At 46.5% G+C, this 71,492-nt stretch overlaps 1 protein-coding gene across 1 annotated transcript; it reads left to right on the top strand.

The window, feature by feature from the left end:
* Positions 1-21,150: 21,150 nt before the first annotated feature.
* Wnt8b (Wnt family member 8B) lies at positions 21,151-70,502 on the top strand. The gene is made up of 6 exons (XM_052713847.1): positions 21,151-21,182; positions 67,043-67,076; positions 67,744-67,882; positions 68,789-68,914; positions 69,649-69,791; positions 69,952-70,502. The coding sequence occupies exons 1-6, from the start codon at positions 21,151-21,153 to the stop codon at positions 70,495-70,497; spliced, it is 1,020 nt and encodes a 339-aa protein (XP_052569807.1). The 3' UTR covers positions 70,498-70,502.
* The last annotated feature ends 990 nt before the right edge of the window (positions 70,503-71,492 follow it).

Here is a 71,492-nt window from a genome sequence, read left to right as displayed (position 1 = left end):
GGCCTCACCACCTTCTCACCAACAGGCAAGCCATTAACAGTCTTTACAGTAAAAGAAACAGGGTTGGAGAGATAGCTCAGCTGTTAAAGGCTCACAACCAACAATAGAGTAAAAGGAACAGACAGCCCAGGAGCTGTTCCATGATCACGTATTTAATTTTGTGTGTGATGGGTGTATGTATGTTCACATGGGTATGTGTGTACAAGCACATATGTGAGCATGGATGTGGATGCCAGAGGACATTGGACCTTAGATGTCATCCTCCTGCATACATCCACCTTTTTCCTGCCTCTCTCTTTCTGAGACAGTCTCTGACTAGGACCTGGGGCTCACTGATTAAGCTAGGCTAGCTGGACTGCGACCCCTAGGGATCCACCTATCTCTGCCTCCTCAGGACTGGAATTACACGTGGGCTCCACCACACCCAGCTTTCTTTGCTTTTCTTAAATTTTTTTTATTTTGTTTACTTGTTCATTTATTTTTATTTGTGCATCACTTGCACCTAAGGAAGCCAGAAGAAGGTAGTAGATCCCCTAGCAATGCAGTTATAGATGGTTCTGAGCTACCTAGCCTGGGTGCTTAGACCTGAACTCATGTCCCTGGAAGAGCAGCCAGTGCTCTTAAATACTGAGCCGTATCTCCAGCCCCCTTCCCCCCACCCCTATTGCTTTTTTTTACAAGACAATGAGAGCCATATTTATTTTTAATTATTAATTGTTTAAATTTAAAAGAACCACACAAATACTAGGGGAAAATCAATATCTAATTGGCTGATATTGTGATTCTAAGATAATAAAAGTATTTTCTCACTAATCTCAACCTAGTTTTTTTTCCTATTTTTTTAAACTTTAATTAAAACATAATTACATCATTTCCCCCTTCCCTTCCTCTCCTCAACCCCTCCTGTGTTCCCTCCCTTCCTCCTCTCAAATTCATGGCTTCTTTTTCCTGATTATTGTTACATATATATGCATAACCACATAAATACAATCTGCTGAGTCTGTTAGCGTTGCTTATAGGTATATGACTGCTGTGGGATGGTCTCTATGTCAAATGTGTTGCTGATTGGTCAATAAATAAATCACTGATTGGTCATTGGCTAGGCAGGAAGTGTAGGCGGGACAAGGAGGAGAATAAAGCTGGGAAGTGGAAGGCTGAGTCAGAGACACTGCCAGCCACCACGATGACAAACAGCATGTGAAGGTGCCGGTAAGCCACGAGCCACGAGGCAAGGTATAGATTAATGGAAATGGATTAATTTAAGCTGTAAGAACAGTTAGCAAGAAGCCTGCCACGGCCATACAGTTTGTAAGCAATATAAGTCTCTGTGTTTACTTGGTCGGGTCTGAGTGGCTGTGGGACTGGCCGGTGACAGAGATTTGTCCTGACTGTGGGCAAGGCAGGAAAACTCTAGCTACATATGACTTCAAGGCTGACCACGTGGTATTAGATAACCTATTAGGGGGCTCATTTCTAGAAAAGACCATTTCTCTGTCTCTCAGCAGTCCTTAACTGCCTATATAGTTCTTTGTGAGCAGGGGCCCTGTGAGAATTCGCCCTTCCACGTTAGTGCATCTAATGGCGTCGTTTGTGTCTTGTTTAGGCATTCATGTTGTTAAGGTGTTACTGTGGATGTGGTTTCCCAGTCTTTTCTAGGAGACACAATCTCACAGCAGATTTCCCATTCCCCTAGTTCTTACATCTCTCCACCCCTTCTTCCACTACGTTCCCCAAGCCTTGGGTGCAGGAGTTGTGTTGTTGATATCCAGTCTGGCTGAGTACTTCACGAGCAGTTGGTCTCTGTACTTTGATCAGTCGTGATTTTCTGTGATGACATCTGCCTGCCGCAAAGAGAAGCTTCTTTGAGATGTATGAGTGTTGCTGGCTCTGCAGCTGGGATCCCGCTGTCTCTGACCCCGGGGGCAGGGGGTGAATAGACACAGAACCAACCGCACAGGCTCTGGTAGACTGCAAGCAATCTCGTTTATTTTTTTTTTATTTTATTTATTTTTTTTTTTTGGTTTTTCAAGACAGGGTTTCTCTGTGTAGCTTTGCGCCTTTCCTGGGACTCACTTGGTAGCCCAGGCTGGCCTCGAACTCACAGAGATCCGCCTGGCTCTGCCTCCCGAGTGCTGGGATTAAAGGCGTGCGCCACCACCGCCCGGCGCAATCTCGTTTATTAAACAAAGGACTGAGGTGTTTATGTGCTTCCAGCTGCCATGGTGTTTCCCGGTTGGCTCTGGGTCTTACGTCGGCGGTTGTCATCTTGGGGGTCCGGCTTCAGGCTCCTCTGGGTCAGGATACTACTGCGAATGTCAGAGCTCTTTGTTTGCTTAAGGCATGGCCCAGTGCTTTTGGCCTTACCTGCCTGAGACGAGGACTACGTTTATCTGTGGGTATAATTAGAATTGTGCTGGCCTAGTAAAATAGTGGCTGTAGGTTCTCCTCTGAGATCCATGACTTCACTAGCCCAGGGTAGTTGGCTAGGCTTCCGGTTCCAGTTCCGGTTCCAGGCATGATTTCCCTCCAACTGAGCAAGCCGTAAGTCCAATCAGACAGCCGTTGGTTACTGACAAGATACCAGCTCCACTACTGCACCTTAGAGACATCTGGCCATACTTCGTTTAGACTTCACAGCTCTGCCAGACTCCTGGTCATTTCCCTCTTTGGCAGCTTGCTTTGTGCCTGTGGTACTATGGAAGTTAGTCCTCAGGGAGGAGGCTTTCTGGTCAGATCTGGCATAAATCTTCCAGCTCCTCTGCCCAAAGTATATGTACAGAGTCTCCAGCAACAGGGACTCTGGGAGGCAGCTGAGTCCAACAGTCGATGCATCGCTCTGGAGGTCTCTTGGCTTTCCTGACCAACAACTTGAAAAGAAGTTTCTCATTCCTGGTGCTGAGTTTTTGTTAGATGGTCTATGACTCTTGGGGGAGCACTGTCACCCAAGTGACACAACTTCACATACTTATATATGCTATGTGTGATTTTAGGTAAATATAAAATGTTTCCTGAAGGCTTTTTCAAACATCTTCAATATTATTTATCCCTCCTTCCTCTCTCTCCTTTGTTCCCTCCTTCTTCCTTCCAAATTAAAGCCTCTTCCTCATTTTTTCACTTCCTCCTTCATATCACTGTGTCCTGCTGTTCCATTCTCTAAACAATGGCCCACCAAACATCCACCATGGTCCTTTTACACTTTCCTGGCTTCTGCAGTTACTCCAGGTTATGTACTTACATCTGAAGATTTGGAGCTAGGAACCACAGATGAGAGCACACAGCATTGTCTTTCTGGGTCTGGTTGCTTCATTCAATAGAATATTTTCTGGTTCCACCCGTTTACCACCAATTTAATGATTTCACCTTTCTTCCTAGCTGAATAAATAGTATTCCATAGTGTGTGGGGGCCACGTTTTCATTATCCATCGTCAGTTGAAGGGTGTTTAGGTTGCTTCCATTTTCTAGCTATTGTGACTAGAGCAGCAGTGGACATGGCTGAGTATCTGTGGAGGAGGATGTCAAGTCCTTTGGGCATATGAGTGGTATAGCTGGGTTATCTGGTAGATCTATTTTTAGCTTTTTGAGAACTTTCCACACCGATTTCCAGAGTGGCGAGATCACTTTGCAATTCCACTAACAGTGAATGAGGATTCACCTTTCCCCACAACCTCTCCAGCATTTCTTAGAGGTTTTGTGGATCTCGGCCATTTTTTCTGAGCATCCAACTTTCTACACAGGTTCTGGGGTTAGAACTCGGGTCCTCACGCTTTGAAGCTAAGCACTTTACTGACTGTTTCACCACCGCATACTCTTTGTTATCTAATGAAAGTATTTTAGTCACTCCTTGGCTATCAGGAGGGTAGAATGTAGGAATAAGGACACATTATAACCTAGATAGAAAAAAATTTCAAGGCAGCATGTGCTGGCCCTGATGTTTAGAAATGATTGAAGGAATAAGGAAGAGAGGAGAAGCCTCCTTGCAAAGAATGCCACTGAGGGGCTGGACAGGTCAGTGGGCTTGGGCCGTTCCCACAGAGGACTGGAGTTCTGTTCCCAGCATCCACATCAGGTGGCTCACAACTACCAGTAACTCCAGCTCCAGGGGATACAACACCGTCCTGCCTCCATGGGTACCCCTACTCAGACCAACACACACACACACACACACACACACACACACACACACACACACACACACATACACCCCAAAACTAAAAATAAAATAAATATTTTTAAAAAGGAAATGATGCCAACAGGAAATGTAACAAGAATGTTGGAATAAAGAGCCAGCATTTCATAACCATAATATGGATTAATCCTTACATAAAAGATAATATGGATTCTCCTACAGCCATGGGTTTGAATTTATGCCATTCTCCCACAATGATGCAAGTATGTATAGTTACTCATTCTATTCTCTGTTGATGGACACTAAGTTTACTTCCAAGTTTTTGCTATGAATATTTTACTTTTTGGGTTTTTTGTTGTTGTTGTTTGTTTGTTTGCTTGTTTGAGGCTGGGTTTCTCTGTGTAGCCTTGACTGTCCTGGAACTCATTCTGTAGCCCAGGCTGGCCTTAAACTCAGAGATCCACCTGCCTCTGCCTCCCAAGTGCTAGGCTTAAAGACATGTGCCACCACACCTGGCTTATGAATATTCTGTATCTCTCTTGTGTGCACACATAGGTGTTTCACTAGAACTGGGAACTGGTGCATGGGACCTGAGTGTCTTCTTAGAAACTGGCACACTGTTCTCCAAGGCTGCTGTGCCAGCTCTCAGCCTCACCGGCGCTGGAGGCGTTTCTTTGCCCTACTTCCCCATCAACACTTGATCCCGCCACACCTCCCGACTGCCCTTCTTCTGCAGTTTAAATCCCAATGCTCCTCTTCATGAATCTCGTATCCCTGGCAGATTGTAATACCCTCTGCTCCCTGAAGGCATGCTTTGCTGGATTTCTCTTCTCCCTCAAGAATTTACTGAGTGGAATCCCTGTCAGGAACACTACCAAATGTCAGGAAACAAACATGGCCGGGCAGGGGTTCTGCCCTGAGGAATTTATAGTTCACCGGGAGGCGGTCTTGCTGCCGGTTGTACAACATAACTGTTAGGATGGACCTGTACAGGAAATCAGAAGGGGTGGGGGGTCCGCCTCAATCAGGAGAGCGGGGAAGACCTCACAGAGGAGGGGTTTAGACCCTGCTCCCACCTCACCATTTCCTTTTTTACAGATTTATTTATTATTTTGTTTGAGGTATACCTGTGTGTGCCTGGGTGTATGTCTGTGTACCATGTGTGTGCAAGTGCCCTCAGAATCTAGAAGCGGGCATTGGAGTTACAGACAGGTGTGAGTTGCTTATTGTGGGTGCTGGGAACTGCACCCAAGTTCCCTCAAGAGCAGCCACTGTTCTTAACTGCTGAGCCCTCTCCAACACCATCCCTACAGTTTTCTGTGACTGCTGGGTTCTCCTGTTCATACTCAGCTCAAGGGCCAGCTGCCCACATAATGCCCATCACACCAAGAAAGCTCCACATGCCTTTTCCAGCCTGGATCACACTGTCTCACACTAGACAGTCACGTGGTGCATCTTAGTGTCTCTGCTAAACGCTGAGCTCATTGGTGGAAGATGTCCCCCTTTCTGTCTTCATTTCTCCCAAACGGCCTAGAATACTGCTAGCATAGAATAAACATTTGTGGAAGGAAAGATTGAAACACAGCAGGTCTGTCTGGAGAGATGGCTCAGCAGTTAAGAGCATGTACAGCTTTGGCAGAGGACTCAGGTTCAGTTCTCAGCACCCATGTCGAGCGGCTCACAACTCCAGAGGGCTGAGACACCTCTCTAAGGACACTACTGAAAGGACCAGAGTTGGCACAAGAAATCCCAAGACCAAGTTCTCAGCACAAAGGAGATTTATTTGCCCCAGAGGGACAGAGGGCAGGGAATAAGAGACAAAGACAGAAGACAGAGGATGAGGGAGAAGGGAAAAGAAACCAGGAGGAGGGGGCAGGGTAGTTGTCCTACAGGGGCAAAGGACCGCCTCGGGATAGAGAGGAGACGGACGCGGCTCACAGGGAAACGGCGGCGGTTTGCAGAGGTAAACCCCGGTTTACAAAGGTAAATCCTGTGTTAGGATGAGGTGTTTAATTTTGATTGGGTATGTTAATTAGGGCAGCCAAAGGGGGCTTTTGATTGCTGGACTTCAATACTTTGGTGGTTGGACCTTGACGGTTGGCTTTAGGAGGGGAAAGTGGCCAAATAAGGGACTAGACCTGGTGGCTAGCTTCACGAATGTAACCTCATGGTTTTTAGCGAGGCAGAGGGAATGGGCGAAGGCAAGATCGGCCAGAGCCGTGTTTGCCACGCTCAGGCCTACTAAGAGCCCTTCACAAGTCCCCTCCCCTCCAATCCAGTTACACATAATTTAAAACACATCCTTTTAAAAAGGCAGAGGGGCTGCGTTTATGCCTCTCAGTCTCCCACACACTTGACTCTTCAAAAGTGTCCAGTCGTTGTCCTGCTCTTTGCTGGTGCCAGCATGACGAAAACACAAAGCAAAACAGCTCTTTCCAAAGTCTCCTCCCTAGCTCCGTGGTCCAGTAAGCATTTCATGCAGTATTTAAAATCTGATCAATCCGTGGATATTGCTCTGGTGTTCTGCTTTTTGCTTCAATCATGCCAAGTTCCACTTCCAACACTCGAGCAGTGTTTGTTAGTCCATGGCCACTGTGGCCATCAGCCCGTGCAGTGTTAGTCCATGGCCACTGTGGCCATCAGCCTGAGCAGTGTTTGTTAGTCCATGGCCGCTGTGGCCATCAACCCGTGCAGTGTTGGTCCATGGCCGCTGTGGCCATCAGCTGTGGAGCCAGCAATGCCTGTGGGTCTGCTTTAGCAGTGGGCAATGAGGTACGAATGAGTTTGGGACACAGGGGCGGCTGACTTAGTCCCTGTAGACTCCACAGTGTAGAGTGAGTCTTCCTCTCTCTAACAGTGAGGGACAATCCAACGGTATCCGCTTTGAGCTTTGTAACACATACAGCAGATTTGTAAAGCTGCATTCTAAACTGGGGCGGAAGTGACTTGAAGTGAAGCTTATAGCCAGGTGGTGGTGGCACACACCCTTAATCCCAGCGCTTGGGAGGCAGAGGCAGGGAGAGCTCTGAGTTCGAGGCCAGCCTGGTCTACAGAGTGAGTTCCAGGACGGCCAGGCTACACAAAGAAACCCTGTTTCCAAACCAAAACAAAAACAACAATAACAACAACAACAACAGCAAACCAAAAACCAAACAAACAGAAAAGTTAAGCTTGCAGAAGTGGCTCTGCTGTTCTTGGACTTTGGGGACATTGTTGAAAGACCAGATCTCAGAGAGAGAGTTGGCAGAGACTCTTCACTGTACTCAGGGGTGGCTGCTGAGCTGCTTATTCTGTCACAACATCCAGACTCAGCTCCCAGCGCATATGGGAGCAGGGAGGCAGATTCTGCCCCAGGGTCTCGTGAGATGCATTTGCCCACTCTTAACTCCAGGACTGCACAGAGTTGTATTCCCACAGCATTGTGTAGAGATCCACCCAATGTCATCGTCTATACGGGCAAGAATTGAAAGCTATGGAAACCTCAATGGAAATCTCTCCAGACTGGCTTGTCCATGCCCTATATAATGCCCCCCATCCCTCCCAGGTTCAGGGTTAGCATGGGATAGACACAAAGACATGTCAGAGTCTCTCTTGTCCCCTGAGTCACCAGGTCACCTGGACACAAATGTGCAAGCTGGGTTTGGAATCAACATCTACTGGCAGGTGGACATGCAGAGCCCCTCAGAGTGATGTTCCTTCCCTGAGGAGAAGCAGAGGCCAGGATGTGCATTCCTGCAAGGATGCTTTGACCTCCTTCAGGAGGAAATTTCATTTGCATCTAGTTTAGGCCAGGGTGTGCAACAGGAAGAAGAGGTCCCTATGAATACATTTGCATAACAACCACGGTGTTTCTTCCTTCCTTCCCAGAATCCACAGAACATTCCTTTACAACCCTGGATTTAGTTTCCAGGAGAGTCAGAAGAAACAGGCAGGAGTTGGCCTTTCTCTCTCAGGATGAGGACAGTGTTGAAGGTGAGGCAGACACTTTGCTCAGCCACTCTCAGGACCGAGGGAAAGAGTGAAGTTCCTCAGGACACTGTGGAATGCCAAGGATGAGGGTCCCTTCAGCTGGTGCAGCTCTGAGCCTCCTTGGGGACAGGCTGGTGCTGGGCAGGGCCAGAAGAGCAGCTGGAGCAGGCCTGAGGGAGCTGCCTCCCCCCACAGTTCCCGTGAGATCCGAGTTTCTGTCAGAGATCTTTGTGTTCACTGCACTCTGCTCTCCTGCTGCTGTGAGGAGAGAGACTCCGGAGCCCAGCCCTGTCAGCCCTCCTCACCCTAGCTAACCCTCTGAGGCATTCCTTCAGTTATCTTTGGCCTCAGGTGTCCATAATGTCTCTTTCTCCCCAGCCTGGTATTAAATGAGTTACTAAGAATGTTGATCCATCCTCTTCCTCAGCCTATGAAAGTTTTACTTTCCAATCTCTTGTGTGCAGCCAAAGGAAACAGCCTTTTGAAAATGCTGTGTTTGTAACCTGTGTGATCACAACTAATGTAAGCTTAAGTTAAGGTAATGTGTCCAACACGACCTCAGCCAGACTGGACTGTGTCAGAATTTCAACATGAACTGATGACTAAGGAATCCTTCTCGTGTTCAGCTGAGTACGACACTCCTGAACTCTCAAAATATCAGATTCTAGAATCTCTGAACTGGAGGGGACTCTTTTTTGTGTGTGACAATTTCTCAGTCTTGCTATTCATGAGAGTTGTCTTTAAAACTGAGTCAGTCTCTGTCACGGCCAAAAGTTTTGGGGTTACTTCTTTGTAATTTAACTGCCGGAAAGTATCGTGAGGGTGGAGACAGGGCCGGTGTGCTCTGTGTGACCCTGTTCTCTCTTCACAGTGTTTCTCATGAATAAAACATCTTCACATGACATTCGGTACTTTTCCTTCTTCATTCAGACCCTGCAGAGAGCCACTTCTATGAAACCAAAGATCAAAGATTGTCTGCTCAGCGTGGTTATCAAAGATGAAGAAAGAGCTCTAAGAAGCTTCTGGGCTTGTGAAGGGACACAGACCCTTTTAGAAATGAGACGGTATCAGAAGTCCCAGGCTCCAGGTGCAATCATCTGCTTCCTCCTTAAAACTAATTTCTTCTTTTCATCTCCCAAGATGGAAGAAATTTCCATTCTTTTCATTGTTTTGTTTTGTTTTTCTGTACTTGCCTGGCTAGAGGGAAGGAGGGGCCAAGAACAGAACAGAAGAAATGGAAAGACAGACAGAATCAGAGTAGTTTCAGGTTCACCTTTCAGAAAAATATCAACTTTGGCCAACCAGAAAGAGCCAGCCTTTGGTAAGTTGAATTCAACACTTGGTTTCTGTCGAGCAAGGTGAGTCATGTAGACGATCACGCACAAGAAACATGAGGCTCCGTCTGCACAGCGTTGAGCCAGTGACGTGCCCTTTCTGAAATGTGGAAGGGACTTGTGGCCCTTGAATCAGGTCAGGCCATCTCCAGTCATGACTTTTGGCTCCAAAGTGGCTGCTTGGCAGAAATTGGCTGTTCCCAGAGCTGGATTAGTTCTGTGCCAACTTGGCTTATGAAATGTTTACCAGCGGTTTATGGGAGTGTGGCGAAAGGCACAGTCAGGCCCAAAGGGCTTTTAAAACTCTACTTACTTAATTTCTGTTTTTATAATAACGAGTAAGAAAATTAAGTTTCCCGGAGAGAGTCTCAATAAGCCTGTCCTCCAGATCACAGGACCCCAGCCAGAGAACCAAAGACGGACTCCGTGCTGGCATTTATAAAGCAATCCATCAAACTGTCAAGTAAAGTAGGGTAAAGATGTGCCCTTTACTCCTTACCTTAAAACACCCACCTTCGTAACTTTGGATGCAATACCTGGATTTAGAACCCTCAAACTAAAACAGGATATAGAGGTGTGCGTCTGTAATAGCAGCCCTCAGGAGCAAGTGAGGAGGATCTGGAGTTCTCCAGCTGACGCTATCGTGAGACCCTTCCTTAAAACCAACTAGACAACAAACGAAGAATTCTGAACAGCTCAGAGTTCCAGTGTCCTCCTATGAGGCTTCTTAGTGGAAATATCCCTAGCCTCAGGCCCTAGCCCCTTCCAGGACCATTGGAATATGCCCCTTACACCAAATGTTCATCTTTCTCACTGCACTTGGGGTCCAACACCACATGCCAAGCTGCTCCTCTCCATGAGGGTGGTCTGCTTAACCCTCTACAGCCCCAGGATGCAGGGCCAGGCAGTTCACTGCACAAGGCCCACTCATCTGCTTACACTGGAGCACTAAATTCTAGTCACCCCTGCCCTCCAGATCCCAACCACAGCAGAAACATCTGCCTTGCTTGTCTAAGAACATTGGAATTGAAATCGCAAAAGGAAGAAAGACAGGAATGAAGGAGAGAGGGGGGAGAGAGGGATGAGAAGAGGAAGGATGGCGATTCTGATTGGCTTTCATCACGGAGAACGTGACAACAGTCTGAGTTAATCTCAACTCGACATTATAATTTTTCTTTTTTTTTTGCGTCTGAAAATGGTAAAGAGTAATGACTTACACTGTCTTTGAGTTACTATTTTCTCTCCCTCTCTCTCGGGAAGATGAGCTTACGCTGGAATACTCATCTGTTATGGCAGAATAGAGAAAGGATTTCTCTAGGTCTTGAGGCCAGCGATGCGCTGAGCTAGGATGAAACTAGATTCATCTCTACTTGCTCCTGGCTCACTCCTGCTTTTGATTTAAAAATGAGAGGTATCAGTAGTAAATGCACAGCATGATTTGAGGATTACCGTAAGCTCCCGAATGGCGGCAGGACAAAACCTGTGTTGACCCACCATCTCCTTACTCTCCACTTCCGAAAATACTGGTTCCCATGAGGTGCCACTCACTTGGGGAAATAAACAGAATCCCATGGTTACTGTTTCCAGCAAGTCTTTGTTAGAATGCACATCTATTGCCTAAAGAAAGAGCCTTTAAGCACCTTTTATCTGCGACTTGTGAAACAAGGTCAAGGACCACACACATATTGAAGACCTGACTTGTGCCTCGGCACTAGGGAGATGATAGTGAAGGAGACAGACGTGATCTCTGCTCGGAGAGCTTGTAATACAGCCCGAGTGAAGGTCACCAGACAGAACGCATGTGGCACTCAGACAGGCTCTGGTGTGAGGAGATAGCCAGTAAACCTTCTAGAGACTTGAAGAAAACAAGGGAAAGGCTACTGGGAAGCAGGTGTGGGGGCCATGCCTGTAATCCCAACACTCAAAAGGCTGAGACAGAAAGATCAGAAATTCTGAACCAGCCTGGGCTACATAGCCAGTTGCAGGGTAGCTTGGACTACATGGTAAGATGTTATCTTCTTTTTAATATGTTTTTACTTTTCGAGATTCTAATATAATTACATTCTTGCTCCCTTCTACTTCCTCTCTCCAAGTCCTCCCATACACCCCTTCTCACTCTTTCTAGTCCATGGCCTCTTTTCTCAGTCTGTATAACAGTACTTGCATGTTTTCAGGACTGACCATTTGGTATTGGATAACCATTTGGTGTGCTCTTCCCTGGGGAAGACCATTTCTCCCGTTCTCAGCCTTCCTTAGTTCCCCCTAGTTCTCTGTGTAGGGCTGGGGCTTTGGGTCCTTCCCCTCCACATTAGCATGTCTGTTGGTATCACCCTCATTCGCTCATGTTTAGATAGTGGACTGAAGGGGTGTAGCTTCTGACACTCCTGGGAAATACGATCTCACACCAAACTCCCTGGTCCTCTGTCTTCTACCACCTCTCTGACCCTCTCTTCCCCGGTGTCCCCGGAGCCGTGGGGGCAGGTGTTGGGTTGTAGATGAACAGCTGGGACTGGGCTCCACAGCTCAGCATTTTGATTGGTTGTGGATTTCTATAATGGTCTCTGTCTGTTGCAAAAAGTTTTCTTGATGAGGAACAAGAACTACACCTATCTGTGGTGTCAGGACAGATGTTTAGAATGTAGTTAGAGACTCCGCTGGTTTAGGAAAGTGGAGGTTCTCCGAGATCCGTGCCTCACCAGCCCCGGGCAGTTGCTTAGGCCTCCGGTCCCAGGCTTGATATCTTTACCCTCTTGTTGAGCGTCTTCGTTTTGGCTTTTTAGAGTCTAGTCTCAGGCTCTTGAAATAAAGCATGGTGGAAATAGAGTGGTCAGAGGTGAGGCAAAGACCTAACCAGGGAGATACCCAACCCCAGCGATTCCAAGGTCTGGGTGTTAGAGGCAGCTGTGGGAGCGGGTGCCGCCAGGTGCCTTTCCACTGTCAGCTGTGGAACACGCGCACCCCTTAAAGGTGTCCATCAGTCACAGTCCTCTCCTCCTACTCTTCTTGCTTTCTTGTCCATCTGTGTGTCTGTCTGCCTCTCTTGTGTCCCCATTCCAAGACAGCCTTTCGCTCCTTCACTCTCCCCTCCCACCTCCCCCAGGGAAGCTCCTGCATTAACTGTTGCCTGCAGTGCGTTCTTTAAAGAATGCAGCATACTCGCCTATGGTGCCCTCCTCGCTGCTTTTTATCCTTTCACATGTCAAGACCAGACTTGACTTCATCTCAAGGGCAGTAGATCTATGAGGAGTTTTCAACAGCACTGTGAGACGTCTAAGTGGCGACGTCCTGGAAGCAATTAGGGATGCAATTCTAGCTGGGTGTGGTGGCTCATACCTGTAATCCCAGCACCGGGGAGGCTGAGGTAGAGTATCGATGCAAGTTTGAGGTCAGTCTGGGCTAGGTAGTGAGTTCCAGGCCAGCCTTGACCACCCAGAGAGAGACCTTGTCTCAAAAAGTCAAGCCAAGCTAAAACAAAGCAAAGACAAAGGATAAACAACTTTAGGGAAGCAAGTCAGGCAATCAAATGGGACATCCTGAGTTCAGAGAAAGCAATCCAGGCTATGGAGCTCATGACGAGGCCAACTGAAGTGAGAAGAGAAATGAAACCACTGAAGAACACTAGAAAGAAAAGCCAAGAGTCATACAGAGGTATAGAGCCAAGACAGGGGAGGCCCATGTTCTGGGTTAGAGAAAGTGAATAGTCATGGGGCTTAAAAGAAGGATGGAGGAAAGGCTGGGAAGATGGTTCAGTGGGTAAGAGCACTCGCTGTGCAAGCGTGGAGAGGACTCCAGTTCAGCTCAGTGAGTAAGATGAGAACCTGAGTTCAAATCCTCAGCACCCACGAAAAAAAGCAAGGCATGGTTGTGTGTGTCTGTCACTACATCAGTACAGTGGGTGGAGGTAGGTGGGTCTCAGGAACTTGCTGGCCATTCTAGCTGAAAAGGCAAGCTTCCAGGTAAGCATGAGACTGCCTCAGTGGAGTGATGGACAAGGCCAGAATGATCTGGGTAAAAGTGAAAAGAAGAGACACAGAATTAGCAAATATGAGCAGCTCACTCATTAATTGATCAGTTAGTAAGTTGACTTGTGTGTGTGTGTGTGTGTGTGTGTGTGTGTGTGTGTGTGTGTGTGTGTGTGTGTGTTTGCTAAAGATTTCAGTTGTCAATGTGCCGGGCAAGAGCTCTGATGAGCCACGACCTAGCTTTCTGTTATGACTTTGAAGGTTTTCTTCATGGGTAGGGAGATGGCTCAGTCGGTTAAAGCATTCTCTATCAAGCCTGATGACCTGACTTCAACCCCACAACTCCTAAGATGGAAGGAGGGAACTGACCCCCACAAGTTGCCCTCTGATTTCCCCAAGTGCACCCCCACAAGAAGTACATAAATTAAAAATACATTAGGAAAAAGATTTGTTCAGAGAGAACAACTCAGGTTTTTAAAAAGAGAAGCCAGACACAGTGGCACACGCCTTTAATCCTAGCACTTGAGAGGCAGAGGCAGAGGCAGGCGAATCTCTGTGAGTTCAAGACCAGTCTGGTCTACATAGCAAGTTCCAGGCCAAGGCTACATAGTTAGACCTTGTCTCAAAAAACAAAAACAAGGCCTGGAGGGATAGCTCAGTGGTTAAGAATTGGTTATTCTGGCCGGGCGGTGGTGGTGCACGCCTTTAATCCCAGTACTCGGGAGGCAGAGCCAGGCGGATCTCTGTGAGTTCGAGGTGAACCTGGGCTACCAAGTGAGTTCCAGGAGAGGCGCAAAGCTACACAGAGAAACCCTGTCTCGAAAAAACCAAAAAAAAAAAAAACAAAAACAAAGAATTGGTTATTCTTACAGAGGACTCGGGCTCAATTCCCAGCACTCATGTGGCCTCTCACAACTATATGTAATTCCAGTTCCAGTGACCCCCTTAAACAGGCATACATGTAGGCAAGACACCAATGCACATAAAAACAAACAAACAAGCAAATGACCCTAAAAAAACAAAGAGTGGGGGTGGGGAAGGCAAAACCTCAGGGAAGGTCCTTGGCAAGGAGGGGGCTCCAAAGTGAGGGTGGGCATCTGAGGCATCTCATATTGCTGCATCATTTTGTCTTCAGTGGTCAGCAGGAATTCTCCCACTCACAGGCAGCTCTCAATGAGGTCCTTCTCCAAAGAGCAAGAAGACAAAGTACTCCGAGCAGCTTCTGTGAGTCTCTGAGAGGCTCCCAGACTGGTCTCTGCAAAGCTGGCCCGCAGGAGAGAAAAGAAGAAGCAAAGGAAGTAGAGACGGGCATCAGGCGCTCTTCGGCAGAGAGACTGCAATGAACAGTTAGCCTCGGCTGTAAGTTCTTTCCTGCACTTTTTCCTGTGACGGGGATGTTGGCACAGCGACAAAACCATAGTGGGTTGGAGAGGGCTCAGCAGTTAGAGTCCTTACTGCTCCCCAAGATCCAGGTTTGATTCCCACCAAGTACCTAGCAGTTGGCTTGCAACCACCTGTGACTCCGCCTCCAGGGGACCTGACACCACCGACCTCTGTGGATACCTACACTCATGCTTACACATCAACACACACACACACACACACACACACACACACACACACACACGCACAATTAAAAATAAACTTAAAAGAATTTGTGTGATGTGCTTTAACCCAAGGGTGTTGAACAGTAAACCAAGTTCAATATAACACCGTGGCTTGCCGGTCACTCCGCCTGTTGCTAAGGAAACTGCCTTGCTAGTGATGCATTGATTCTTTTCCCACTCTCAAAGTTTCCAGAATTGTACAATCAAGAGATCCTGACATGCAATTTGTCTTTTCAGGACTATAGAACAGAACACCAGGGCCTCAAAACACCCCTGCCTTCCAAGGTTTCAGGCTGACCTGTAAGTGGCCCTGGATCCCATCAGCCCTGTAGTCAGGAGCCTGTGCACTGCACTACTTCACCCTGTGCACTGCACTACTTCACCCCGTGCACTGCACTACTTCACCCCTCACACTGCACTACTCCACCCCTCATACTGCACTACTTCACCCCCACACTGCACTACTTCACCCTGTGCACTGCACTACTTCACTCCTCACACTGCACTACTTCACCCCCACACTGCACTACTTCACCCCCACACTGCACTACTTCACCCCTCACACTGCACTACTTCACCTGTCACACTGCACTACTTTACCCCTCACACTGCACTACTTCACCCAGTACACTGCACTACTTCACCCCTCACACTGCACTACTTTACCCCTCACACTGTACTACTTCACCCCTCACACTGCACTACTTTACCCCTCACACTGCACTACTTCACCCAGTACACTGCACTACTTCACCCCTCGCGCTGCACTACTTCACCCTGTGCACTGCACTACTTCACCCCCACACTGTACTACTTCACCCCTCACACTGCACTACTTCACCCCGTGCACTGCATTACTTCACCCCATGCACTGCACTACTTCACCCCTCACACTGCACTACTTCACCCCGTGCACTGCACTACTTCACCCCTCACACTGCACTACTTCACCCCGTGCACTGCACTACTTCACCCCATGCACTGCACTACTTCACCCTTCACACTACACTACTTCACCCTGTGAAGCGCCATCTTTGGTCTGTAGTATTGAAACCAAGAGTGTGCGTTGAAATACAGCGACTATACACCCTCAGATGCCTGCACCCATCGACTGTAGACCAGTCCTTGGGGGAAGTGCTTTTGCAGGCTCCTCCTCCTTTGTTTGTGTCTGAGGTGTTTCCTCAGATGGAGGCGCTCTAAGCACACTCGCCACCCCTGAGAGTCAAGGGCACGACTGATAATAAGCACCTGGCACAGCATCAGCATTTTCTGTTTCATGTTTTGATGGCTCTGTTGGCCTGATTGAAGGACTGTGTGTTAATTCTGAAGACGGTATATTGAGAAACAACTTTATAAACTGAATTTTGGCATTGCCTGTCCACTGAATTCTTGTGAATGTCATCAGAGTGACTTTGTCATTCTTGGTTCCTTGTTGTTTGTTTGTAGACAGTCTCAAACTTGTTCTTGCCTTAGTCTCCAGCATGCTGGGATAATATACGAGCACCTCTGTGCCCAGCCTCGGTAAAGAGCCTTTACAGTTTACTATCCAGGCTCCTAATTAAAACCATGTGGTGTCTGAGTCCAGCACGCATAGTCAAAGGAGACAAAAGTTTAAGATGTTTTACCAAAGCACTTATTTAGTGTCTTTCTCTTTCCTCTTATAATTCTGTTCTCAGAGTTTGAGCTGATTTTAGTTTAGGGGTGTGTGGTAGTTTGAATGTAATTGACCCGCATAATCTCACAGAGAGTGGCACTATTAGAAGGTGTGGCTTTGTTGCAGTCGGTATGGTCTTGTTAGTGTGTCACTGTGGGGCAGGCTTTGAGGTTTCCTATGCTTAGGGTACTGCCCAGTATGTCAGTCAACTTCTTGTTGCCTGCAAGATACAGGACTCTGAGCTACTTAGCCAGCACCACGTCTGCCTATACACTGCCATGCTCCCCACCATGATGATAATGGACTGAACCTCTGAAACTATAAGCAAGCCACTCCAATTAAATGTTTTCTTTATAAGAGTTGCTATGATCATGGTGTCTTTTCACAGCAATAAAAATCCTAAGACAGGAAGAGAGAGAGAGAGAGAGAGAGAGAGAGAGAGAGACAGAGACAGAGACAGAGACAGAGACAGAGAGAGAAAGAGAGGAGAGAGAGAAAGAGAGAGATTGCTTTCTTCTCAATGCTGGGACGTGAACTTAGGGCCTGGCGTGTGCTAGACAAGTGCTCTACCACTGAGCTGTATTCCCAGCCCACACATTAATTTGTATCCATGTAGCATCAATCCTAATGAGTGTCCAATAGGTTAATGTAGAGCTGGATGTTGTAAAACACAGGCCATGGGTTTTATTTGCTACATGCTCCAAAGTCATTACCTTGTACATAATAAGCATCTCATCTCCATTTTATTCTTTCATACACTTAGCATTTATCCAGTGGTCATGTCAGAGGAGCAGCAAGCAGATGGCAGTTGACTTCAGGGTGTCAGTCCACCAGGAAGTGAATTCCTGATAGATCAGTCTTGCATAGGCAAGGCCCTGAGACCACAGACTCCAGAATGTCTTTTGCTTCTGCTGTGCCTTTACATGTTGCTGCTGACATCTTTCTCTGGTATCTGGCATGGTATGAATGGGTGTGGGGAGATCCCCACTGCCTGTAATGTAGTGTGTTTATCTCATGGATACATTCTGTTCTACTGGGCATTTTTTCCTGTGGATTACTATGAAGGTGATTTCTTCCTAAGCTGTGCTGTTTAATCGATAGTAATGTGAGGTTTTGTTGTTTTGTTTTGGTTTGGGTTTTTTAATTAATTAATTTATTTATTTATTTATTTGTTTTGGTTTTTTAAGACAGGGTTTCTCTGTATAGTTTTTTTTTTTTTTTTTTTTTTTTTTTTTTTTTTGCAATACAATACAGTTCCACATATCAGCCACGGATTCCCTTGTTCTCCCCACTCCCGCCCCCCTCACCTTCCCCCCAGCTTGCCCCCCATTCCCATCTCCTCCAGGGCAAAGCCTTCCCTGCAGACTGAGATCAACCTGGTAGACTCAGTCCAGGTAGGTCCAGTCCCCTCCTCCCAGGCCGAGCCAAGCAATCCTGCATAGGCCCCAGGTTTCAAACGGCCAACTCATGCAAAGAGCACAGGACCCGGTCCTACTGCCTCGATGCCTCCCAAACAGATCAAGCCAATCAACTGTCTCACCCACTCAGAGGGCCTGATCCAGTTGGTGACCCCTCAGCCATTGGTTCATAGTTCATGTGTTTCCATTCATTTGGCTATTTGTCCCTGTGCTTTATCCAACCTTGGTCTCAACAATTCTTGCTCACATAAACCCTCCTCATTCTCACTAACTGGACTCCCAGAGATCCACCCGGGGCCTAGTCATGGATCTCTGCATCCAGATCCCTCAGTAGTTGGATGGGGTTTCTAGCACGACAATTAGGGTGTTTGGCCATCCCATCACCAGAGTAGGTCAGTTCGGGCTGTCTCTCGACCATTGCCAGCAGTCTGCTGTGGGGGTATCTTTGTGGATTTCTGTGGGCCTCTCTACTCACTCATAGCAGGATACTAGATGTGGAACAAGGATGACTGGACTGCTACTCACATCACCAGGGAGGCTACCTGGAAAACAGGACCTCAAGAAAGACACGGGGATCGCCCAATGACAGAGAAATGGAATGAGATCTACATGAACAGCCTGGACATGAGTGGGGGTAGTGAAGGGCGAGGGTCGAGGGAAAGAGAGCTTGGGGGAGCGGGAGATCCCAGCTGGATCAACAACAGAGAGGGAGAACAAGGAATAGGAGACCATGGTAAATGAAGACCACATGAGAATGGGAAGAAGCAAAGTGCTAGAGAGGTTCTCTGTATAGTTTTGCACCTTTCCTGGAACTCACTCTGTAGGCCAGCTGGCCTTGAACTCACAGAGGTTCTCCTGCCTCTGCCTCCTGAGTGCTGGGATTAAAGGAGTATGCCACCACTGCCCAGCTTATAATGTGAGTTTAAATAGAGTTTTGATGGTAAAAAATAAAACAAGGAACTGCCACACAGCTAGAACATATGTGTTTCTATTGAGGCGCTGGATAGACTGTGGCTTAGTTTAATATTAAGAAAAACAACTGAGTCCCATTAGCCCAGCTAGTTTAAATTCTTCTAATCTTTTTTTTTTTTTTTTTTTTTGGTTTTCGAGACAGGGTTTCTCTGTGTAGCTTTGCGCCTTATCCTGGAACTCGCTTTGGAGACCAGGCTGGCCTCGAACTCACAGAGATCCGCCTGGCTCTGCCTCCCGAGTGCTGGGATTAAAGGCGTGCGCCACCACCGCCCAGCTTAAATTCTTCTAATCTTAATGTTGGGAGGTATGTTCACAGGTTTCAGAGTGCATCATAGCTGAAACAAAGCTTTGAAAATAACTTAAAGTTAGACTAAGATTTTTTTGTCAAATAGCTTTGAGGTGAAAAATCCAAGAAGTCTAAAGTTTTAGAAAGGCACACAGTTAAATGAGGAACTCACTAAAGTCAAGAACAAGAGCAAAGCAACCCAATTATCATTAGCTGACATGCCTTTCTTGCTAGGATTGGTTGATGACCAAAGGTGAAGATTAATTCCTTGTGCCCATTTTTGCCCTCAAACTCCTGATATAAAAAACTATTGATGAGCCGGGCGGTGGTGGCGCACGCCTTTAATCCCAGCACTCGGGAGGCAGAGCCAGGCGGATCTCTGTGAGTTCGAGGCCAGCCTGGGCTACCAAGTGAGTTCCAGGAAAGGCGCAAAGCTACACAGAGAAACCCTGTCTCGAAAAACAAAACAAAACAAAACAAAACAAAAAAACTATTGATGAGTATGTACCCTAAAGATTTGAAGTAGAGTTGACTGTTTCTTTTTCATATAGAAAAGTTTAGATTTATGGTTCTTTTAAGATTTCTGACAAGATGACCTTTTGAGATAAATAATAAAATGATTGGTTCTATCTTTGTAGCCACAAAACACAGCCTGAGAGTAAAAGAATACCTTGCTTGCCTGCACTGTCAATCTATAACAAGTTGCTTGGGTATGAACGTATGTGAGTTCTTGGGATAATTTGTTTTTCACCTGTAGTACATAAAATGTTTAATCATGTAAAGGGTATGGAAAACATGCTGTTCTTTACTTGTATTCATTGTAATCATTCGCTTGAAAAATAGAATATAACCACATTGTAATTTTTATATTGCCTGAAAGATTTTGCTGGGGCATATAAGCTCTAAGGGAAAGAATACAGTTAGAAGGAGTTAGAAGGGAAACATCAAGAATGAGAGAATTAGGAGGAAAACATCAAGAGAGACAGAAGGGACATTTTTAGATGGAGATAAGAAAAGAGAATATAGAACACAAGAGAAGAATACAGAAGAATAAAGAAGGAAACCACGAGAGTGAGTGTTTTTTCCCTTACCCCCTCAGATAAAAAAGTCAGAGGACTCTCCGACTCCGTGGATTCCCTTTGAGCCCTGTGCTGCTGGAGGCTGGTCCCCCAGGCAGCAATAGCATTTACTGGGGGTTTTCTAAGCGTCAGGCATTCCAGGTTCCAAGAATATATCAGTAGATGAAATAGACACATGCCCCTGCCCCATAGAGCTGACGTTTTAGTGGGATTTACATTCATTCTTAAATAATCCATTTTGAGAAAGATTCCACTTTGTGTGTGTGTTGGCGGGTGGGGGGCGAGAATGAACAAAATCTTATACCAATGGACAGTGCAGCCCAACACGGCTACAGGACTTCTGGGTTTTCTTCAGTTAGCAGATTGCATTTAGCTCTGGCTGTAAAGATTTCCCTTTGCTATTTTTGGCCCTAGGTTTTTTGTTTGTTTGTTTTGTTTTTATGCAATGGTGTTAAATTTCATGAATTTGAAAGTAGTCCCAGTAGAATGAAGGATTGGTCTGCTATTCCAGGATATATAACAGGCAATTATTTGTTTATCTATGGTAAATTTACATACATTGAGAGACATAAATCCCATAGATTCATTAATCTAATATTTGTTTACTTATGCCATGCTGTGCCTGCCCGGCAAGTGTTCTGTAACTGAGCCACATCCCCAGCCTGTGTTTACATTTTTAAGTAAGGATATGTGTACCTTTTGCAGCTCAGTGCAGGACTGAATTACATATTGTGTTCAGAGCGATGATCCCGACACTCTGCAGGATGCTGAATCGGTAAGAGGAGATTTAATTATGTTCATTAGGCTACTTATTACAGCTAGGCAATGGACTGGGGCGATTTAGAGAGATTCCAGACAAAAAGTGTCTTCTCATTAACCCATAGTTAATCAGAAACCCAATTAACCAAGGTGCCCTGCTCCAGGATTTCACTCCTTCCAGACTTACTTATTCTTCTTTACAACCGTGACCGAATCACTGGTCCTGACTCCACCATCTCACATTTACACTACAAAATCAATGGATTACTTTGCCCCAACAGTATGGAACAAGCTTCCAGAGAGAAAGTCACCTCAGAGACTGGGAGTTGTTCTTAGAAACAGACATAAATGACACATAAGGGTCTGAATTTTGCTTTAAAAATACTCTAGAAATAGCATTAGTGTCCTAGTTAGGGTTACTATTGCTGTGATGAAATACCAATGACCAAAATAATCTCGGGGGGAAAGGGCTGATTTGGCTTATACTTCTACATCATAGTTCATCTCTGAAGGACATCAGGACAGGAGCTCAAACAGGACAGGAACCTGGAGGCAGGAGCTGATGCAGAGGCCTTGGAGGGGTCTGCTTACTGGTTTGTTCATCATGGCTTGCTCAGCCTGCTTTCTTATAGAACCCAGGACCACCAGCCCAGGGATGGCACCACCCCCATGGTCTGGGCCCTCCCCCATCAATCACTAATTAAGAAAATGCCCCACAGGCTTGCCTGCAGATCTCAGTAGAGGTTCTCTCCTCTCAGATGACTCTATCAGATGGCAAATTGACACAAAACTAGCCAGCACAATGAGTTAAATGAGCTAAACAGTTATTTTCCAAGTGTGTTTTTATTTTAAGTTGGCATACAAGATGGGGTTTGTTCTTCATTTTCATACTTGTACGTAATGTAGTTGGCTCACACTCACTCCCTGTAAATGATCCTCCTCAGGCCCTCACATATCCCTTTGCTTTCATGTTCTTTATCTCCCCTTTCTTCTTCTACACATAGAGACAAAAACGTGATAATTATCTTTCCATTTGGCTTATTTTGCTTAACATGGTGATCTCCAGTTCCAGCTGTCTTCCTGAAAATGACAATTTAATTCTTTTTTATGACTAAACAATACTCGGTGAAGTTTACATACTACGTTTGCTTTATTCATGTTGATGGACTCTCAGGCTGATTCCATGACTTTGCTGTTGTGACTGTGTAATGAGCAGAGTGTGCTAGTGTGGTGGCACTTCTAAGTAAGCTGTGGTTCTTGGGGGCATATACCTAGATCATGTGAAAGTTCTAGTTTAAGTTTTTAGAAGTGTTCACGTTGCTTTTCACAGTGGCCAGACTTACCTATTGCAGTTTAAGATGGGAGCCCTCAGCTTTCTGCTGCAGTCACCATGCTTGCTTGCTGCCAGCTTCTTTAGCATGATGGGCTTTTATCCCTCTGGACCTGTAAGCTCAATAAACCCTTCCTTCTATAAATTGCCGTGGTCATGGTGTCTGATCACAGCAATAGAAAAGTAAGACAGAAGTCGGTACCAGGAGTGGGGTGTTGTGGTGGTAGATCTGACCATGCTGTGTTTTGGAGGAACATGGGAGACTTCGGAATTTAGGATTAGGAAAGTGTTTGAACACAGTAAAATCCTAGCAGGGTCTTGGAAAACAATAGTGCTGAGAGCTATGTGGGCTGAGGAGGCCCAGGTCAAAAGGCTTCAGAAGGAACGATACTTGAAACTGGGCTAGAGATGATTCTTGTGATACTTCAACAAAAATTGTGACTGCTTTTTGTCCTTGTCCTAAGAACTTGCCTGAGACTAAGTTTAAAAGAAAAAGACTAAATTATTTGGCAGAAGAATTTTCAAGATAGCCTAATATTGATTCTGTTATGTGGTTATCAGTGATCAGTCTTATTGTTTACAATGAAAAAGATCAATGAGGCAGAAAAAAATGTACAATTTAGAGAAGAAAAGAGCACCAGGAAGCTTTATGTTCCAGCCAATGCTTGTGCTAAATGAGATAAGAAAAAGGAGGAGAGGCCTGATCTGCACTGAGGGAAGGCTGCCCTCAGGGAAAGACCCCACTTGGCCAAGCCTCCAACCTGGGGAAGGAAAAGACCTAAGGACTTTTCTGATCCTAAACTACAACTGCAAACAAAGGTTGATGTTAATGTGGGGTGAGGATCCATCCCAAGCTGACTATGTCATCATGTGGCGAGGATTCAAGAGTATAGGGGTCATGGACTCTTTCTTCATGGTTTCAGAGAGCTGCTGAGGCCAGGTATTGTGTGGTAGGGAAGTCCCTGTGTGAAGTCCTTGAGAGGACAAGAGACCCTAAGAGGCCATTTATAAAGCTGGAGAAGTGAAGCCTGGTTATGTTTGAGACCCTCAGATGCTAGAGATGCCAGAGCTGTGAGACATTTATTATGGAGATCTGCACACAAGGAGTGGAACCAGCTCAAGATAGAGAAGTGTAGCCAGGTGTAGTGGCTCATCCCTTTAATCCCAGCACTCAGGAGGCACAGGCAGGTAGATCTCTGTGAGTTCGAGGCCAGCCTGGTCTACAAAGCAAGTTCCAGGACAGCTAGAGCTGTTACACAGAGAAACCCTGTCTCAAAAAACAAACAACCACCACCAACAACAGCAACAACAACAACAAAAACAAAACAAAACAAAGATAGAGAAGTGTTTTGTGTGTTGAAAAGCAGGGCCATCTAAGCCCTTTGACATTGCACATGAAACTACAGGATTTGGAGTTTACCCTTCTGGATTTCAGTCCTGCTTTGGTCCTGTATTTCCTTACTATGCCCCCATTCCTCCCTTTTGGAATGAACGTATATTCTGTGCCATTGTATTGTAGTGGTATGTGCCCTGCCCATGACCATGGGCTATATGAAAGGAGGCCTGAAGGAGGCGGTGCTTCTTGCCTTCTTACATGACCTCTTAAAAGGAAAGGGAGAGGGGTCATGTATTCCTGGGAATTAGAAATGGCTCAGTGGTTAAGAGCATGGGTTCAACTCCCAGGCTGGCCCGTGTCTGATCATGCCAGGGTGAAAATGAAAAAGAAGAAAAGGAGAGAACATGTGACCCCCTCCCTTTCCTTTTAAGAGGTCATGTATGAAGACAAGAAGCACCGCCTCCTTCAGGCCTCCTTCCATATAGCCCAAGACCATGGGCGGGGCACATACCACTACAATTGTGTGTTGGAAGTTTATAATTACTTCTTGACTTTAAAGGGCTTACAACCAAGAAATTGCCTTGAGTCTCAGAAGAGGCTTGGACTTTGAATTTTCAGTGTTGAGATTGTGATGACTATGGACACTTTTTTTTTGAGCTTGCTAGGCAAGCGCTCTACCACTGAGCTAAATCCCCAACCCAGAGACTTTTTTGTAATTGGACTAAATGCATTTTGTATTAAGATATGGCTACAAGCCAGTGAGTGTCAAGGGGGTGGAATGTGGTGATTTGAATAAGAATGACTCATATGTTTAAACACTTGGTCACCAGATGGTGGGACTGTTTAGAAAGCATTAGGAGGTATGAGGAGGAGGAGGAGGAGTGAGGAGGAGGAGGAGTGAGGAGGAGGAGGTGTGAGGAGGAGGAGGAGGTGTGAGGAGGAGGAGGTGTGAGGAGGAGGAGGTGTGAGGAGGAGGAGGTGTGAGGAGGAGGAGGTGTGAGGAGGAGGAGGTGTGAGGAGGAGGTGTGAGGAGGAGGAGGAGGTGTGAGGAGGAGGAGGTGTGAGGAGGAGGAGGAGGTGTGAGGAGGAGGAGGTGTGAGGAGGAGGAGGTGTGAGGAGGAGGAGGTGTGAGGAGGAGGAGGAGGAGGAGGTGTGAGGAGGAGGAGGTGTGAGGAGGAGGTGTGAGGAGGTGGAGGAGGTGTGAGGAGGAGGAGGTGTGAGGAGGAGGAGGTGTGAGGAGGAGGAGGTGTGAGGAGGAGGTGTGAGGAGGAGGAGGTGTGAGGAGGAGGAGGTGTGAGGAGGAGGAGGTGTGAGGAGGAGGAGGTGTGAGGAGGAGGAGGTGTGAGGAGGAGGTGTGAGGAGGAGGAGGTGTGAGGAGGAGGAGGTGTGAGGAGGAGGAGGTGTGAGGAGGAGGAGGTGTGAGGAGGAGGAGGTGTGAGGAGGAGGAGGTGTGAGGAGGAGGAGGAGTGAGGAGGAGGAGGTGTGAGGAGGAGGAGGTGTGAGGAGGAGGAGGTGTGAGGAGGAGGAGGTGTGAGGAGGAGGAGGTGTGAGGAGGAGGAGGAGGTGTGAGGAGGTGTGAGGAGGAGGAGGAGGTGTGAGGAGGAGGAGGTGTGAGGAGGAGGAGGAGTGAGGAGGAGGAGGAGTGAGGAGGAGGAGGTGTGAGGAGGAGGAGGTGTGAGGAGGAGGAGGTGTGAGGAGGAGGAGGAGGTGTGAAGACGAGGAGGTGTGAGGAGGAGGAGGAGTGAGGAGGAGGAGGAGGTGTGAGGAGGAGGAGGTGTGAGGAGGAGGAGGTGTGAGGAGGAGGAGGTGTGAGGAGGAGGAGGTGTGAGGAGGTGTGAGGAGGAGGAGGAGGTGTGAGGAGGAGGAGGTGTGAGGAGGAGGAGGTGTGAGGAGGAGGAGGTGTGAGGAGGAGGAGGAGTGAGGAGGAGGAGGTGTGAGGAGGAGGAGGTGTGAGGAGGAGGAGGAGGTGTGAGGAGGAGGAGGTGTGAGGAGGAGGAGGTGTGAGGAGGAGGTGTGAGGAGGAGGAGGTGTGAGGAGGAGGTGTGAGGAGGAGGTGTGTGAGGAGGAGGAGGTGTGAGGAGGAGGAGGAGGTGTGAAGACGAGGAGGTGTGAGGAGGAGGAGGAGTGAGGAGGAGGAGGAGGTGTGAGGAGGAGGAGGTGTGAGGAGGAGGAGGTGTGAGGAGGAGGTGTGAGGAGGAGGAGGTGTGAGGAGGAGGTGTGAGGAGGAGGAGTTGTGAGGAGGAGGAGGTGTGAGGAGGAGGAGGAGGTGTGAGGAGGAGGAGGAGGTGTGAGGAGGAGGAGGTGTGAGGAGGAGGAGGAGGTGTGAGGAGGAGGAGGTGTGAGGAGGAGGTGTGAGGAGGAGGAGGTGTGAGGAGGAGGAGGAGGTGTGAGGAGGAGGAGGTGTGAGGAGGAGGAGGTGTGAGGAGGAGGAGGTGTGAGGAGGAGGAGGTGTGAGGAGGAGGAGGTGTGAGGAGGAGGAGGAGGTGTGAGGAGGAGGAGGAGGTGTGTGAGGAGGAGGAGGTGTGAGGAGGAGGAGGTGTGAGGAGGAGGAGGTGTGAGGAGGAGGAGGTGTGAGGAGGAGGAGGAGGAGGAGGTGTGAGGAGGTGGAGGAGGTGTGAGGAGGAGGTGTGAGGAGGAGGAGGTGTGAGGAGGAGGAGGTGTGAGGAGGAGGAGGTGTGAGGAGGAGGAGGTGTGAGGAGGAGGTGTGAGGAGGAGGAGGTGTGAGGAGGAGGAGGTGTGAGGAGGAGGAGGTGTGAGGAGGAGGAGGTGTGAGGAGGAGGTGTGAGGAGGAGGAGGTGTGAGGAGGAGGAGGTGTGAGGAGGAGGAGGAGGAGGAGGTGTGAGGAGGAGGAGGTGTGAGGAGGAGGAGGAGGTGTGAGGAGGAGGAGGTGTGAGGAGGAGGAGGAGTGAGGAGGAGGTGTGAGGAGGAGGAGGAGGTGTGAGGAGGAGGAGGTGTGAGGAGGAGGAGGTGTGAGGAGGAGGAGGTGTGAGGAGGAGGAGGAGTGTGGAGGAGGAGGAGTAGGAGGAGGTGTGAGGAGGAGGAGGTGTGAGGAGGTGGAGGAGGTGTGAGGAGGAGGTGTGAGGAGGAGGAGGAGGTGTGAGGAGGAGGTGTGAGGAGGAGGAGGTGTGAGGAGGAGAAGGTGTGAGGAGGAGGAGGTGTGTGAGGAGGAGGAGGTGTGAGGAGGAGGAGGTGTGAGGAGGAGGTGTGAGGAGGAGGAGGTGTGAGGAGGAGGAGGTGTGAGGAGGAGGAGGTGTGAGGAGGAGGAGGAGGTGTGAGGAGGAGGTGTGAGGAGGAGGAGGAGGTGTGAGGAGGAGGTGTGAGGAGGAGGAGGTGTGAGGAGGAGAGGTGTGAGGAGGAGGAGGTGTGAGGAGGAGGAGGTGTGAGGAGGAGGTGTGAGGAGGAGGAGGTGTGAGGAGGAGGAGGTGTGAGGAGGAGGAGGTGTGTGGAGGAGGAGGAGGTGTGAGGAGGAGGTGTGAGGAGGAGGAGGTGTGAGGAGGAGGAGGTGTGAGGAGGAGGAGGTGTGAGGAGGAGGAGGTGTGAGGAGGAGGAGGTGTGAGGAGGAGGTGGAGGAGGAGGAGGTGTGAGGAGGAGGAGGTGTGAGGAGGAGGAGGTGTGAGGAGGAGGAGGTGTGAGGAGGAGGAGGTGTGAGGAGGAGGAGGTGTGAGGAGGAGGAGGAGGTGTGAGGAGGAGGAGGTGTGAGGAGAGGAGGTGTGAGGAGGAGGAGGTGTGAGGAGGAGGAGGTGTGAGGAGGAGGAGGTGTGAGGAGGAGGAGGTGTGAGGAGGAGGAGGTGTGAGGAGGAGGTGTGAGGAGGAGGAGGTGTGAGGAGGAGGAGGAGTGAGGAGGAGGAGGTGTGAGGAGGAGGAGGTGTGAGGAGGAGGAGGTGGTGAGGAGGAGGAGGAGGTGTGAGGAGGAGGAGGAGGTGTGAGGAGGAGGAGGTGTGAGGAGGAGGAGGAGGTGTGAGGAGGAGGAGGTGTGAGGAGGAGGAGGTGTGAGGAGGAGGAGGTGTGAGGAGGAGGAGGTGTGAGGAGGAGGAGGAGGTGTGAGGAGGAGGAGGAGGTGTGAGGAGGAGGAGGTGTGAGGAGGAGGAGGAGGTGTGAGGAGGAGGAGGTGTGAGGAGGAGGAGGTGTGAGGAGGAGGAGGTGTGAGGAGGAGGAGGTGTGAGGAGGAGGAGGTGTGATGAGGAGGAGGTGTGAGGAGGAGGAGGTGTGAGGAGGAGGAGGTGTGATGAGGAGAAGGTGTGAGGAGGAGGAGGTGTGAGGAGGAGGTGTGAGGAGGAGGTGTGAGGAGGAGGTGTGACACTGGAGGCAGGCTTTGAGGCTGAAAAAAACTCACGCTATTCCCAATGTATTTTCTTTCTGTCTGTCTGTCTGTCTGAAGTTACAGATCAGGTGTGAGCTTTCAGTTGTTTTCACTCCATCATCAGGTTTCTAGTATCTACCACTTCCTTTTCTTGGTGAATTAGTCTTTCAGAGACATTTTTAAAATTTCCTCTTGCTTTTCTCTCTTAGTTTTCTGTTACTCCTCATTCTTCTAAAATATCTTCGCACATCATCCAAAACGTCAACCTTAATATTTATATCGTGCAGGTAACGCAAGTTCAACAACGTGAGGCAAGTGTTCTGAAGGAATGAGAGATCTTGGTGTGAGGCCCGCTGTAGAAGAAGTTGAGTCTAATCAGGGAGACAGATAACATATCAGAAGAAACAAGTCAATGCAGAAACCATCACAGGAACCCACAGGACCTCGACTTTGGGGTAACTCTAGAGTGCCGAGCAGCTAGAAGGTAAAGCAGAGAAGCAAACCACCTGGCCGTGTCCCAGAAAGTGTCATGCCAATTCAGAAATAATGGCAGCCTTCTTAGGGCTCCTCCCAAGTACAGGCCCAGGTACATCTGTTAAAATAAGGATCTAGAGATGTAGGTCAGTGGAACAGTGTTTGCTTAGCATGTGCAAGGCCCTGGGTTCAATCTCACACAAAAGAGAGTTAGAGAATAGGAACATTGCTAGTGAGAATGAAAATCAGTGAGGTGCTATGAAAAACATTTTGGAGGTTCCTCAAAATTAAAAAACAGGGAAAATGTGCTGGGGAGACGACTCGGTGGGTCAGAGCATGGATGCACCAGGGCCTGAGTTGAAATCTCAAGCACTCACGGAAAGAGCTGGGCACGACCTTAGCACTGCGGTGCAGAGAAAGGCAGATCACGGGGCCTCACCCAAGGAAAAGCACCCGGCGTCAGTACACATGTAACCGTAACCCCAGTGTTGTGGGGCAGAGACGGGCGATCCTTGGAGCTCACTGGCCAACCAGCCTACTCCGAACAGCAAGTTACAGGTTCAGTGAGAGGCTAAGCCAGAATGTGATTGAGGAAGATACCCAATGTCCTTCACTGGTCATGCATGGATACATGCACCAGCACACATGTACACACACACACACACACACACACACACACACACACACACACACACACACAATTAAAAATAGGTGTGCAATCCTAGCACTAGGAAGGTAGAGGCAGGAGGATCAGAAGTTGAAGATCATCCTCAGCTATGTAGTAAGTTCAAGGCCAGTCAGGTAGGTACCAATACAAACAAAATACTGAAGCACTCAGAGACCTTACTTCTGGAGCTCTAGCCAAAGAGACACCTGCACTCTCGGGTTTTACTGCACCATCGTCCTCACAGGCCAAGCTATGGGAGCAGCTCAAATGCCAATCAGGGGATAAATGACTAAACAATTCAATCAACCAGACAAACATATAAAACCCTATGGTATCAACACGTTGTGGAATACTGTTCAGCCACAAAAGGGTGAAGTCTTGTCTTTTGCAACATGTGTGGGCCTGGAGGCCTTTGATCCGCTCTGAGTTGATTACTGTGTACAGAGAGTACAGGACTTAATTTCATTCTTCTGCATGTGATGGATATGCAGAATGTATAATGAACTCAAAAGCTGAACACCAGGGGCTGGAGAGATGGCTCAGTGGTCAGAAGCATTGGCTGCTCTGCCAGAGGATCCGGGTTTGACTCCCAGCTCCCCCATTATGCAGCTCACAACTGTCTATAACTCTAGCTCCAGAGCATCTGATGCTCTCTTCTGGTCTTCTGGCCTGGGCAAGCACCTGCACGTTCACACACACACACACACACACACACACACACACACACACACACACACACAGAGAGAGAGAGAGAGAGAGAGAGAGAGAGAGAGAGAGAGAGAGAGAGAGAGAGAGAGAGAGAGAGAGAGCATACATAGACACATATGCATACATATTGGTGAAATAAATGCACATGCCTAAAAAGTAATAAAAATAACTCTTAAAAATACCCTCATTGGCTGGATGGTGGTGGTGCACACCTTTAATCCTAGCACTCAGGAGGCAGAGCCAGGTGGATCTCTGTGAGTTCGAGGCCAGTCTGGTCTACAGAGTGAGATCCAGGACAGGCACCAAAACTACACAGAGAAACCATGTCTTCAAACAAACAAATAAACAAACAAACAAACAAACAAAAAGTACCCTCATTGACCTTAACCTCATCCAGTTAGAATGGCTATTATCAAAGAAACAAAAGAAACAACAAAACTCAATAAGAAAGTTGTTACAGGAAACATAAACAGTCATAAAAACAATATGGAAATTTCTCACAGAACTGAAAAGAAAGCTATGGGAATCAGTGACTCCACTACTGGTATATATTCAAAGATTGTTACCCCTAAAAGACACTTCCACTACCATGGTTATTGCCGAGCTAGTCATAAGAGTAAAAATGTGGAATCAACTCACATGCCTTTCCGTGGATGAAAGGAGTTTGAAATGTGGTGTATATAATGGAGTAAACAATGGTGTATATAATGGAGTATACAATGGAGTATTATTCAGCCAAAGAATGAAATCCTGTGATTTGCAGCAACATGGATAGAGCTGGAGGTAATGATGTTAAATGAAATAAGTCAGACACAAAATTACAGCTACACTGCCCTCACATTTATTTGTGGAAACTATTAAGTTAATCTTTTATAGAATGAAATTGAATAGTGATCACTGGCAACTGGGAATAGAAGGAGAGAATGAGGAGGAGGGACAGAAATAAGTTGAATAAGGGTCATCAAATACAGGTAGGGTGAGGGCCGTCATATACAGCTGGGGTGAAGGAATCACTCTGGTTCCTCTTTAGTACAGGTGGTGGTAGGTTAAAAAACTTCAATCTATTTAAAATTGACTAAAAAAAGGATAAAATTTCCACCTATAGAAATGACCAATGTTTGGGTGGACCAGATGGCTCAGTGGGTAAAGGCACTTGCTGCCATGCCTGATGACCTGAATTTGATCCTCAAGTCACACAAAATGGAAGGAGAGAACTAACTCCCCAAAATTGTCCTCAGACCTTCGCATGTGTGCCATGGCTCATGCATGCCCATACACATACACACCATAAATAAATTAATATAATAAAAATTTTAAAGAAATAACTTCTGTTTGAAGAGAAGGAAATGTTTATCATCCTGATTTGATTATTATACATTGTATGTATTGAATTACCATAAATTACCATTTGTACTCTATAAAGATGCACAAATATTATGTAGCATAAAATGTAATTAGTTAATTTTTAAAAAGAAAAGAAAACAGCCAGGTAGTTGGCAGATTTATGTACACTTTATTATGTATTCATCCCACTTGTATTAATTTAGCTGAATCACTAAGCATGCCATTGAAAGGAGTGTGTCCAGTACAAACATCAGAAATGTATAATGGGAGGGGAGGGGAGAGGAGAGGGAGGGAAGAGGGAGAGAGAGAACTCTGCCAGGTGGGAACCAATAAAAACAAGCCCTCGGGAGGCAGAGGCAGGTGAATCTCTGAGTTCAAAACCAGCCTGGTCTACGGAGCAAGTTCCAGGACAGCCAGAGCTACACAGCAAAACCCTGTCTTGAAACAAACAAACAAACAAACAGCATGGTTACTTAAGTCAGATGTGGTCGCACATGCCTTTAATCCCAGCAGAGGCAGGCAAATCTGAGTTTGAGGCCAGCCTGGTCTACATAGCAAGTTCCAGGTCAACCAGAGCTATGTAATTTTGTGTGTGTGTGTGTGTGTGTGTGTGTGTGTGTGTGTGTGTGTGTGTGTGTGTGTGTGTGTGTGAGAGAGAGAGAGAGAGAGAGAGAGAGACAGAGAGACAGAGAGAGAGACAGAGAGACAGAGACAGAGAGAGACAGAGACAGAGACAGAGAGAGACTGTCTAAAAGAAGCAAGCAAACAAACAAACATAACAAACATAATTAAAACAACTTTACCCAGGCTGGAGAGATGAGAGATGGCCCAGTGGTTAAGAGTATGTACTGCTCCTGCAGAGGACTGGGGTTCAGTTTCCACACTCAGGCAGCTCACAACTATAACTACAGTTCCAGGGGATAAGAGCCCTCTGGCTTCTGAGGGCACGTACTCATAAACTCACGCACCCTCACATACATGCAAATAAAGAAAATCAATAAATAAACCTTAAACAGACTCACCTCACCACCACAACAAAACCAGTACTATAGTCACCCAACCCTGTCCCACCAACACAAACCCACGTGTCATCGTGTTGAGATATCACTAGAAAACAGGCCTAATGTGTTAATTAATGTCTGATTCATGTACACATAAAAAAAAAACCTCTCTCCGTGGAAATGTCTGACCGTGGGTCCGTGTCAGACTTGTATTTGGAAAGCCTACCGAAACATTGGTGGTACCACAGTCTCACACCAACCACAGATCACGCACCATGGGTTTAACTTCGAGACAAGGCTTGTTCGTGCCGCTGTACTTGGTCTCTTTCAAGTTTATTCTAGCTTCACAACGTGGAGGATTGAGGTTTCAGATCTCGAACAGATCTTCAACCTCACGTCCTCTCCAGGGATTTCCCTAAATCACCCACCCACAACTGAGGAGGACCGTCCCCACCTAAACATGTAGGGACGTGCTGCCCCCTGCAGGACACGCGGGCACCTGCAGCCCCTGGCTCTACTAAGCAGCCATCATGAGATGCGCGTAGCGCTGTAGTGTTCGTTCCTTTCCACTGTGCGGCGCTGCTGTTCCAAATGTCACTGTCATGCCAGCAAAGGACGGAAAAACTTCGTGACTGCAGGAACCAAGCGAAAAGAGGGGGATGAGAGGAGGGGAGAGGAGGGGGAAGTTGAAGAAGAAAGCTAGCGGGCTTCCTTAGGCTCCCCCATCTGACCCTTTCAAAGAAGAAAGCTCTTCCGACTCCAAACAGTTCTTGAGATGCATCCAACAGTTCCCAAACCTGGCTCCCCACGCAATTGCCAGTACAGACTCCCAAATTGCATCCCAAGAAACTCTGGTTCCTAAATTTGGGGAGACACCTGGTCACCTTTCCCTAAAATCTCTCCAGATGATCTTGATGTGTGGTTTATAAAGAAATGCGAGAACAGAGGCCATTTTTAAGGGGCTTGGTCCTTGTGGGACTCTGTGAACACGGCTTCCTTTTCTGAGTTAAGTAACAACCAACAGAATTGCCCATGTGCAGACGCGTTCTCCAGAAGACAGGCGCACAGCTATGGAGGACGCCCACCGTATTCCCTAGGGATCTGCTTGCTGAGCACAGTCTGTTCAGTTTCCTGCAGCCCATTTAGTTAGTGCAGTGGCCCTGTGACCCACCACGCCACTGATTCCAGGAACCAGCCCTCACTGCCCCGCTCTGTGCTTCCTAGGGAGGGAAACAGGACAGGGCCTGGCTGTCCTCAGCATCATTCAGACCTGGGTTTGAGTCCTGAGTTCACAACTGGCTATCTGTGGGGTGATTTTAAATGTCTACTAACATTTCCTAATCCTGCCTGCAGGAGGAGACAGTCACCTGCCTCAGTAAGCCTGAAATGTGATCCCGGGTGTCCTGAGCACCCTGGCTGCCTGTGGGGTCCAGTGTTAGCTCTTCCCAGCAGTGGGGACAGCCGTGCTGCTCTTGTGACGCCGGATCTCTGCAGTGTCCCCACCATGTGACCAGAACCCACTGTGCACGTGGTTTTCATGCCCTGCATGGAGGGCAGCTGCTTAGTCTCAGCGCCGACATCCTGTGAAGAAAAGAAAGCAAAGACGTGTCCATCCTCCTGAGAACCAAGGCAGGTAGGCACTATCAATTTATTTATCTCTTCTTCTTCTTCTTCTTCTTCTTCTTCTTCTTCTTCTTCTTCTTCTTCTTCTTCTTCTTCTTCTTCTTCTTCTTCCCCCTCCCCCTCCCCTTTCCCTTCCCCTCCTCCTCCTCCTCCTCCTCCTCCTCCTCCTCCTCCTCCTCCTCCTCCTCCTCCTTCTCTCTCCAGGTCTGTCTGCAAGGACTGCCTCTTGGACAAGCTCCTATGGTCACTAGGCATCACACTGCTCCATAGCACGGCTTAAGCCTAATGGTCTCCACTTGTTTCCTTGACGTGTCCGACAGGTCACCGCTATGGCCTTCTTCCCTCCAGCCTGCTGCTGGCTTTGAGAACAGCGTACTGTTACCATTCAGTTCTTTGTTCTGTTTCTTCTTTTCCTAAAAAATTTAACATACTGTTTATAGGCTTAGCCATTTTGAGTGCTATTAGCCCACATAGCTGTGAAACAGTTCTATCCACTTATTTTACCCCCAAATTATCCTTTTTCAGCATCTTACTTTCTCGTGAAATACGATTGATTCAACGTCTGTGTTGATCTCTGACTAACACTCGCTGGTTCCGTGGCGTTCTGAGTTTCATCAGCCTCTGGAAGACCTTTCATCCCATTGCTCCCTGTCCAATTCTGGAAATACCGTTCTAATCTAGATCTTCATGATTCCTCCTCTGTACAATGCAAGAGTTTTCTAATTTCCCTGTCTCAGGGGCTCTCGCTCCAGTCTCCGTTTTATTCACTGGGGTGGAGAGGGAGGCAGGGTGGGGATAAAAACCAGGGCCTCACCTGTTGTGGACTACTCCTTTACACGGTGTGAAGCTGTGTCATTGTGTGCAGACAGGGCTGCCGGACAGAGAGTGCTAAGAGGAAGAAAGGGGGAGTTGCCAGCCAGGTGCAGAGGAAGCAGGATGGGCAAAACACAGATGAGATAATGAGCTCATGGAAGAGCATAGATTTAAAAATATGGGTTAATTTAAGTTATAAAAGCTAGTTAGAAACAAGCCTAAGCTAAGGCCGAGCTTTCATAATTAATAATGAGTCTCCCAGTACCACATAGTGGTTCACAATTACCTGTAGCTCCAGTGTAAATATGGTGCATATATACTCATGCAGAGTAACTTAATAGTAGCATTATTATTAAAGATTTATTTTTATTTTCTGTATGTGAGTGTTTCACCTACACGGACGCATATGCAGAATGGATGCCTGGTGTCCACAGAGGCCAGAAGAGGGCAGCAGATAGCTTGGTGGTAGACTACTTGCTTAGCTTGCACAAGGCTCTGGGTTTGATGCCAAATATGGCAAAGACAAACTCTCAGTGACACATCAGCCTGGCACACAAGCTTGACTGACAAGCCCTAACTCCTCCTTCTGACCTTATTTCCAGTAGGCACGGATGGGGTGATTTCAGGGACATGACCGAAAGGAAGTGCCATTGCTGATGTAAGGAGCAAAAACCACACCTCCCTTACGACTTTTCCTAACACCACAGCGACATTGCTTGGACCAGGGCTCTCATTTCTAAGAATGTCCGTCCAAGCCTCAGATGATGGACGCACACTCATCAGTCGGAAAGCATTGATATGAATGGGTCTCACAAAAGCCTGATCTGGTGGCACATACCTCTAAATCCCAGCACTCACGAGGCAGAAGCAGGGGCAATCTCTGTGTTTGAAGCCAGCCTGGTCTACATACCAACTGCCAGAACAGACAGGACTAAATGGAGAGACCCTGTCTCAAACAACAATAATAGCAAGAAAAATTTAAAAAAAGTTCTCACATGTCTGATAGCTTTAATTTTAAAAATAATAGGAATATAGTTCCTTTTGGAAATGATGGATCCAAACTTCTGGAAAATTTTTGTTGTCTACTGCTTCTCCCCTTGGCAAAATCACCCTTGTCTCTCACCTGGACAACAGCAGAGCCTACCTGCATGGTCCTCCCTGTCCTGGACAACTGTAGAGCCTGCCTGCATGGTCCTCCCTGATCCTGGTCCACTGTAGAGCCTGCCTGCATGGTCCTCCCTGTCCTGGATGACTGCAGAGCCTGCCTGCGTGGTCCTCCCTGATTCTGTCTCACGAGTCCTTTAATCCTTTCTTTGCACAGCAATCAAATCAGAACACGTTTCTGAACACAAGCCATGCCATCATACCTCCCTGCTTCAAACCCACCTGCTGCTTCCAAGTGCTCTTAGAACAAGACCTAAGCATCCAGAAGGTTCTTTACTTCTCTTGAGTTACTGTGCTTCACATCCAGCCCCTTTCCTTACCCCCTAACCTGCCTACCTCTCTGCATTTTTAGTTCCTCTCCATGGCATCTCTTCCCTAGGTCTAACTCCTGCTTGTCTTCCTGTTTCTCACCTTGGCTATCACCTCAGAACCCATTATTGGACACAGCTATAGTAGACCTTTGGTTAACTCGCTGTCAATCATCTTTTTTCCCCCATACTGTGTATCATATGACATCCTTTGCCATTGGTTCATTTTTCCACCTCTCCACGACATCACCAGTGCCATGGCAACAAGGGCTAGTTTCACTCATCACAGCTGAGTCCCTAGTGCCCAGACAGCACCTAGCATGTCATGGGCACCCATGACACACATGCTGAGTGAAGGAATGGACTATGTTGGAGCAATGTTGATGGAAAGCAGACTGCTTTCTCCTTTGCCATCTACAGAGAAGATGCCACGCTTTTCTGACAGGGAAGCCCGGCATCCAGTCACTTTTACTTGCTGGAAAGGTCCTACTTTGGAAAGGAACCTAACCTCCCCAGAGTACTTGCTGCCCCTCCCGTTGATCTGGTCCTCACTGAAACTACCAAGTCACAGTTTGGCAGTCAGCCAGAAGCTTAGGCTTCATGGTACCAGCTGTGGCTCTCAGGAGCTTAACATTGCTGCTCTCGTCCGTTCCCTGTCCATTCTCTGCAAATATCGAAATATCCTGCTTGAAATAATGCCCATGCAAGAAAAGACTCCACTTCTAAGTATCCATCTTAGAGGGCAGCTTTTTACATCCCCACATTTCTTTTTTTTTTAAGGATAAGTTCTCACTATGTAGTAGTGAGTTCTTGGTTGGCCTGGAACTTGCTGTGTAGACCAGACTGGCCTGGAACTCACAGAGGTCTGCCTGTTTCTGCCTCCCAATGCTGGGATGAAAGGCATGCACCACCATGCGGAGGCCCTTATCCCTTTCTCAATCTTTGTCTATGGGGTCCACAGGTATTAGCCTTTGTGAACATAGTTGGATGTTCTCAAGAATCAGCAGGTTCAACAGTGCAGAAGACTTGAAAATACTAGAGGATGAAGATTCTAGAATTTCCCACCCGTGTTTTGGCCACTCCACTCAAAACAGGTTATAGGACCAAACCGTGATGACACACATCTTTAATTCCAGTACTCGCTCAGGAGGCAGAGGCAAAGGATCTCTGAGTTTGAGGCCAGCCTGGTCTACAGAGTGAATTCTAGAACAGCCAGGGCTATAGAAACCCTGTCTTGAAAAACAACAACAGCATAAAAAAAAAAAAAAAGGTTAAGCCAGGAGGGGGTGGCGCACGCCTTTGATCCCAGTACTCGGGAGGCAGAGGCAGGCAGATGGATCTCTGTGAGTTCGAGGCCAGCCTGGTCTACAGAGCGAGATCCAGGCAGGCACCAAAATTACACAGAGAAACCCTGTCTCAAAAAACCAAACCAAACCAAACCAAAAAGATAAATGAATAAATTAATTTAAAAAAACAGGTTATAGGCATAGGTCTGAATTTGAATTTTCAGTGTCCAGAGGAAGGCCAAACAAATAATAGTAAGGGGATGATTCCGTGAGTAGAGAGAGGCCTTTAGTCACACAGACCTGATGACAGGAGTCCGAACCCCGGAACCTACAGTCAGAGCAAAATGAAAAAGGAACAACCCAACGTAGAAGCACCCATCTGTAATCTCAACACTTCTACGATGAGATGACAGACAGGAACAGAACTGCCCAGAGCAGCGGTTCTCAACCTTCCTAGTGCTGCGACCCTTTAATACAGCTCCTCGTGTTGTGGTGACCCCAACCGTAACATTATTTTCTGTTGCTACTTCATAACTGTAACTTTGCTACTGGTATGAATCATAATGTAAACATCTGATATTCGACCCTGTGGGGGTCGTGACCCACTGGTTGAGAACTGGCGGCTTAGCGGCTTTACAGACCAGCTAGCCTGGATTAAGCCTGACATCAGGAGAAACAAGAAAGACCCTGCTTCAACAGGGTGGAAGGCAAGAGTCGACGAGTGGACACTGGGAATCAAACCTGGGTCCTCTGCAGGAGCGGCACGTGCTTTTAACCTCGGAGCCATGTCTCCAGCCTCTGCTCGATGTTCCTTAAAACACTACTGTGAAAAGTCTATGTCTCAAAATACAGTAACTTTCATAGGCTTAAGTTTTATTCTTATTTTCTTCTATCTACTTTTAAATTTTTTAATTAATTTTTTTTGTTAACAAAGACATGGATTTCATTGTGTCATTTTTATGCATATATATCATTATGCCTTCTTGTCATGCCCTGTGTAGATACTGATGCCCTGTTAGATGTATAGCAGGCAGATAGGTTTTCCTATTCTGCAGGCTGCCTCTCTGCTGCGGGCTGCTTCTGTCACTGCGCAGAACTTCCATGTTCCATGCAAGCGGATCCATCTGCCAGTGTTTGCTATTATTCCTGTGAACTCCAAACCCTTTTCAAAAAGTCCTTGCCGATGTCTCAGGAAGCATTCCGCCTGTATTTCCCTCCAACATTTTCAGAGATACAGGTCTTCCATGCATTTTGAACTGGTTTTTGTGCCGGGTGAAGGACAAGAATCCACTTTCAATCTTGTGCACATGCCTACCCAGTTTTCTCCGAGCCACTTGTTAAAGAGACTGTCTTTGCTCACATGTATCACACCTTTGTCAAAGACGGGCCAGTCACAGCTATGTGGGCTTGTTTCGGGGTCCTCTGTCCCATCCCACCGGTCCCACCCTCCTGTTTGCGTGCCAGCAACGCACTTTACTGCTGTTGTTACTGTGGCTGTGTAGTGTAGCCTGAGGTCAAATACCGAGATGCATTAGCATTGCTCTTTCTGCTCAGGATTGCCTTGGCTGTTGTAGTCTTTTATGCCACCATATACGTTTTAGGAATGCTTTTGCTCCTTCTGTGAGAAACGTCATTGGAATTTTTGTGGGGATTGCTTTGAATCTCTAGGTCGCTTTCTGTAATATAGCCAGTTTTACAATATGAGTTCTGCCAATCCATGATCACGGAGGGCTTTGCGTCTTCCAGTTTGTATCACTTGAATTTCTCCATCTTGTCTTCCTAGCTAACTCTAGTCAAGACTTCAAGCATTCTCTTAGGAACAGAGAAGTCAGGAAAACTTGTGTGGTTCCTGATTCTAGAGAAAATGCTTTTCTGTTTTCCCCATTTAATATGATACTGGCTGTAAGTAGATATGTATGTATAAATGTTGATATGCACACATGTACATATATATATATATATATATATATATATGTACACAGTTTATTTTTCAGATTGAGGTAGTTTATTTATTATTTTAATGTTCTTAAATTACTTTTTGCATTTTTTATTGAAAATTTTTTTTCCACCCAGTGTATTCTGTTCACGCTTTTCACCTCCCCCAACTCCTCCTAGGCCTTCCCAACCCAAGCCATTTCTTTCTCTCTTTAGAAAACCAACCAGGAAGTAAACAAAAAAAAAGCAAATCCCAAAGACACAACAATTATGACAAAACAACCCTCCCAAAATCCACAGAAAACTCTCTCTCTCTCTCTCTCTCTCTCTCTCTCTCATACACACACACACACACACACACACACACACACACACACACACACACAAAAACCCAAACAAACAAACAAAAAACAAAACAAAAACTCAAAAACACTAAATTGGAAACCATAAAACACAAGCGAAAGACCAATAAGACGACAATGACAACAACAATGACCCCAGATAAAGCAGTGTGTGACTGAAAGACCACAACGTCTCTGAGTTTGCACTGTGTTGGCCATAACTGCTGGGTTACTAGCTTTCTTTCCTTCTTCCTTTCTCCCTTGGCTCTGGAACGTGATAGCATTCTTTCCTGTTTTATGACAATAGATTATGGCAGAAATAGGCGATGAGACCATTTAGTCCTGGGTTTTCTTTTTTTAGGAGACTCCAACTATTTTTAACTTCCCTGTTTACATCATTTAACCCTCCTGATTTGTGAATTTATCCATTTTTTTCTAAATGCTTTTTTTTTTCTGTTTTCAAAATATTCCCTAATGATCTTTAGGGTTTCATTAGAATTGATTGTAGCATCCCTTTTTATCATCACTAGTTTTATAAGTTTGGGTTCTCTCTCTCTCTCTCTCTCTCTCTCTCTCTCTCTCTCTCTCTCTCTCTCTCTCCCTCCCTCCCTCCCTCCCTCCCTCCCTCTCAGATTGGCAAAGGATTTTTTTGGTTGTTGTTGTTGTTGTTGTTTTGAGACAGGGTTTCTGCTGTGGGATGTTCTGTATGGCAAATGTGTTGCTAATTAGTCAATAAATAAAACACTGATTGGCCATTGGCTAGGCAGGAAGTGTAGGCGGGACAAGGAGGAGAATAAAGCTGGGAAGTGGAAGGCTGAGTCAGAGAGACACTGCCAGCCGCCACGATGACAAACAGCATGTGAAGATGCCGGTAAGCCACGAGCCACGTGGCAAGGTATAGATGAATGGAACTGGATTAATTTAAGCTGTAAGAACAGTTAGCAAGAAGCCTGCCACGGCCATACAGTTTGTAACCAATATAAGTCTCTGTGTTTACTTGGTCGGTGTTGCTAGAGTTTTTCTGCCTGGCCCACAGTCAGGACAAATCTCTGACACCCGCCAGTCCCAAGCCGCTCAAACCCGATCAAGTAAACACAGAGACTTATTTTGGTTACAAACTGTATGGCCGTGGCAGGCTTCTTGCTAACTGTTCTTACAGCTTAAATTAATCCATTTCTATTAATCTATACCTTGCCACGTGGCTTGTGGCTTACCGGTACTTTACATCTTCCTTGTCCTGATGGCGGCTGGCAGTGTCTCCCTCACCCAGCTTCTTGTTCTCTTTCTTCTCCTCTCTCTTAGTCCCGCCTATACTTCCTGCCTAGCCACTGCCAATCAGTGATTTATTCATTGACCAATCAGCAACACATTTGACATATAGACCATCCCACATCACTTCCCCTTTTCTTTTCTTAAAAAGGAAGGTTTTATTTAACCTTTACACATCTCCAAAGTCAGCTTGGTATATTTGGGAATTTGGGCGTAGCTTCTCTTACTACTTCCTGCTGGAGGGGGGCGCTGTATCTTCTGGGGAAACAAAGAAAATTTTAGGATCATGGAGTAGTCCGTGAGGCTGTATCATCTGAGCCAGTTGCCTTGAAACGGTTCTGGATGTTGGATCATCTGGGCCATGGTGTCATCGGAGACCTTTCAGGTGGTCTTGGCTGGTCAAACCTGATGTGTCTTAATCTGGGACAAATCCATAGCCTCTTGCTTTCTGTGGAAACAAAAGAGACTCTTTTCCAAAGCAACATATCCTTACATCCAAATTTTGAAGTCAAAGTATCTTTAAAATATACATACTGGTTTAACTCAGCTTCCTTTACAATCAAATATCTCTCTGTAGTTAAGAATCCCAAAGACAACACAATCCAGACTCTCTGTGTAATAGTCATCTCTACGTGGCTTATTTTTTATATTAATTTTACTGTCTCTTTAAAGACTTTATTTTTTAAAACCATGTATTTGTTTCTATACTGTATATATCACCTTTTTTTTTTCTTTCAAGCCTACGTATATTTTACACACATTTTAAACTATTACATCTGAATCTGTCTTATTGTGAATCTATTGTTTTAAGCTGCAGCCTTCTAAGCCTGAAACGGTGCTGGTGCTGTGGCTACTGGCTCCGCCCACCTCAGCTTCCCAGCATGGCGGCTATATGCTTACCGCCAGCTCTGGGAGCCATCGTGGGTCTATGCTTTTATCCAAGCAGCGTGTAGCCCAGAAACCTCTTTTTTTTTGTACTAGCAAAGGCTAAATCCACAATGTAGCTTAATGTGCCACTTGCAGAGGCCTCATTCCCGCCATATGGCGGCAGGTCGAGCGCGCACGCCAGCAACCCGCCAGTAGCTCAAACCGGCAGCTGCCGCCCATTTGAGAGAGACAATTAGGAACTGTTTTTAGCTCCGTTTTAGAATCCTTTTTCTCAGTTTTTAGGTGGAAACTCTTGCCACCACGTTGGACGCCATTTGTTGCTAGAGTTTTTCTGCCTGGCCCACAGTCAGGACAAATCTCTGACACCCGCCAGTCCCAAGCCGCTCAAACCCGATCAAGTAAACACAGAGACTTATTTTGGTTACAAACTGTATGGCCGTGGCAGGCTTCTTGCTAACTGTTCTTACAGCTTAAATTAATCCATTTCTATTAATCTATACCTTGCCACGTGGCTTGTGGCTTACCGGTACTTTACATCTTCCTTGTCCTGATGGCGGCTGGCAGTGTCTCCCTCACCCAGCTTCTTGTTCTCTTTCTTCTCCTCTCTCTTAGTCCCGCCTATACTTCCTGCCTAGCCACTGCCAATCAGTGATTTATTCATTGACCAATCAGCAACACATTTGACATATAGACCATCCCACATCAGGTCGGGTTTGAGCAGTTGTGGGACTGGCAGGTGAGAGAGATTTGTCCTGACTGTGGGCCAGGCAGGAAAACTCTAGCTACAGGTTTCTCTGTGTAGTTTTAGTGCCTGTTCTGGATTTCGCTCTGTAGACCAGGATGGCCTCAAACTCACAGAGATTCGTCTGGCTCTGCCTCCTGAGTGCTTGGATTATTATTATTTTTTAATCACAAGACAGACATCAGGAAATTGCCCACTGAGGGACATGAAACAAAATGTCTGACTAGTACTTCTGAGAATTGTCAAGGTCATCAAAACAAGGAAAGTCTGAGAAACTATCAGAGCCAAAAGGATCATAAGGAGGCATTCCCATTCAAATGTGATAAGCTGGATGGATCCTAAAACAGAAAAAAAGATATTGAAACAAAAGGTAAGTAAATAGGGGTGTCTTGTGGACTTCAGTTAATAACACTGTACCATTATTGACTGGTTAAATGTATCATATTCACTTAAAATGTGAAGCATATGAGAACTCTATAATACCTCTGCATCTCTCCTATAAACATAAACCTGTCCTACAAATAAAACTTTTTTTAAAAGCAAAGGACTTATGTAGGGCTGAAGGGGTGGCTCAGTGTTTAATAGCACTGGCTGCTCTTCCAGAAGACCCTGGTTCAATTCCTAGCACCCACATAGTAGCTAAGAACTGTCTATAATGCCAGTTGCAGAGGATCTGATGCCCTCTTCTGGTCTCCCTGGTCACTGTATACACGTACACCAGGGCAGGCAAAACACCCCATACATAAAAATACAAAAATAAGAAAATCCTTAAAAGCAAAATAATTAGAAACACGGAAGTGCATAGCATAGAAGATCAGAAATGCAATAATGTAATCAAGAAGCTTGGCCTGACTATCATTTCCAGCACATGGCAAAACATGAACCTGAGCATCTCTCCATTGAGAACATCTGGAAATGCTGGATAAAATACTTGCATCTTCTTATGAATCCAGTGAGATGACAAAGTAATAAGGAATACTCTAAGATCAAACGCATGATTAATAAATGGAAGAGAGTTCTGAAGAAGGGAAGGTGAGCTTAAAACCAGGGTTGGGGCTATGGGATGACTCAGCAGATAAAGGCACTTGCCACTGAGTTTGGCAACCCAAATAAGATCTCTGTGATGTAAGGAGAGAACTCCCACAGGAGACCTCCACGCATGTGTGTGTTCTGGCACACCTCCTCAATAAGCAAATAAATGTAATGAAAAATTAAGGGCTGGAGAGAGGGCTCAGCAGTTAAGAGCACTTGCTACTCTCCAAGAGGACCCACGTTCACAGTCTCTAGCACCTACTTCTGGCTGCTCACAACCACCTGTAGATCCAGCTCCAGGGGATTCCTTTGCCTTACAGGTGCGCACCCATGTGCATAGGCGCGCGCACACGTGCGCGCGCGCGCGCACACACACACACACACACACACACACACACAGAGTGCTGTGGAATGTCTTTCTGTACTCTGTGAATATATCCTGTGCCCATTGGTTAGTAGATAAAGTTGCACTGGCCTATGGCAGGGCAGGATGGAGCTAGGTGGGAAAATCCAAGAGAGACAATGAGAGGAGAAAGGAGAGTAGGGGGAGACGCCCAACTGCCGTCCAAGGAGCAACATGTAATGGGACACAGGTAAAGCCACAGAACGCATGGCAATACATAGAAAAATACAAATGGGTTAATTTAAGATGAAAGAGCTAGCTAGCAAGAAGCCTGCCATAGGCCATACAGTTGGTAATTAATATAAGCCTCTGAGTGATTGTTTTATAAGTGGCTACTGGACCACAGGGCTGGGGACCGGAGAAACTTCTGCTACAACAAACATCTTTTTTTTTTTTAAGAGGGAGGGGTTGGAGCGATAGCTCAGCAGTTAATATCACTGGCTGCTTTTCCAGAGGACTCCGGTTTGATTCCCAGCACCCACATGGCAGCTCACAATCAATTCTAGTCTCAGGAGATCTGATGTCCTCTTCCCACATCTGCAGGCACTAGGCACACACATGGTGCACAGATGTACATGTGAGCAAAACATCGATATGTGCTAAATAAATAAATGAATATTTTTAAAATTAAAAGAAGAAGAAGAAGGCTGGCGGAGGCTGGTAGACCAGTGTGGAAAGGTGTTAACGGGGGTACCCTGTTTCCCCTTTGACCTCCACCTCCCTCCGCTTCCCAGGGGCTCTGCTTTCCACTTCCTCTTTGCCATGATGCTCAGCCTCACCTCAGCAGTGAGGCCAAGAGAGAAATCATTGACAGCACTGAAACCATGAACCAAAATAAACTCATTTCCCTTTACAGCGGCTTCTCTCCACTACCTTCTGAGAGAGATAGAGAACTGACCGACACACAAGCGGACATCGAAAACACTCCAAACACAAAGGCAACAGATTGGCAGGAATGGGAGCTAGGAAAGAATGGTAAATAGACTCTTAAAAAATCTACATTGTTGGGGGTTGGCAAGATGGCTAAGTGGGTAGAGACGCCTGAGCACAGGCCTGATGAGGTAAATTGTTTTTAATCCCAGTAATACTTGCTTTATCATTGGAAAAGTCCAATAGAATTCATCACATTCGAATACTAAAGACAGATAGTCCACTACATGGGTAAACTGAAAATAACAAAAAATAAGTTCATTTATTTTATTTTATTTTTTCAGTTATTATTTTATTTTATGTATATGAGTGTTTTCTCTGCATACCTCTAGAGGACATCAGATCCCCTGGAACTGGAGTTTCAAATTGTTATGAGCCATCATATTGGTGCTGGGAATTGAACTCGGGTCCTCTGCAAAAGAAGCAAATACTTTCAACCACTGAGCTCTCTCTCTAGCCCCCTCATTCATTTAAAAAAAAATATGTAACGCTAGGCATAGATGTGAAGGTCTTTAATCTAGTACAGTCTCTGCAAACCTCCTTGTGTTAGTTATCCATTGGTGTGTGACAAATCAGGCTGAAGCTTATCAGAGTAACTCAGTGATAAGCATCTGTGTTCTGTCCCAGTTTCTACGGGCTGAGAACTAGGGCAGTCTAAGGTGGCCTTAGCTCAGAGTTTCTCATGAAGTCACAGTCAAGAATGCTAGACAGTATTACAGTCACCTGCAGGCTTGGCTGAGGCTGGCCCCAAGGTGACTTATGTGTGGTGTTACACATTGGTGCTGGCCTCTGGCAGGAGCATTCTGGCTGCATTGGTGCCTCCAAAGGGTGCTCGAGTGTCCCATCAACACTCCCAACATGGCCTCCCCAGAGCAAATGAGCCAAGAAAGCCAGGTGGAAACAGCACATCTGTTATACTCAGCCTCAGAAGTCACATGGGATCATTTCTACAATATAACTTTGTTCTAGTTTGGGATATGAATACCATGTAAAGACAAATAATTCCACATTGTCTTAGATTGGGTTTTATTGTTGTGAAGAGACACCATGACCACAGCAACTCTTATAAAGGAAGGAAAACGTTTAATTGGAGCTGGTTTCCAGTTTCAGAGGTTTAGCCCACTAACATCATGGTGGGACATGGCAGTGTGCAGGCAGACGTGGTGCTGGAGAAGGAGCTGAGAGTTCTACACCTTGATCTGCAGGCAGTAGAAGGAGACTGTGTGCCACACTGGGCATAGCTCGAGCATATGAGACCTCAAGCATATGAGGCCTCAAAGCCTGCCCCCAGTTTGACACACTTCCTCCAACAAGGCCACACACACTCCAATAAGGCCACACCTCCTAATAGTGCCACTCCCTATGGGCTAAGCATTTAAACACATGAGTCTATGGAGGCCATAACTATTCAATCACCCCATACATCAAATATCTTTTCTTAAAAATGTGTGTGTGTGTGTGTGTGTGTGTGTGTGTGTGTGTGTGTGTGTGTGTGTGTGTATCAGGTGAGTGTTGGTGCCAGTGGAGCCCAGAGGTGACAGATTTCCCCGCTCCCCCTGAAGCTGGAGTCACAGATGATTGTGAACTGCTTGGTGAGAATGCCTGGAATCGAACTCAGATCTTCTGCAAGAGCAACCCATGCTCTTCACCGCTGAGCCATCTCTCCACCCCAATATGGAGTGTCTTATTTCATAGTGAAACAGGAAGGTTTCCCCATTTAATTTCACAAAGAAGTCAAAAGTTATCATTATCAACATTTCTAGTCAACACTCACTAGTGGTCTTAGCTGGTAAAATAAAACGTGAAAAAGAGACAAGCCAAAGAAACTGTATATCTTTTTTTCCTCTCCCAATTTGACAGAAGGCAAGTCTGTGGTGCGTTTTCTTCACTGATGATTGATAGGGAGGACTGGAACAAACAACCACAGACATCGTGGCTTAAAACAACACCCATGTATTTTCTTACATCGATGAGATCAGTTTCAGTGGACCAAAGTTAAAGTGACCGAGACAGTAGAGACTAAACAATCTAGTACAGTGTCAATATTAATAATTCAGAACCGTGACATCACTGGGTATGGTCAGTATTTTGCTTCTTGGTTGTCTACCTTAATTGTCATATTTTTAGGTCGAAAATACTCTCAAGAAAACACCCAAGGAAAATAAACTAAATAGACAAAGATTGGGCAAGCTAGTTGTAGAGAGGGCAATAGGGAGAAAACATGGTAAAGTATGGGATACACAAGTATGGGAATGTCAAAATGAAGCCGATTTTGTACAATTTATACACAGTAATAACAATGTCTAAGTTGTAAACTGTTTCAATATATCAGTTTTTGGTATATCCCAGGAGATTAAAGAACATCTAATGTTCTGAGCGGGCGTGGTGACGCCTTTAATCCCAGCACTCAGGAGGCAGAGGCAAGCAAATCTCTGTGAGCTTGAGGCCAGCCTAGTCTACAGAGCTAGTTCCAGGGCAGCCAGGGCTGTTATGCAGAGAAACCTTGTCTCAAAAAAAAAATCTAGGGCTGGAGAGATGGCTCAAAGGTTAAGAGCGCTGACTGCTCTTCCAGAGGTCCTGAGTTCAATCCCCAGCAACCACATGGTGGCTCACAACCATCTGTAATGAGATCTGGTGCCCTCTTCTGGCCTGCAGTCACATATGCTGTATACGTAATAAATAAATAAATCTTAAAAAAAAATCTAATGTTTGTCTCTAAAATAGTAAAAACAATCAAATGAGAAAATTGCTGATGAGTTATGCAAATGAATGTAGTTCACTGTGCCATGAGGCCCCTGATTTGAAGCAGCAGGAAGGATCTCCAGCCCTGGGACCTGGAAATGATGAGAAGAAATTCATGGGGCTATAAAGTTGGGACAAAAGGACAGTGGGTCTCATATTGATATTGATAATCTATTGTATCTAATCCACTGAGATAAGAGTTTTGTCTCAATAAATCAGTGTCTTTTATTCTATGCCAAACTGATGTAGTAGCAATACTTAAGACGGAAATGAGTTTAAAAGTTAAGTCCTTGCCGGGCGGTGGTGGCGCACGCCTTTAATCCCAGCACTCGGGAGGCAGAGCCAGGAGGATCTCTGTGAGTTCGAGGCCAGCCTGGGCTACCAAGTGAGTTCCAGGAAAGGCGCAAAGCTACACAGGGAAACCCTGTCTCGAAAAAAAACAAAAAAAACAACAACAACAACAAAAAAGTTAAGTCCTTTATGAGAAGGAAAACAAGCCAGATATTCAGCAAAATAAGATTTCTTATAACATACCTGACAGTTTACATGATCCCAACATTAAAACACAAATGTACAGAGATTGATTTTAAATATTCAGCCAAATAACATGATTTGCCTGGTATGGTAGCTTGGACCTGTATCCAGTGCTGAGGGGGCTGAGACAGGAGGGTTGCTGTGAGTTCAAAGGCAGCCTGAACTACAGGGGGAGATTCTATCTCAAACACAAAGTCAGATTATCTGCAAACTTGGCAATTCATACTGTCCCAGTGTTGAAAACAAGCCAACAACAAAAAAAGAGAAACAGATACTAACCCTCAGCAAATCTGCTGCTGCCTTTCTGGATGGGACAGATGGACAGACCCAAAGTAGTTAATTGACTGAGCTCACTGTGGTCTCAAATGAAGACCTGGTCTGGAGGTTTCCAAGTGGACAATGAATTTATCCGAATGCCAAAGGCTAGATCTCTAACTCACCAGGCCTGATCAATACAGATAATAATTCAGCTCAATAACTCTTTGGTCTGTTGGCATCAGTCTGGCCGGAGAGTTCGGGAACAAGAGGAACTCTGGAAGTGGAGTGCAGACTCTGGGAGGCCAGGAAGCAAGGTGGCAGGAATGCTCAGATAAAAGACTTGAACAGTGAGTGAGGTCAGAGCCCTCTGAGGAGCACCTGCACTAAGATGGACGTGACTCTTCCTCCCTACGGGAGCACTCAGAACAGTGGGAGCTAGAGGAACCCTCCTGGCCCCGGCCCCAGAAGCTGGGAATCTGGGGCCACTTTCATGTCCTGGTTGAAATCGCATCCCTTCTCCGAAACTCATGTTTTATGTTCTCCAGAAAGTGTCCCTGGATCACCCAGTGTGGTTTACAAGCCGTCTGTTGCTGGGTAGTACTTCTTTCACCCATACCATTTTATTATCACAGTACTACGCATAAATATATTGCAAGTCGAAATTGTGTGTGTGTGTGTGTGTGTGTGTGTGTGTGTGTGTGTGTGTGTGTGTGTGTGTTGGGGGATGTGGGTGCAGTTTTCACAGTGTCTTGTATTGGTCTGAGAATGTAGCAGGCACTCAGTTATTGATGGAAAAGTTGTCAGGACATCAACGTCCCGAAGTTTCCAAACCTTCTTTTCAGCGAGATACACAGCCAGCACCCCCAGATCAGAGGGCCTGTGGCTCCCCAGGGCCTGAGGAAAGCTATCCCAAATGCAAATTCAGTCTCAAAGTGCTACAAAGACCAACTAGGAAAGCATGATCCGATCTAAATCCCTCTTGGGGACCAGCCTCTCTCTGTGTGGATGTGTCTGTGTGTGCATGTGCTTGGGTGGGGGACGGCGGTGGTGTGGTGGGCAGAGAACAGCAAGAGAGAGGCAACTCCACGCAGTGATTATGTGAGGGGATTTGCTATGTCTCTCCCCCCACCCCTTCTTTGTCCCCATTCTCCTCGTCCCCTTCTGTATTTGTCTGGGAGGATCCTGGAGTGTTCTTTTGATCGACTCAATCTTTCTCTGGCACTTGAGTTCTGATTGGCTGAAGGACTTAGAGGGGGAAAAACTTTAATTAAGTAGATAATCTCTTCTTTGGATGTTAGGTAGCTCCATTTCACCTCCCCTTAACTCTGCTTGGGATCGTTTACACACCAAGGAAGTCGAGCTCTGAGGAGAATTCCATCCCTCTGCCTCTGAGGAAGACTACATCCCATCTCCCCTGTCCCCCAGTTTCTGAGAGAATTTCTCCCTGTTTCTCAGAAGACTATGTTCCTTACGAAGCCTGTGTGCATCTTTCTTCTCACTTCTGTTCTCCACTTCAGCCACGCCTGGTGAGTAACCTACTTGGATGGGAGGTGTGTAAGGGTATGTGATATGTTGGAGAATGCTAGCTTTCATTTCCGGACAGGTAGGAGGCCTTGAGCGCTCTCTTGGGAACAGCCAATCTGCGCAGTAGGGCTAGTCCTAAGTATGTGGCTGGTCTCAGCACATCGTCAGGATTCTTGCCAATAAAAGAGTGGATTTTAAAACGAGGGACTTTGTATATTTTTATAAATGACTATACTACAAATTTCGAGCGATTTGGGGAGAAACAGAGAGTAGCCCGGGGCACTAACTTTTTACCCCGCTGTGGGCCTGGAGAGACACTTCAAGGCAGGCAGGTCTGCAGACAGAATGGGCAGGATCTGATTCTGCACTTTCTGACTTTTCTTCAGAATATTATAAGAAACTGCTCACATTAGCGTTAGAGCTATTGGCATTGGGTCAACAAACAGGTTTGAAGGCAGATATTCTAGAAACCTGAGCTTTTCTACAAATGTATTTAAGTTGTTCAATGTACAGAAATTCCTAATCGCTCTGAAAACCAGATAACTTGTGAAAGTACTTTGCAAACTCTAGGACAAGTGCCAGATGATATTACCCTTGGTCTTGGGAACCATGAAGGGCATCTGCACATGCAATTGTTACTAAGCAAGAATATGATAAGGAGGCACAACCCGAGGAACACATTGTAGCTAGGCAATTTGGAGTTTCTCCTCAATTCAGATGCTATCTCAATCAACCCCCAGCCCCAGTCAATTCTCACTTCGACCATCTACTTAAGATACAAATCCAACTGCTCCACATCCTATCCAGCAAGCCAGAATAGAAATGCCTTTGCTGGAACCTGCTTCCTGTGCTAATTGAGAGTGTATTCTTATCGTAAATGAGCCTAGCAATCTCCATTAAAGTGTTGATTTCAAAGTTCGCCAACTTAGCACGACTACTCACAGCTAAGCGTAATGATTTGCAACATTCCTGATTATGAGCAAAACCGCCAAATAATTGGTCAGTTTTAATTGGTCTTTTAATTGAATATTTCAACATGAAAAGGAAAGGGGGGAAAAAAGAAGCCATCTCTGCCTCATGAGAACAAAATGACAAAGGGCTGGGAGACTATTTCAGGGCGTTTTTCCTGGTGCTCATCATGCTCTTCAGCTGATTCAATATCAGCAAAAGAAAAACACGAGATGCCCCTCCCTAGTCACCAGGGCAGTGTGAAGAATTGTTCCATTAAAAAATACCTTTACTGTGTGTCCCCCTCCCTGCTGAAGGGGGTCATGTGCATTTCATTCCAACACTGACATGCCACACTGAAGGGTGGCTGGGTTGCTTGTCTGTCCAAATTCAAGTGTCTGGATTCAAAAAGAAAACAAGAGAAAAGAGATGTGAAAGTTCGTGCTAATTTAAACACCGGATTTTAGAACCCCTCCTTGGCCGGCCTGACTTAGTGGGAAGGGCCCAAATCTCCAGTGCAACACACTCACACTTTAATTGCTTTTTCCTGTAAGTCTCAGTTGGAATTAAAAACGTATACTTGGCCAAGATTCTGCTTTTAGGTAATGTTTGAAAGTGAGTTTTAAAATTTAACATTTTAAATATTGATTATTCCTCTAACGAAACACTCTGGGGTTTGTATAAGGTCACCCCATTGTGCCAGGCAGAGAAATTTGACCAACCATAGCCTTTGACATGTTTCTCTTAATACTTCATTATCAACCTTTTATGTAAGGACCTCAAAAGCATTTAACAAACGGAGACCCGAAATTTCTGCTTGGCTGTTCAATTGTCGGGCCGCTTGAAATGACTGTCTAAAAGGGTCCGGCAGCAAGCATTCCTGGGTTGAAAAGAAGAGAATCCTGGTGACTTCCCTACAGTGCAGCTTTACTGAGAACGCAACAGAAGAGGCATTTTAAAAACAGGACTTGCTGCCGGTGCTTCATGGTGGACCATTTCTGAGGAGTCTTATTCCTTAGTAACTTGAGACATTTTTTTTTAATTTTTCTTAATCTTTATGGCTCCTTAAAATAGAGACTAGGGATGCACGAAGCTGCAAGGCAAGAGATGATGGCGGCTACAGAGGCGCCAGAAATGAACTGAGGTCACCTTCCTGATACACTTTCTTTCCTTACTATTCACCCTACTTCACTCCAGCTAACATCCCATAATAGCAATGGGTGATCAGGGTCCCCCGCCCCCACCTCTTCTCATCCTTTGCCTAATTTCCTAAGGCCTGTATATATATTTCTATTGTGCAACAGGGCAAGAATTTATATGAAATGATTGGGTTGTAAGACAATATTTGAAAAACATTACCCCATGGGTCTCAGTATTTGGGTTTTTACAGTAACTTTTTTTTTTAAATTGAAATTGCATCTGATATTAAGGTGCTGGAGCCCTGCTTAGGAAATGAATCAGCTGGGGGGGTTGTTTTTGGTGATGCTGGGGATTAAACCTAGGGGTCTTCTCTACTGTCAGAGGGCCTTTACCTACATTGTTTTACCAAGCATTGGATATAGATAATATTTCTGGTCTCTAAAGACATCTGCCACTATTTTTAAATGGATGTTATAGAAAGTAAAATACAAATTCATGCCACGTGTAGTGTTACACACCTTTAATCCCAGCACTCAGGAGGCAGAGGCAGGTGAATCTTTGTGAGTTTGAGACCAGCATGATATAAATAGTGAGTTCTAGGACAGCCAAGGCTACATAAAAAGACCTTGTCTTAAAAGCTCCCCAAAACAAAAATGAAAACAAAAAATACAAACTTACTTAAAACTATTGAACTCGTGATAGTTTCTTGTCGTATTATGTGTTTGTCACAGTGAGTTTTCCCACTAGCAGAAACAAAAAGAGGAATTCAAAGACAGGCCCACGAAAGCTGGTCACATCAGTAAAGCATGCTCTTCCTCAGAGAGCCCGCAGGTCTCTGAGGTGACAGACATAAGCGAGATGTGAGGAGCTGCTTTGGAATCTAGAAAAGAGCCAGCTAATGTGAAACATGCCCTCACCAGTAGCAACCCTGGCCTTTCCACAAGGACATGGTTCAAAACCAGCTGAGATGGTGGAGCAGCTGGGAGGTGGCCTAGCCAAGCAGCTGCATGATCGGCATCCCAGCTAGAGACAGGACCAGCAAAGGCTGCCTCCCACTAACCCTTGGTTTCCTCAACAATGGGAGCCTGTGTCTTCTTTCACCATCTCGAGTCCTCCCCTCACGGATGGCAACAATGATATGACCATTATAATTGCAACAAAACTCATGAGGTCCGAGAACAGACAGGACTGTTGTTTTTCTTGTGATGAAGAGATTGCTCTGAGGTACATGGTGTGTGTGCATTGTGTATGTTTGTGTTTGCGTGCGTGCGTGCGTCTGTGTGTGTGTGTGTGTGTGTGTGTGTGTGTGTGTGTGTGTGTGTGTGTGTGTGTCTAGGATAATATGGCACAGAGGGATCTCTGTTTTGGAACATTATATAGAGATAAAGAGGACCTAAGAAAAGACCAGAAACAAAGGCCTTTTCATCCACGTCTGCTCCCTTCCATGCGAACACTTGTTTCTCTCCTCTGGCTGGACAGCTGGTTGGATTCTGCGGTCAGCTGATGCTTTCTCTTGTAGTTCCATTAATAAAGTTCCTTTTTCTTGGGCTCCAAGGACCCTTTCCTATTTTCATCAGAAGACAGAGAATTCGTATGGCTTAGAGAGTAAGGTCCAGGCAATATTGTTTAGGATAAAACCTTTTTTTCTGCAAGTAGATTTTTCTTACTAAGCAAAAGGTCAGGCTGGGTTAACAGCTGGGGAAAACAGTGTGCTCGGTTCCTATCAAGACAGTCCCCATTGCTCCCATTTGAAATATGCCTAGACCCTGAAGTCTCTTGAAAGAAATGGCCATCCACTGTGGACAGACCTGCAGCCTCGTTAAGAGACACACTTTTATGATTTGTTTTTCTCAATCTTTTCTGCAAGCCCTTGGTATTGATCATGCCATTTCTCTCTACTCTTCTGAGGTTAGAGTTTTCTCTCAGAAAAAAAAAAATTCAGACCATAAGGGGGCATTTAAACCCACTACTACCTAACCACTCCCAAATACATTGTTTTGACAGTGTGTGTTTCCAGTGTCCCCATCCTTTGTCCCAATAAGACTCCATAAAAAGGTAGACGTCGTCGGTCTTTCAGCCAGCCTCCAGGGATGACATTCTTACCGTCTCCAGGCCAGACGAGGCCGTTCCACAGAAGGAAGAACTTCCCTCTGTGTGGCACTGTGACTGCTTTCTGCTGCACTACATCCCAGTCTTTCTTCTTACACTCAGACTCTCGGGCTCCCCGTCAGACTCTGTGTTCCCTACCCTGCCCATTCACGACAAGAGCAAAACCATCAGGCTGTCCACATTGTCCTGTCTGGCATTTCTTCAGCTTCCTCGGGGTGTCTGCGGTGCTCAGACAGCCTAGGTTACTGCTTCAGGAGTGTCCTGTTTAATTGTAAGTTTCTATTGTGGACTCTTCCTCCTCCTCCTTGGCTTCCTCCTTCATAAAAGCCGAGTGGGCAGATAGGTAAGAAACCCCTACAGCTCAGCTTCACCCGGTGTCAATTCCTGTCCAAGCTGTTTCATTTGCTTTTGGTAGCCTTTCCAGCTTCATGTATTTCTCTTCTCAAATGGTTCAAAACAGGAAGAGGAAGGATGTGAAAAGGAATCTCCTGTCTACATCTGAGAGACAGAGATAGCAGCAAGTAGGAAGAATCGTGGGGAACAATATACGTTACGATTGTCCTTGGATCAACCCAGAATAGTCATTAATGAAAGGAGGAGGAGCCAGTCAGATGCAGGCTTTGGCTTTTTTGTGCTTTGAGCAGCAAAGACAATAAAATGAGTGGCCAGGGCCGACTGGAAGGGATGTTTCACTCTCCGCTTGAATTGGGTTCCATTAGGTAGTGGAAAGGTCCTCAAATTCGGACTTCTGTTGGTTCTGCTGCCTTGAGCCGATCATCTGCTGGGTTTGGGAGTTAATCTCTACAGTTACAGCCAGAGGTTTCTTGCTTTGGAAATCAGTGGTTTTGTGTCCATCTGCGCAACAGGTAGGAATATTTTCAAGTCTAGGCCACAGAGACTTGGTGACTAGGTCAGGAAACATAAACTGTCTGACCAGTGACTGGGCCAGAAGCTGCCATGATGCCAGGCCACTGGAGACAGTGGCCTGGACCTCTCCTCAGTGACCTTCACTTGGAGGCCAGGGTGAGTGCAGGCGCCATGTCCCTCCCTCCTCATTTAATGCCAAGCGCTGAGGGCTTTCCTGCAGCCTGGCTCTGACTTCCTTGGCAGAGATGGCTGTACTACAGAAAGAAGGATGGAAGTGGGGACCAAAGACAGCCGTGGCTCTATAACATCCCCTTGACTGACAGCACATCCCTCGGCAGGAAAAAGACCACTCCTGGGAACTGGTGATTTCCTCCGTTGAGGGGGAGGGGGAGGAAGAAATCCTTCCACACCTGCTTGGCAGAGTTTCACGGTCTGGAGCTGTCCCAAAGGCAGGTCATTGGCCTCTGCCAATAATTATTTGGCAAGGGCTGGATTTGAACTGATGTGGCATTTTAAGGCATATTTACCCTAAGGATGGCCATTGAAATGTACACTCCTGCTTAACATTTTGTTTTAGCCAACTGGCTTGTAAGACTAACTTTCATATATAATATGCTTCAGTATCATATAGAAAATTTGCATTCTTAAAAAATATTTTTTAGACTTACTTGTAGGGCTGAACCGCGCTTGAAGAGCACTTCGAGTCATGGAGAAGCTATGAGACCTGAAGCCATGAACTCCTGAGTTTTGCCTTTAAAGCCATCTTGGAAACAACAGTAAACCCTTCCTTTGGCCAGTGTCCGCCTCGGTTCTGTCTGCTTCCTCTCATCTCTTCCAGTGCCCATTCCTTCGCTGAGTCCACACTTGCTGTTTTTCTTGCTTAAAAACTCCGTTCTCTGAATCCAGGCTTGTGTTCCGTACCCCTGAACAAGATCTTGTCCATATTAACTTCCCCTCACCCCTGCCTCCTCCTCTGCTTCCCCTGTCCAGTGACGGAGGTGCAAGCCAGGGCCTTGTACAGCTAGGCAAGCATTCCACCATTGAGCTATATCCCCAGCTTCCTTATGATTTTATTTTTATCTTCTTGACACATTTGAAAGTAGGAGAAAATTGATCTTTGAAATTCTACATACGTTCTTCCCCCTAAGACTTCAGACATCTGTGCCTTCTCCTTTCTATTCCTTCCCCTAGCTGTAGTGGGGTCAATTTCCATAATTTATAGTTTACAGTGCGTAACATTTAGTCACCCAGTTGATCTGTGAAACCTTTGTTTTTTTTTTCAACTCCTTGTGCAGTGGGAGGCTCCTGGTTTAAATATCCTTGGGCATTGTCAGAGGGCAGCGAAGGAAACTTTAGGAACTCTGGGATCCAGTTTCACAGTTATCAGGGAGACTCTTGTCTATGTAATTGTGTGTGTGTGTTGTACATGTGTGCTCTCGTGTGTTGGGGAATACAGAGAACCTCTGGGAAAATCCCAGAAGGAGGTGATGACTCAGCTTTCCCCAGCCTCAGGCAAGGTGTAAACACTATTCAGAAAGAAAGTTGTGAGGAAGGCTCTTCTAGCTGGAGCCCCAGGCAGCTTCCAGCTCTGGAGCCTCTGGCCCTCAGCCCCACTAATCCCTGAAGTGCCTCTGTGTGTCTCTGGGTGAGAACAGCAGTCCACACTCACCATCACACCTCCTCCCCCTAGCCTGCCACCCAACTTTAATAGAACCCCACAGTCTGAACCAAGAGAGACCAATGGAAGTCTCATGACCGCCAGACTTTTTGTGGGTGTCTAGAGATGCGATTGAAGACAAGGGAGGAAGAAGCTAAAATGTCAAAGGCCTATAAGGAAAGCGAAGGGAGGATGTCAAAGGCCTATAAGGAAAGCCAAGGGAGGCAGGACTCAAGTGTGGCAGAGGGGATGAGGATGAAAGTTCTGGGTATTGGATATAAAACATTAAATTCTAGAAATTCATATAAAAGGCTTTGTCTTTAAAAAACATGAGTGGGACAGAGCAAAGGGAATCTGGTTCTACGTCTAAGTTACATCAACCATTGGACTGGAAGCCAGCCTGGCATAACAGCATCCAGGAAAGCTGCCTGTGGGGAGCACACCAAATGAGATGGAATGGCTTCCTGGGTAGGTGCATGCACAGGAAGAGGAGAGGGAGCCAGGTACCAGAAATCAGCCCAGTTACGAGGTTCCTGACATGCTAAGAGGTGGATGCAAACAGAACTCGTGCTTGGACACTTCTGGTCCAGGCCCATCAGTCCCACAGTGAGGCAGTATCCTGACCATGGCTGAGAACCTGCTGACCACAAAATGATGTTGCTATACAAACTACCTTGTATACTCTGCAAGTGTGAAGAATCATCCCCAAACTGTGGGTGAGGAATAGTGGCTTAAATGCCTGGCCATGTGTGTGGTTCTAATTGACCAGCACAGAAGCTTGCAACTGTCTTTGAACTCCCTAAGCTGGAAAAATAATGCATACTTCTTCAAAAAGCATCAGGTAGAGAAGGGCTGTGTGTGTGTCTGTGTGTGTGTGTGTGTGTGTGTGTGTGTGTGTGTGTGTGTGTGTGTGTGTGTGGTGTCTATCATGGGAGGAAACATACTTTCTTAGGAAAAGAAACTTGGAGACTTTCCAGGCATTGACAGAGCAGCAGTGGTATTTGTCTTTGAATTGCTCCAAAGTCCCTCCGGTCTTGTTCCACCTCCCTGAGAAAAACTTTCCATTGGGGTCAGGATGGCTGTGGACTAAGGGTCCAGTGGGTGAGCCAGCTCACAAGCCTCGTGCTATAGATAAAAGCCTTGTGAATCAAGGCTAGACTTGGCTACTGGCTAGGCTCTGAGGTTTCTCCGGTGAGAAGGTCCCTGAGCAGAGAAGGGATGGGAAGGGAGGTAAACCGGCAGGACTCTGCTGTGAAGACCACCCACACAGCCTCAAGCGAGACATGCAGCCAGGGCAGGGCATGTGGCTGGATCCCAGAGGGTCCTTGAGTGACAGGAAGGATAATTAACATGAGGGACACAGTGAGGACTTAGAGACTCACGAAACTAGCAGCAAAGAACCTCCTCATCAGTGCCTGGCTTAGGGGAGCTGTGGCTGAGGGGTGGAGAACAGGAGGACAGGGCCTGGCTAAGCGGCTCGGCTGGGGACCTGTGACAGCAGAGCGACCCTGAACTCTGGAGGACAGGAGACGGAGATCTGACTGCTCTTCCTAATCATTGCTGTAAATTAACTCATAAGAACAAGATGGCATTAGAAGAGTCTAAGAAAAATAAAAGAGCAAATTGTGGGTTAAAGGTTCCTTCCAGGAAGGGTGACTAGCGTGCAGAGATGCTCTAGGGGCATAAGCAGAGCTGCTGTGTTAAAGACTCCTAGAAGCAGAGTCAGTGAGTGGAGGACCAGAAGGGGATGGGCCTTGACCAGACTCGGATCCCTTGTGGCAGAGTCCGCTGTGCGAACATTTCGTCGTGCTGTGGGGAAGAGGGCATAAGTCAGCCACAATGTGAGGAAGCCACTGGAAGTACAAGGAGAGAGAGAGAGAGAGAGGGAACAGTCAAGGACAGGAGCTGCACACACAGTTCACCTTACCTCAGCTAGGCACCTCAGCCTCCCAGCATGTGTCCCTACTTAAAAAAAAAAAATCAATACACATTTCTTAAAAAGCAGTTTTATGTTTATAGAGAAAAACTGAGCAGGAAGTATAGTTTCCAGATAATCTCCATATCTCCTCCCATAAAATCCCCTTGTTCATTTCTACGTTGTCTATACAAGAGTCAGTGTGAGTAGCATCGGTTATAGGGGATCTGGCAGTTCCCAGAACCCTTGGAACTGGGCATGGAAGCTTCTAGAAGGGAGCACTGGAGCATTACAAAAAGAAAAATGTAGCCGAGACCATGTGATCGTCATCTGGACTTCTTTACTGAGCACAGGCATCAATCACTCAGTAGAATGTCACTGAGACTTCCAAATATCCATTATGACTTTTCAGGAATTAAGAGTCCTGGACCAGCAGAAGAACTGGGAGGCAGAGGAGAGATGAGTCACATTTTCAGCAGTACATGGCCTAGAACAGTGGTTCTCAACCTGTGGGTCATGACCCTTTTGGGGTCAAATGATCCTTCCATTGAGGGTTGCATATCAGATATTTGCATTACAATTCATAACAGTAGCAAAGTCACAGTCATGAAGTAGCAACAAGATAATTTTATGGTTGGTGACCACAACATGAGGACTGTAGTAAAGGGTCACAGCATTAGGAAGGTTGAGAACTGCTATGAGAGAATGAAACAGCATAGGTTCCAGACCCACCCCCGAACTAGTGTGTTATATTGCCTTGACACACCACGACGCAGTTTGTGTGTCTGTGAAGTGGAGAATAGACTCATTCTGTTTTCTGTAACTGTTGTGGCAATTGCATGAGCTTCAAGCATTAAAATACTTACAATAGATTTGCTGTGCACAGCATAAACACTGTGTTCAGTCATTAGGAAAACTTGTAACATGTTACAGGTAAAGTACCACTACCCTGACCTATCTGATGATGTTAGCTGTTGGTATGTGAAACGAACTGCACTTTATGTGACATCATACTTTTCTGCGAAGGGGTCCTATTATGGAACCCTGGCTAGGACTCACTATGTAGACTAGGCTGGCCTCAAACTCACAGGGATTTGCCTGTCATTGCCTCCCAAGTGCTGGGATTAAAGGAGTGTGCCACCATGCCTGGGACTGCGACATCACACTTTATACGTGCACATATGTATATAGATTATGTATCATATATACGAGTAACAAAAGGAGAAGAAACAATAAGATATTTACTTGGCAGTATAAAAGAAAAACTGGAGTTATTTGTGCAAACTGCTTAACAGCCATTCCTAATTACTATGAAACACAATGATGACATCCATGGCAGTATACATTCATGCATTCGCTCAGTACTCTGGCTTCCATCCTTGCTGTATGACCATCTGCTCAATTAACAAATAAGAGGCAGCTCCGCTTGCCCCACATTTCTCCCTTGTTTCCCCCAAATCCTTTCTTTCCAAACATTGTAATTAAAAGATAAGTGCTACCTATGAACTGTCCTGAAGACAAGTGACATCCCAGTACAAAGATCCAAGATCTGGGCCATGCACACTTCTAGATTGGTAGGTTCTGGGCAGCATTGCCTTCTGGGCTGAGTATGGAAAGGTTTTTAAAAGAAAGAAAAGTAGCCGGGCGGTGGTGGCGCACGCCTTTAATCCCAGCACTCGGGAGGCAGAGCCAGGCGGATCTCTGTGAGTTCGAGGCCAGCCTGGGCTACCAAGTGAGTTCCAGGAAAAGGTGCAAAGCTACACAGAGAAACCCTGTCTCGAAAAACCAAAAAAAAAAAAAAAGAAAGAAAAGTAGCTCCTGGGTTTTCAATCTGTGGTTCATCTCCGTCTCCTCTTTTACCCACGTATCTTTTTGTAACCCCTTTCCTTTCCAAATTTCCCATTGGTTCTAAGGAGCCCTTCATTACCTTTCCGTTCCAAACCCTTTAATTCAACCCACTTGAACAGAACACTCTCTATGTTCAAAGTAGTATGTGAGAAGAGCTGGGGGCAACAGATACCTCAGGCAAGCCATACTTATGATCAGAAACAAGGCAGTAGATGGAAACCAAGGCCAGCCTGGGCTAAACAGTGAGACTTGGTTGGAGGTCAGGGTTACTGTGATATCAAGTATGGTAGTACAAGCCTGTTATCCTAGAACTTAGGAAGCTGAGGCAGGAGGGTTGTGAGTTCAAGGTCAGCCTGTACTATATAGTGAGACCTTGTCTTACAAAAGAAAAAGCAAGCAAGGGCTGGGGTGTAGTTTGTGGCAGAGCCGTTGCTTTGGATTATTGAAATTAGTAACTTGTCTAGTAAGGGTGAGGCCTTGGGTTCCATATCCACCATTTCCCCAAACGCCTGCAGTGAAGCTTCAGAAGTACCGGTTGTAGAGGCTGGAGAGATTGCCCAGAATTTCCACTGCTCTTGCAGAGGATGCAGGTTTGATTGCCAGCACCCACATGGCAGCTCACAGCTGCCTGTTATCTAGTTCCAGGGGATCCAGTTTTTTCTTCTCTCCTCCTTGGGCTCCTGCATGCATGTGGTGCACACAAAGTCATGCAGGCCAACACAAAGCACATAAATAAAGTAGATACACACAATTTTTAAAAAAGAAGTAGCATTGGGGATTTAGCTCAGTGGTAGAGCGCTTGCCTAGCAAGCACAAGGCCCTGGGTTCGATCCTCAGCTTAAAAAAAAATTAATGAGCGGGGCTGTGGTGGCGCACGCCTTTAATCCCAGCACTCGGGAGACAGAGGGAGAACTCTGTGAGTTCAAGGCCAGCCTGCTCTATGGAGCGAGATCCAGGACAGGCACCAAAACTACACAGAGAAACCCTGTCTCAAAAAAAAAAAAGAAGCAATGAGCATGACTCATTTGAACTAGACATTTACCCAAGAATAAGAAAGACTTATAAATGATGACTTTATTGGCTTTTAGTAAATCCACATACCTGTGCAGCTCTCAACACAATCCATTTTTGAACATTTTTACCAACCCTGAAAGAAATCCCCTTTCCATTAGCAGTCCTATCCCAGTGTTCTCCCCTGTGTCCTTGATAACTGCCAATCTAATTTCTGTTGCTATAGAATGGTCTTTTCTAGAAGTTTCTCATAAAATCAAGAACAGGGTTCATATAGCTCTTGGTCTTTTGTGTCTGGGTTCTTTCACGTAGAGTGATGTTCATCTGTGTTGGAGCATGTATCAGCACTTTATTTACTTTTATGGTCAGATAATAGTCTACTGTAGACATACCAGATTGCATGCACCCACTCATTAGGAGCTAGACGTTTGGGCAGTTTTAGTTTTTGGCTATTCTAATTAATATTGTTGTGAGCACAGTGTCTATGTTCTGTGTCGTATATGTCTGCCTAAGAGTAGAACTGCTGTGTTATCTTTAAACTATGGAGGGACTGCTAAACAATTTTCTAAAGTGCATGCACTCACTGGGCAGTGGTGGTGCACACCTTTAATCCTAGCACTTGGGAGGTAGAGGCAGGCGGATCTCTGAGTTCGAGGGCAGCTTGGTCTATAGAGTGAGTTCCAGGATAGTCAGGGCTACACTGAGGATTCTGGATGCTTTGAGTTTTCATCAGTTTCTTCCTTTGAGACAGAGTCTCTCTTTGTAGTCCTGGCTGTCTGGAACTCACTTTGGAGAGGAGGCTTCTATCTAACTCTGCCCCCACCCCCATCGCCGCCGAGTGCTCCTGAGTGGGTCTAAAGGCATGCACTATCACACCCAGTCTTCTTATTTCAGTCTAGCTCCCTCAGTGGGTGTGGATTCTTGTGATTTTGTTCTCAGGTGACTAGTGATGCTGAGCATCTTTCCACGGGCTCAATGGCTCATTTGGGAAAATGTCTATTCAAGTCACATGTCTGCTTGTAAACGGAGTTGTTTTGTTGTTGCTGAGTTTAAGGAACTTTTCATATAAACTTGAACTCAAAATCCTCCAGACACACCCTCACCAGTGCTGGGATTGCTGGTGTACAACACCATAGCCAACTAATTAACAGGCTTTCCCAGTAATCCAGACAAAAGATGGTGATGACTTGACCCAGAGTGAAATTAGGGGAGACGTTGAAAACTGTTTACATTATGAGCTGTAGTCAGCAAGATTTAAGGACATATTGAATACAAAATAAGAAAAAAGAGTCAAAGGTGACTTGCTGGGACTTTTATCTAAGCAAGGAGGGACTTTCCCGTTCTGAGTTGGAGTAGGTTGAGGTGTCGAGAGAGCAAGTGTTCATTTTGAGGCAAGTTAAGCTGGATGCCTACCAAATCAAGCAGATCGTTGAATGTACAAGTCTGGAGACTGAACAAAAAGGCCTGAGAATAGTTGGGAAGGTCCAGGAAGATTAAAAACCCTTTTGAGGGCTGGAGAGATGGCTCAGCGGTTAAGAGCTCTGGCTGTTCTTCCAGAGGTCCTGAGTTCAATTCCCAGCAACCACATGGTGGCTCACAACCATCTGTAATGAGATCTGGTGCCCTCTTCTGGCCTGCAGGGACACATGCAGGCAGAACACTGTATATGTAATAAATAAATAAATCTTTAAAAAAAAACAAAAAAAAAAAACCCTTTTGAACGGTACCCAGTCTGGGCAGTGGCAGCAACAACGGTACATCCTCTTGGGGAATCGGAAGATGCTCCTCCATCTGAGAGTATACATCATGACCCACCCATAGAGAGCTGCCATCTATTAAACAGACATTCCATCTCCCATGTTTGTTGGCAGTGTCTTCCCTTCAGTCACGTGACTGTCTCTAGCTGGCACCCAGCCCATAACACACTTAAATGCCTTCCCTCTTCATCTTCTCCCTCTCCCCACAGCACTCATCCACTACGCCGTCTGCAGTCTTTATTTTGACTGGCTCAAAGGACATCACACCACTGTCTCATTAACCAAAACTAACACTCTCCTGCTTTGGTGCTCACCACGAGGACACAGAGTCTTTTCTCAACGTTGGAGATTTTGCGTAGAAGTAAAGCAGTCACAAGGACCCAATCTATTACAAATAACAACATACACATGTTGTCTAAATAAGGGCCAAGTTTTGTGCCAAGACAGGTGTTCAGTGAAACCTGTCCCTTTCATGGGCTCAGCTGACAAGCGTGTTACACATGTCTTTCCTTAACTAGGCTCTCTAGGAGGGGCAAGCCCTCCAAGTCCTCCGCCCCTTACTGGCCTGTTTTCCTGACTTAGATTCTTTCATGGCGAGACTCTTGCCCCGGGCTCAGCCTTGGCAAAGCTCTGTCCTTTGTCAGCCATGTTTTGTTTCATGCTGTCTTCTTTCCCAGTAATGATTGTCCTGTAAAACGATAACTTTTCTCTCTGCCTTCCAAACTGCTAATATTGTTTCTCAAAAACTACCCACATTTTGGCTGTTGTGTTTCATGTGGAGAGTCCAGCAAGCCCCTTGGCCACCAATAAGAGAATGATTTTATCTATTTTGTTTCTAATTCCCTTTCTGATGTTTACCACCTTTTCAGCCCTCAGAACTGCCAGGGGACGCCAAGCTTCGGGTACAGTCCCTAAGGATTCCCATGTTACTTGCCCATGATGGGAAGCTTATAGATAATACATGTTCATTGATATAAAATGTCTATTTTGAAGTCATTCTCCAAATCTCCAAGACTGCAGATCATATCTGTGTTTAACTTTGCATTTTATATAACTAGAGATTTGCAAAAGTTACAAAGAAATATTCAGGAAGCTTCTGTACCTTTTCCATAACCTTCCATGATGTTTCCATCTTAAAATTATTATATAGTAACCTTAGAGCTTATTCAGACACTATTTTACTGCACCCTTAGACTCGTATATTTGTGTGTGTGTGTGTGTGTGTGAGAGAGAGAGAGAGAGAGATTCTGATGCAAATTTGCCATGCTTGCACCCTTGTGTAACCATGACCATAGTTAAGACACTTTCCGTTACTAAGGCTCATGACTCTTAATAGCAGCATCCATCTTCCTACTCCAAACTCCTGGCAAATCGCCAACCTGTTATTAGCCTCACTACTCTGTTCTCAGCTCTATTTCAGCATGTTATGTAGATCTCCCCCTTTTGTGGTACTAAGGATTGCCCATGTTTTGTGAGTGTTTAACTAAATTATATCTGCAATCTTCTCTTTCTGAGAAAAAAAGTCTAATAAATTGACCACTCTGGGTTTGAACTTGCTCTGTAGCTCACGCACACCTTTAACCTGTGATCCTCCTGTCTCAGCCTCCCAAGTGGTAACAATTACAGGACCAGACCCAGAAATACATAACTTTTTTTTTTTTTTTTTGGTTTTTCGAAACAGGGTTTCTCTGTGTAGCTTTGCGCCTTTCCTGGAACTCACTTGGCAGTCCAGGCTGGCCTCGAACTCACAGAGATCCGCCTGGCTCTGCCTCCCGAGTGCTGGGATTAAAGGCGTGCGCCACCACCGCCCGGCTGAAATACATAACTTTTGAAAATGACTTGTGTGTGTGTGTGTGTGTGTGTGTGTGTGTGTGTGTGTAGTATGTGTATGTGTGTTCATCTGTGTAGCCCTGCATGTGCGTGTGCATATAAAGGCCAGAGGTTGACACTGGCTGTCTCCTCAACTGCTCTCCATTTCATATAGTGAGGGAGGCGGGGTCCCTCACTGAACCCAGAGCTCACTGATTCAGCTAGTTAGCTAGTCAGTTAGCTAGTCAGTTAGCTAGTCAGTTAGCTAGTCAGCTTGCTCTGGGATCCTGTCTCTCCCCACAATCCCCCCAGTCTGGGATTGACTTTAATCTAATTTCCTTGAGGTTCGTCCCAGTAATTGTGTTTATTAATGGCTCATTCTTTTTATTGCTGAGTGGCATTCCATGGTGTGGATGTGACAGTTTGGGGTTTTTTTAAATATTTGGTGGTTTTTGTTGTTGTTGTAAGGATTTTTATTGTTGCAGTACAGAGGCTTGAACTCAGTGGCCTTGTATAAGCGAGGCTAGAGGGTTTTTGCTTGTTTTGTTAGTTTGAGACAGAGTCTCAAGTAGTCCAGACTGGTTTGGAACTAGCTCTATAGATGGGGCTGGCCTTGAACTCCTGATTCTCCTGCTGCCACCCCCCAAGTGCTGGGATTACAAGTGTGCACCATAAACCCAGCAAATGCTACATTTTTACCTTTCACACTCATAAGTTCACCCACATAGGAATTCCTAGGTTAAAAAGTTTTCATTTCTCTGAGGTAAAGACCTAAGAGCGAAGCCATTTCATTTTTAAGTAGAGACTGAGCTACTTTTCAAATTCGGCTTTATTTTAGGATTCAATTATTAAAACCTGAGACAGACATTTCACTGTTTACTCTTCCTAATTAGACAGGTGTCTCTGTACAGTTCAGTGAAGTCAGATAAACTTGGATCAGATCCAACTTCCTCACTCATTAGCTGGGTGAGCCTGAACATGAAGTTAGCTGTTTTTCCTTGGATCCCCATGGACAAAATAGAGATAGAAATGATTTAAAGGGGCTACATGTGAAATACTGGGTAGCGTCTGGTACCCAGTTGTGAATTAATGCTAGCTCTGTCCCCAGCCTGTGGCAAAACAATAATCAAGCATTATTTCCATCTTTTATGGTATTAGAAGCTGTAACTTTAAATTTTTTATGGTGTTGGAAATTATAACTGACTTTAAAAATCCGAAGAAATGGGACTGGAGAGAGGACTTAGTGGTTAAGAGCACTGACTGCTCTTGCAGAGGACCTGGATACAGTCCCCTGCATCCACATGGTGGATCCCAACCATCTGTAACTCCCGTTCTAGGGGATCTGACACCCTCTTTGTGGCTCCTCAGGCACATGGTGTGGTGTGCATATATACATACAGGCAAGCACTCGTATACTTAAAATAAAAATAAATATTTTGTAATCTAGAGAAATGTACTACTTTCAACTTATATTTTTTAAATAAATGGGTTCTCTTTTAAATTTTTAATTATTTTAAAATTTATTTATTTTGGGTACACACGTGTGTTGGAGCCAGCACACATGCTATAGTACATGAGTGGCGATCAGAAAATGCTTGTAGGAGCTGGTTCTCTTTTACCATGTGGGTTCCAGGATCGAACTCCAGCTGTCAGGCGTGGCAGCGGGCACAGTTACCCACGGAGCCATCTTGCTGGTCCTGAGTGGGTTATCTTTATTAGCCTTGTGACAAGGTGTAACGTTGCTTATGGAAGCTAATTTCCCTTTCCTTCTCTCAATGGTATTGTGGAAATGATCTCTGTGACTCTTGGAGGCAGAAACAAACTGGTATCTCTCCACTGTGCTCTGCTTTCTCCTTCTTCTAGGTCAGTGAACAATTTTCTGATGACCGGGCCAAAGGTAAGGGGAATGTCTTTGATGAACTCAGATGTCATTAGCTTTAACTTGTTGGCTGAAGATAATACACGGCGATTTCATTGCATCTACAGCTTCCATTACGCTGTGGTATAAAGCACAGATAGGAACTTGTCCAAAGCCACTCAGCAAACTGTCAGGGCTCAGATGAGCACTTGGCTGTATTGTTACTGAATTTATGGCCGGAATCTCCAGAGCCAGAAAAGTCACGCTTTGACAGGTGCAATCCCGCATCTGTCAGTGTCCCTTTAACGTTCAGGAACTGTACTACACGGCTTCTACAGGAAAGAAGTTCCCCAAATACCATCCTTAGCTAGTAGTGGGGTGCAATACCTGAAATTTCAAGAATTGTGTGATTGGGACTCAGTTCGGAGAGATGGTATAGTATAATGAGTAAAGTCTGGTGGGGACTAGGGTTTGGTGGAAACCAAGTTCTCTCCTCCTTTTGCCATCTGCTAACTGTGAGGCTCTGAGTCTTGGTTTCTTGACCTGCACAATGGTCCCTATCCACAAGGATACTAGCACTGTTAAATGAGATAGCATATTTAGACTGCTTTCTCACTCCGTATTTTAGAAAGCTGGGAGAGCAGAGAGTTGCTTGGGGCAAATGTCTCCTAAGTTGAGGCTAAATTTTGAGCCCGTATTCCTGTAGGCTTACCTCGTCTACTCCAGCAGCGTGGCAGCTGGTGCCCAGAGTGGTATTGAAGAGTGTAAATACCAGTTTGCTTGGGACCGCTGGAACTGCCCTGAGAGAGCTTTGCAGCTGTCCAGCCATGGTGGACTTCGTAGTGGTAAGGAAAGCCTTGGCCTCCGCTCCGGGAACTGCTGGTCGCAGCTTTCCCCTCCTCCCCCAGGTCCTTAATTTTCACCCAGTCTCTTTGCTCAGGACATCTCTCTCTCTCTCTCTCCTGAGATCTTCTCTTTACCTTCTCTGCCACTTTTGCTTCCTCCTTCTCCCCACTTCTTTCTTCCTTCCTTCCTCTTTCCTTCTTTCTTTTTCTTTCTTTCTTTCTTTCTTTCTTTCTTTCTTTCTTTCTTTCTTTCTTCCTTTCTTTCTTTCTTTCTTCTCTCTCTCTCTCTTTCTCCCTCACTGTTTAATACACTTTGCCTCATCACCAGTCCTATACTGCCCTTGGCTGTATACTGTCCTTGGTTGGCCTAAGGCTTCATCACAATCTAAGCAGTACCAAGATACAGGTTAGGGTAATAAATCCTCACACTGCTTAGGCTCTCCTTTCAGCAGGCTTAGAGAGAGGTGCTGACCCAGGAGAAACTTGGAGACCAAGTTACCATAGAGAAGATAAACAACAGTGAGAAGGCTCGCATCCGAGGAGCTTTTTAAGAAAGACTGCGTGCTTTCTAGACTTTCCGGGAGGAAATGGGGTGGGTTCTTTGCTTTCAGATTCATGTCCACTTTTTTTCTCAGGTTCTTTCCCACCTAAATCCTCTATAATCATGTCATCAGCAGTCTAGCCAACCACTCACAAAATGTGTGACTTGAAAAGGGAAGGAGGCTAGGGCTGAGAGCAGGGAGGGGATGGGTCCTGAAAGCGGGTAAGCTACCCGATTCCGAGAAACAGGCTAGCACTGGGGAGGGTGTGTGTGATGAAGGCATTAAGGGGAAGCAGCACATTAGCATTTCTTTGGGCTGCAGCCTCTTCTTCTAACCCTTGAGGGACTTTGGCTCGATCCCCTAGCTAACCGGGAGACCGCGTTTGTACACGCCATCAGCTCTGCTGGAGTTATGTATACCCTGACTAGAAACTGCAGCCTTGGAGATTTTGACAACTGTGGGTGTGATGACTCCCGAAATGGACAACTGGGTGAGTAGAAATGTGGGAATGAGGAGCGCAGGCAGGCGGGGGAAGTTCACTTACACAACAAAAAGTATGGTGGGGACTTGGAGGAATAAACCTGTATTGTTCTAAACACATGGGAAATAACGCTTAAGTAGGGCGAGCCAGCTCCAGCCCACACACACTACAGCGACAGCCCTGCCTAAACAGAGTGTAAGGTCCTGTTCTCCTCCCCAAATTTTCTTAACTTAAACACAATAATAACGGAATAGTGTGTAGACTCAATCATTCATCCCTCCCAGGGGGACTTTCTTTCCTGTCGCCCTGTCCTGTGTTCATCCCTCGTCCCGCGATTTCCCACGGCCTTCCCCATCCTCTGTACCCGCTCACTCAGTTCCTGACTTCATTACTCCCTATCACCTCTCTTAGGCTCTCTTCCTCTCTCAAAGGTTGAACTCTTGTTCCTTCCCAGACTTCAACCGCCTGTCCACCAGACACGTGCACCCTCCCGCAGAGGAGCATGCAGGTACAACTAGTTATGTCATGAAGGCCTGAGCAGGGGATTGGCTCAGGCTGAAAGAGGGCAGAAAAGGTGGTAAAAACAAATCAAGATGGAAACCAATCCAGAAACAGGGCACTCGCCCAACGTTAACCCTTTCCCATTCCAGACTCTCCTCCACCCACCTACCCATCCACCCAATCAGAAACATGAGCCCAGGAAGTTTTGGACTCAATGGTTTTTCCTGCTCCTGCCTTTTCAGGAGGCCAAGGCTGGCTCTGGGGAGGCTGCAGCGACAATGTGGGCTTCGGAGAGGCAATTTCCAAGCAGTTCGTGGATGCCCTGGAGACAGGACAGGATGCCAGAGCAGCCATGAATCTGCACAACAATGAGGCTGGCCGCAAGGTGAGTCCCGCAGCCCTTTACTAGATAGCTGGCTCCATCCACTACCAGCTCCAACATCTCGGTTCTTTAACTGACTCTACCCAGCCGGCTGGCCACTCCCTAGCTAGGCGCCCTGCAATTCCTCCCAGCCGTGACTGCTTACGCGCAGCTTTCTCCCCAGGCGGTCAAGGGCACCATGAAACGCACGTGCAAGTGCCACGGCGTGTCTGGCAGCTGCACGACCCAGACTTGCTGGTTGCAGCTGCCCGAGTTCCGGGAGGTGGGCGCGCACCTGAAAGAGAAGTATCACGTGGCGCTCAAGGTGGACCTGCTGCAGGGCGCGGGCAACAGCGCGGCGGGCCGCGGCGCCATCGCCGACACCTTCCGCTCCATCTCCACGCGCGAGCTGGTGCACCTGGAGGACTCCCCAGACTACTGCCTGGAGAACAAGACCCTGGGGCTGCTAGGCACCGAGGGCCGAGAGTGCCTGCGGCGCGGCCGAGCCCTGGGCCGCTGGGAGCGCCGCAGCTGCCGCCGGCTGTGCGGGGACTGCGGGCTGGCAGTGGAGGAGCGCCGCACCGAGACAGTGTCCAGCTGCAACTGCAAGTTTCACTGGTGCTGCGCGGTCCGCTGCGAGCAGTGCCGCCGGCGGGTCACCAAGTACTTCTGCAGCCGCGCCGAGCGGCCGCCGAGAGGCGCTGCGCACAAACCTGGGAAGAAACCCTAAGGGTCTCCTCCCGCCGCCTTTCCTGTTCGTCCTCGGCTTCGTTTAGATACCCCCGGAAATAGAGGGACCCAGACTGGGGACCTCGCACTCCCTAGCTCAGCGATCTTGACAGGGAGAGGCCGCAGTCACTCCACCGAGTGCCACTTTCCAAACTTGTTTCCCGGATTCCTCTGCATGGTCTTCGCAGCTCATTCTTAGGTCTCAAAACTATTCTGCACAGTTGTTCCTGAGAAAAGGACGAAAACAGGCGAGTCTCCTCACCTCACCCTACCCTACCCCGGACCCCAGCTGTCTTAATGCTGGGCCTAGCTTATCAGGCCGAGGAAAGAACCCTCTCAGACACGCAGAGTGCAGGTAAAGACATGGCCCTTCTCTTGCTCACCACAACTGCACCTCCCTCCTGGGAGCCAGAGCCTCTGGGGCCTACAGTCTAGACCTAGTTCCCTGGATGTTGGCTCCTCAAGAATCTAACACTTTGTCTTCTCATTTCCCTACTTGTCCTGAAAAACAAAAAACAAAACCAAAACAAAAAAAAACTGGCAACAAGAAAGACTTTGAATATGGGGGGAGAGGGAACCCCAAAACCCAACTTGCACACCGTGACACCATGTCACTGACGGACTTCATTAGCTGAGCAGTGACCTTCCTAAACACCAAAGATACTCTAGACACACCAAGAGGCCTAGGAGTGGTAGAGGTCGGCAGTGGGTAGGTTGGCAATCATTTCCTGATCATAGCAGCCATCTGTACCTTGTCTCCTTCTCCAAAGGAGCTTTGATCGTTTGAGCCAAGACGGGTAAATCAAGACAGATTGGATCTGTACCTCTAAAGGCAGGGCATCCATAGGAAGAAGTCCGGCCCCAACACCTGGTTCTCAGGATTCAGACCACTGGCTACTTCCCTGGAGAAGTAATCCCCCTGCTATGAGACTGTTGCTAATAGGATGTTCAAAACCCTGACCTTTTAATTTATTTCAGTCTCTGGTACACACCCCT

The sequence above is a fragment of the Peromyscus californicus genome, unplaced genomic scaffold (genome assembly GCF_007827085.1).
Source record: "Peromyscus californicus insignis strain IS unplaced genomic scaffold, ASM782708v3 Scaffold_4__1_contigs__length_199733344, whole genome shotgun sequence".
NCBI classification, from domain to species: domain Eukaryota; kingdom Metazoa; phylum Chordata; class Mammalia; order Rodentia; family Cricetidae; genus Peromyscus; species Peromyscus californicus.
The sequence above is the reverse complement of the archived record's forward strand: the minus strand, read 5'-3'. Positions and strand labels throughout refer to the sequence as shown.

Excerpts from the sequence above, each read along its gene's own strand:
- Wnt8b (XM_052713847.1), top strand. The coding sequence starts at position 21,151 with ATGATCCCGACACTCTGCAGGATGCTGAATCG. Across the intron at positions 21,183-67,042 it reads CTCTGCAGGATGCTGAATCG|GTCAGTGAACAATTTTCTGA; the intron begins GTAAGAGGAGAT and ends TCCTTCTTCTAG. Across the intron at positions 67,077-67,743 it reads TTCTGATGACCGGGCCAAAG|GCTTACCTCGTCTACTCCAG; the intron begins GTAAGGGGAATG and ends GTATTCCTGTAG.